At 66.6% G+C, this 67553-nt stretch overlaps 2 protein-coding genes across 4 annotated transcripts; both read right to left on the bottom strand.

The window, feature by feature from the left end:
• Nucleotides 1-3878: 3878 nt before the first annotated feature.
• Nucleotides 3879-38787, bottom strand: ARHGAP8 (Rho GTPase activating protein 8). Of its 3 annotated transcripts, none has more exons than XM_062202709.1 (13): nt 38521-38787; nt 24866-25055; nt 23367-23510; nt 22476-22563; nt 20602-20733; nt 18975-19061; nt 15769-15867; nt 15302-15412; nt 10829-10902; nt 8121-8198; nt 7283-7411; nt 5059-5162; nt 3879-4261 (listed from the first exon to the last, which is right to left on the bottom strand). In XM_062202709.1, exons 2-13 carry the CDS (start codon nt 24960-24962, stop codon nt 3950-3952), a joined length of 1455 nt encoding a protein of 484 aa, XP_062058693.1. In that variant the 5' UTR covers nt 24963-25055; nt 38521-38787; the 3' UTR covers nt 3879-3949. The 3 variants fall into 3 exon arrangements, with proteins under 3 accessions (XP_062058693.1, XP_062058694.1, XP_062058695.1); XM_062202710.1 differs by lacking the exon at nt 38521-38787 and adding an exon at nt 36308-36353; XM_062202711.1 differs by lacking the exon at nt 38521-38787 and adding an exon at nt 35663-35772.
• Nucleotides 38788-43182: 4395 nt separating this feature from the next.
• PRR5 (proline rich 5) lies at nt 43183-63271 on the bottom strand. The gene is made up of 8 exons (XM_062202712.1): nt 63097-63271; nt 56140-56220; nt 51575-51623; nt 51092-51149; nt 48151-48242; nt 47766-47906; nt 46136-46271; nt 43183-45182 (listed from the first exon to the last, which is right to left on the bottom strand). Exons 1-8 carry the CDS (start codon nt 63231-63233, stop codon nt 44761-44763), a joined length of 1116 nt encoding a protein of 371 aa, XP_062058696.1. The 5' UTR covers nt 63234-63271; the 3' UTR covers nt 43183-44760.
• Between the last annotated feature and the right edge of the window lie 4282 nt (nt 63272-67553).

Below are 67553 nucleotides of genomic sequence, written 5' to 3' on the forward strand. Positions count from 1 at the left end.
ATCTTCTATCTGCTGATTCAGCAGCCGGGGCTGAGCCAGGCCAAAGCCAGGGTCTCCCACGTGGGTGCAGGGGTCCAAGGACTGGAGCCTGTGCTCCTCTCTGCTGCCTTCCTGGGCGCATGAGCAGGGAGCTGGGTGGGAAGTGGAGCAGCCAGGACTTGAACCGGCGCCCATGTGGGATGCCGGCGCTGCAGGCCAGGGCTGCCCCAGAAACCTGCCTTCTCTTGGAGCTGCAGGCCGTGTAGGAGAGCCGGCCGCTCATCCGCGCTGCCCCCTCCCGGGCGTGGCCCTCCCCGGCACCTGCCCTGTGCGCGCTGCAGGCCCTTGCGTCCGTGCTGCGTGTGGGTTCTGTTCTGTGTTTCGCCCAGGGTTCGGAGCCACAGCCTGGGAGAGCTGAGTCTCGCGGGCTTGCTCAGCCGTAGCTGAAGGGGACCGCAGGTGGCGGAAGACGACGTCCCTGGTCCTCTGGGGGCTGGCGTCTCCCTGCCATCGTCTGTGTGTCTTGTTCGGCGTGCACTTGGCTGTTAACTCACTATGCGGCGTTCAGCCAGGCAGCGCCGTGCGCGTCCGTGGGTCTGAGCACCGAGTGTGGAGACCCTTCCGCTCAGCCACCTGAACCCCGGGACGTGGCCCCTCCCCAGCTTTGCCAGGTCTGCTGGGCGCCTGCACGGCTTCCGGTTCTCTGACAACACCACAGTCTTGTTCTTGTGCCCGCCTTTTTGGTTGCTCTGCTGGACACACGGAGGGTCAGCTTGCCAGACTGCTGGTCAAGGGGCTGGCACTGTGGTGTAGCAGGTAAAGCCGCTGCCTGCAGTGCTGGCATCCCATATGGGTGCCGGTTCAAGTCCCGGCTGCTCCACTTCCTATGCAGCTCTCTGCTGTGGCCTGGGAGAGCAGTGGAAGATGGCCCAAGTCCTTGGGCCCCTGCACCCACGTGGGAGACCCGGAAGAAGCTCCCGGCTCCTGGCTTCAGATCAGCACAGTTCTGGCTGTTGTGGTCATCTGGGGGGTGAACCAGTGGATGGAAGACCTCTCTCTGTCTCTGCCTCTTCTCTCTCTGCCTCAAATAAATAAAATCCTTAGTAAATGTGCTCTCCCAAGCGACTATGCTGGTTTGCATCTCAACACGCGGCGCTCGAGCGTGCTCACTCCTGGGAGACTGCTGTGGCGGCTGGAAGCCTTTCACGGGGTCTGTTTTCTTGGAACTTCCCCGCAGTGACTGTTCTTGCCACAAAGAGGAAAGCTGCGGCCATCCAAAACTCGCTCTTCCTCCTCCTCCTCCTCCTCCTTCCCCGCCCTCGGGGGGCGGGGCATCAGTCGCCCTCACCTGCATATCTCAGACGAAACACCAGGGGGCGTCAGGATCCTCTCGCGGCCCTGTGGCGGATCACGGGTCTTCTGTCGCTTTGATGAGACCCTGAGCTGGGCACTCTGTAAGCCCTCGCTGAGCTCTGTTTTCGAGGCCGGGGTCTGAGCTTGGGCAGCCCCCTCTGGCCTCTGGAGGGGGCTCCCCTGGCTGGGCATTAGGAAGGGAAAGGGCCCAGCGCACAGGAGGGGCCTTGCTCTGTCAACCCAGAGTCCTGGCCGAGGGCGGCACCCAGTGACCCCCCAGCCCTGTCCCCTGGGGGTGCTGCCACACACAGCAGGTGCACACACACACTTTCACTCTATCCGGGGCCGGCATTCTGGCTTAATGGGCTGAGCAGCCGCCTGCAGTGCCAGCCTCCTATATGGGCGCGGGTTTGAGTCCTGGCTTCTCCATTTCTGATCCAGTTCCCTGGTAACGCACCTGGGAAAGGAGTGGAAGGTGTGGTCCACGTGCTTGGGCCCCTGCACCCGCGTGGGAGACCCAGAAGAAGCTCCTGGCTCCTGGCTTCGGTCTGCCCCAGCACTGGCTGCTGTGGCTGTTTGGGGAGTGCACCAGTGGATGGAAACTCTCTCTCTGCCTTTCAAATAAATCTTAAAAAGAACTCTCAACTGTGCATTTGCTTCCTGGGATTCTCCCCCGCGATTCGGCAGGCTGGCCACGTGCCCGCCTCGTCCCTGTACCTGGGAGCCTGGCCCAGAGCAGGTGCTCAGAACAGACGGGGAATGCGCCCGGACACGGGGAGAGGCTTGGGTTCTCCTAGGCTGCGCGCCCTCTGCCCGGGGCAGGCTCTGAGCGCCCCCTGCTGGATGCAGAGACTTGCAGGGGCCACTGAGCTGAGCCTCTGCGCTGGTGGTGTAGGGGGAAGGGGTCCCTCACGTCTGCGCTGGAGCGCGGCCCCTGTCGCCGCTCTCTCTGGCTGTGGCTCCGGTACGAGGGATGGAGACGAGGCTGGCAGTGGGTGACCTGGGGGAGGGCAGTGGTCCTCAGAGACCCCAGCAGGGCACGGCAGGCCCAGCGCCCGAGTCCAGAGTGGGGGGACGTATGTCACAGCCACGCATCGGGCCTCATGCAGGGGACTGGATTCAGTGTCACCCTTAATCTGGGGCTCACCATGGGTGCTCTTAGGGGGGCATCTGCCGTGAGGTTGAGGTGGCTGAGTGAGCACAGGGGGAGGCCCTGCAGGCTCTGGGCAGAGGGAGCTGGAGGCTTGTGTTCAAAAACAAAAAGAAGGGGCTGGCGCTGTGGGCTGTGGCGCAGTGGGTTAACACCCTGGCCTGAAGCTCCGGCATCCCATATGAGCGCCGGTTCGAGACCTGGCTGCTTCTCTTCCCATCCAGCTCTCTGCTATGGCCTGGAAAAGCAGTGGAGGATGGCCCAAGTCCTTGGGCCCTTGGATCCATGTGGGAGATCCATGTGGGAGACCCAGTTCCAGCTGTCGTGGCCATCTGAGGAGTGGCCCAGCAGATGGAAGATCTCTGTCTCTCTGCCTTTCAAATAAATAAAAATGATGACGGATGGGGAGACAGCGGGGACCGAGGCCAGAAGAAGACGGGCAGGAGACCGAGGGGGCGGCACTGGGAGGAGAAAGCGGAAGGTGGCAGAAGGCGCCGAGACCAACAGGAGGCTCCCAGTAAGGGCCGTGAGGCCTGGGCCGTGGTCCCCAGCCGGATGAGTGGGGGGCGGAGCCTCTCGCAGGACCCCTCCCACGCTGAAGCTGCTTCTGGGCCGTTGGCAAGCCCGACCTCTGCAGAGGAGTGGCACGGCGGGCCGGCGGGAAGCCTGAGCCGCTGTGGCTCTGGGCCAGCCAGGACAGTCACCACTGGGAGGTGGCAGACCTGTCTCCCGTGGCCACCCGGGCCTGACACTGCTGACCTGGCTTCTCGGAGCTAGGAGGGAGCAGGCGGTGGGATCCCCACTTCACAGGTGCGAAGACCAAGACCTGGTCTCTGCCTCTGGTGCCCCCAGCTCCGTGCAGGTGGGCGATCGGCAGGTTGCAGGGCGACTTGGTTCTCTTACTGCTCGTGTGAGGACCGGGAATGACCGTACAGAGGACTCGGAGCAATGTCCCCTCCCTCCTGGGAAGAGGAGGGGCTCTCCCGACTGGCAGGGCTGGCGACCGGGCCGCGAGTGTGTCGCTGTCAGGGTGTCCACTTAGCCAAGGCCCCCGGCGGGCCCAGCCAGCCGTTGGGGGCTGTTCGAGCTGCATCTGCGAGACCCCGGGGCCCGCCTCTCCTGCTGTGTCTGAGCTCAGGTGGGGAAGAGGTGCTCGTTCCCGTGAGCATGCCCCTGGGGGGACCCCAACACCCCCAGCAACCCCCGACTTGTGGGCCACGATAATCCCATTGTTGGTGGTCCTGGGTTCGGGGGCTTTACCCAGTGAGACCCCAGGCCCTCGGTTCCCACCTGGAGCCGGGCCGCTTGGGATGGTGGCTCCTCAGTCCTGACAGGTGTGTTGCTCCGTCCCAGCTCACGGCCCGGGAATACGAGGCACAGAGTTTTCTTAGACGGTTCTGAGTCCATTTAATGTCAAGTTTACAAAGCATGCAACCAGGGCACGAGACGGGCTGTCCAGGGGCGCCGTCACCAGGCGGGGGGTCTCCCAGCCGCTGTCAGGGGACACGGTGGGGGGACGGGCGTGGCAAGGCCCGAGGGGCGTCTGTCCCCAGTGCACCCAGCAGCCAGGGGCTGCGCCTGCTCGCCGGCAGGCTCCCCAGGGGCGGAGTGGGCGGGGAACACAGTCTCGTAGTACTCGATGAGCAGCTCGGTGAACAGGTTGAGGGGCACGAGGGCGTTCAGGGAGGACGCCCCCTGCGACGGCCAGATCAGATTCAGCCCGAAGACGCAGGCCAGGCTGGAGCTGTTCATTCTATTGAAAAGGCTCTCCTGGGACACCTGGGAGAGGCCACACGTGGGACAAGGGCCTGGATCCCCTGCTAAACCCTAGGAGGGGCTGTGACACAGCCAGCCACTGGGTGGCGCTGTAACATGGTCAGCCGCCAGGTGGCACTGTGACTCGGTGAGCCATGGGGTGGCGCTGTGATGCGGTCAGCCACCAGGCGGTACTGTGACACGGTCAGCTGCCAGGTGGCGCTGTGATGCGGTCAGCCACCCACCCTACTCAGGCCTCAGCTTGGCCTCGACTATGTGGGGCTCTCTCTGCCTGCCTCCTGGGGTTCCCCCAACCCCACCTCCGCACCTTGTGGGGTGTCTCCAGCACAGCGGACACGAGCTGGCCAGCCCCTCTGACCTCTGCGCTATGGCCAGTGGCAGCTGTGAGGAGCCTGTGCCCCCATGGCCAACACGGTCCCCAGGGAGTGGGCGTCATCACCCCCAGGGTGCAGATGAGGGGACTGGCGCCCAGGAAGCACAGGTGCCCCGCCCCCAGCCCCGTGAGCACCCGGTCTGCTCTCTCGTTCCTGCCTCCCCACCAGGCCCGAGCCACAGAGGACTCAAATCAGCAAAGGGGACAAGATCCAGAGGGGGTCCAGCTGGGCAAAGATGACCACACCCCCCATGCCCCGCCCCGGGGAGCCGAGGGCACGCCCTGCCACCCCCACCTGCCGCCCGCCCAGGCCACAGGGTGGGGCTTCCCAGCAGTCACTGCCCGACTGGGTCTTGGATGCAGTCCCGTGTGGCAGGGGGTGGACAGGACCCCAGCCTGGGGTGCAGGGGCCGGCCGGGCCACTCACCGCATGCAGGAAGCCCATGAGGTAGCTGAGCACGGCGTAGTTGTGCCGCGGGAGGCCCTGCAGGATCTGGCGGCATCGGGTCACGCGCAGGCTGCTCTCCACGTCTGTAACGGCACGAGGCCCCTTCCTGAGCCCACGCCGCGGGCGGGGCCATCCCCGGAGGGCACAGGGGGCGGGCAGCCCCAGGATGGACCGCCCTGCACGTGGTCAGGCCCGGAGCCTCCGTGTCCGTCTGTCCACTTCGCCCCTCTTTACCATGTGCACGGTGTCTCGCTCCCCAGAACACGGGGCCCTCGCATAAATGGCCGTGGTCTGGCCCGGGGTTCCGTGGGCCAAGCCCGGCCCATCGCCTGCTGTGTCAGTCAAGCCTCACTGGAAGGCAGCCAGGGCCACGCACTGACGCTGCCTGTGGCTGCTCACGCGCTCGCCGCAGAGGCTGTGCGGCTCCGGCCCCTACGGCTGCACCTGCTGGAGCCCCAGCCCACGGATCCCAGCACCGTTCTGCTCCCAGGGAAGGAAGGGTCCCACCCACCTGTGGCTTGGGTGGGGCTGGCCCACACCCCAAGACCTCCCCGTCCCCCCATAACCACGCCCTCCATTTGAGCCCCATGTCACCTTGATACCTACCAAGTGCTCACCTTGCACCCACTCACCTGGCCACACGTGTGCTGTATCTGATGCACTTCCACCCACGCATGCACACTCCCACACCCATGCACACACACATGTGCACTCCCGCTCACACACATGCACACACACGTGCACTCCCACACATACGTGCACTCCCACACACACGTGCACTCCCGCTCACACCCATACACACACGTGAACTCCCACTCACACCCATACACACATGTACACTCCCGCTCACACCCATGAACACACACGTGCACTCCCACATACCCCCACACACGTGCACTCCCACTCACACCCATATACACATGTACACTCCCGCTCACACACTCATGCACACACAGTGCACTCTCGCACACACACCCATGCACATATGCGTGCACTCCCGCTCACACCCATGTGTGCACACACACATGTACACTCTTGTTCACACACCCATGCACTCCTGGAAAGAAGCAAGAGCGCCGGAACTGCCTCCAGGTACAGGTGTGGGGCAGACCCTCGGCTCCGTTTTCCCTGCTGCACCTGTGCCGTCTCCATGGTGATGCCTCCTCGGCCCCGCCCCGGCCCCGCCCCAGAGCACACAGGTGCCTCCCATCACTGCTCGGCACACCTGCCTGCTCCCCTCCTTCCCCTACTTCTGTAGTCAGCAGACAGCAGCGACTTCCCCTCCAGAGCTCGGGGCTGTCCCGACGCTTACCAGGAAAACAAGCGGGGCGGGCAAGCCCACTGCCCTGGGCTCGGCCTTCCCTGGACAGTCCAAGCAGGCGGGGCCACAGATGGGTACATGCACCATGGCCACCCCCAGTGCACCCACAACCACACCCGACACCACCTCGGATCCCACATACACCAGCGGGGTCCCTTCCAGGTGTGGGCTGAGGTGCTGGGAGGTGGCACAGGGAGGGGACAGAGGCGCCACCTGCCCAGCTCAACACACCCAGTTCAGACGCCCCCCCAGCCGCCTCCCCTGCCCAGCCGAGCTGCACTGGAGCCACCAGCCAAGATGACCCTTGACCCCGCCTTCCCCCCCAGGACAAGGGCTGGCTGAAGCCTACAGGAGCCAGGGACCTCAGGGCATGGTGGGGACAGGGAACAGGGACCTCAGGGCGTGGTGGGGCCAGGGACCAGGGGCCAGGAACCTCAGGGCGTGGTGGGGACAGGGAACAGGGACCTCAGGGCATGGTGGGGCCAGGGGACAGGGGCCAGGGACCTCAGGGCATGGTGGGGACAGGGAACAGGGACCTCAGTGCGTGGTGGGGCCAGGGACCAGGGGCCAGGAACCTCAGGGCGTGGTGGGGACAGGGAACAGGGACCTCAGGGCATGGTGGGGCCAGGGGCCAGGGGCCAGGAACCTCAGGGCATGGTGGGGACAGGGAACAGGGACCTCAGGGCATGGTGGGGCCAGGGAACAGGGACCTCAGTGCATGGTGGGGCCAGGGGCCAGGGGCCAGGGACCTCAGGGCGTGGTAGGGACAGCCTCAACGCTCCCTCTCCTGCCTGGCAGTGCCAGCTGGAGCGGGCTGGGACTGGGGCTGGGGCTGGGCGGGCGGCACCTCGCCAGCAGACGCCCCCCGGGGCAGGTGCATACTTGTGATGTCCAGGATCTGCTCGTAGGCCTCGAAGGTCAGCAGTGGCTGCGGCAGCTCCCGCAGGAAGGTCTTCAGGACCACGGCGGGGACGTGGACGTCCCCATAGTCGTCGAAGTTCACGGGCTTCCCTGACGCGGAACATGGAGGGGCTTCCCGTCAGGAGGGGGCCTGAGGCTGCAGCCACGCAGCCGCTGGGGAACGGGCACGCTCGCCCCGCCGCCACCTCCCTGCCATCCGCAGGACGCCCGGCTGTTGGCGTCTTGGGGGTAGGGTTTGCTCCCGACCAGAGGGGAGCTCTGGGGGCTCGGGGGGTGCAGCTGTCACGGGAGTAGGGGCTGGATGGGCGCGCGGCCCACACGGTTGACGGGGAGTGAGTGGAAACAGGGAAGTGTGTGTGAGCGCAGCCACAGCGTCCGGTGCCATCGCCCCCATCTTCAGCCGCACCAGCGCCCTCCGTACCCGCAGCTCTACACGCGGGCAGCCGTGGAGGAGCCACCTCCCACGCCACCCGTGAAACCGTGTCCTGTGTTTGGGGTGCTTATGGCTACGACCACGTGTGCCGCCGGCCGCGTGCACACTTGGGTGCAGGTGGAGACGCCCTAGAGACACAATGGACCCTACGGCCACCTGGCCCCCCGGGGCACTGGGCCAATGCCCCCCACTCCGGACCACCCTTGGGGCTCCTGGGAGGCTGCCACGGCCCTGAGCCCCACCCTGGGCTGTGCTCGCCCTGAGCACCACCCTCCCTGGGCTGTGCTCGCCCTGAGCCCCACCCCCGGGCTGTGCTCACCCTGAGCCCCCCTCCCCCCCCGGGCTGTGCTCCTCGGCCGCGCTCACCCTGGTTGTAGAGCCGCTGCACCTCACGCACCGTCTGGATGCTAGCCGACCTCCGGAAGAGACCCTCGGTGCGCAGTCCTGCAGGCAGAGGAGCCCCGGGCATCTCACGGGCCTGCACGCTTCCAGAACATTCTGCGACTTCCCCGGCCGTGGCAGCACTCCCTGCGGCTGGCAGGGAATGCGCTGGTCCCCCTCCCCGATGGTTCCCCTTAAATCTTTTCCACATCCTCAGCCCTGCCTCATTTCCCACCTCTGTGGGCACCTGCAGAGGAGCGGCGGGCGAGCAGCCCTGTGACCCCAGAGAAAGCACCCGGCCTCTCTGGCCCGCAGGATGCCCAGAGCCCCTCTCCACCCTCAGCCTGGCTGCCTCCCCTCCGTCCTCCGGAACTCAGAACAGGCCCACTTCCTCGGGGGAGCCTCTGACACCACCAGCCCCTCCCGGGAGCCCAGGTCAACCAGGGACAACTCCGTCATGTGCTCGGCACTGCACGTGCCCCGCTCTGCTTGCTTGGATACCCGAGTGTGCAGAGAGTGAATGAATGAATGAATGAATGATGCAGAGGGTGCAGGAAGAAGGCGGGTCTGCCCGGGGGAGGGGTCTCAGATCTTAAACAGGAGGAGCAGGAAGGGTGGCCACCCAGGCTGTGGGCCAGGTGCAGACGTGGCCTGTCTGCTCAGTGTCACCCTCAGGGCCGCGGGGTGTAGGGGTGTCGGAGGTGGAGCCCCACACCCACACGCCAGTGCTACCCAAGATGCGCAGGCTCAGGTTAACAAGCACAGGCCTGGGCCCCCGGCCCCCGAGTCAGGAGGGGCTTCCCAGGCTGCTCAGGAGGAAATCCGACCAACACAGGGCAGAAGGGGACAGCACGGGGTCAGCTCTCACTGCCCGCCCGGGGGAGAGTGTGGGGTCAGCTCTCACCCACCGCCTGCCCGCCCATGGGGACAGCATGGGGTCAGCTCTCACTGCCCGCCCGTGGGGACAGCGTGGGGCCAGCTCTCACCGCCTGCCTGCCCGTGGGGACAGCGTGGGGTCAGTTCTCACCACCCGCCCATGGGGACAGCGCAGGGTCAGCTCTCACCACCTGCCCGCCCGTGGGGACAGCGTGGGGTCAGCTCTCACCGCCCGCCCACCGCAGGGACAGCGCAGGGTCAGCTCTCACTGCCCACCCGTGGGGACAGCGCCCATGGGGACAGCGCGGGGTCAGTTCTCACCACCCGCCCATGGGGACAGCGCAGGGTCAGCTCTCACCGCCTGCCCGCCCGTGGGGACAGCGTGGGGTCAGCTCTCACTGCCCGCCCACCGTGGGGACAGTGTGGGGTCAGCTCTCACCGCCCGCCCACCGTGGGGACAGCGTGGGGTCAGCTCTCACCGCCCGCCCACCGTGGGGACAGCGCGGGGTCAGCTCTCACTGCCCGCCCGTGGGGACAGCGCCCATGGGGACAGCACGGGGTCAGCTCTCACTGCCTGCCTGTCCGTGGGAACAGCACGGGGTCAGCCTCTGCCCGCACCGCCCATGTTCCAGTCCAGCCAGGGTCACCGCTCGCCGAGCCTCGCACTCCTGAGCCTCCTCCCCGTCTCCTCCCCGGCCCCCGAGCGAGCGGCTCCTCAGGCACCTGTGGCTCTGAGCAGCACAGCCTGCACTGAGCCCTCCCAGGTCCCCGCTGTCACAGGACGGGGCTCCCCGGCCCCTCCCTGGCCTCCTTCTGCACCTGCTGTCCCTCACCTGGGTGGCGGGGCCCTCTCTTCTCTGCTGAGTGACCAGAGGGCAGCATTCTGAAATGGCCCCACCTTCCTAGCCCGGCCTGGCCGTGCCGCACCTCTGCCCTGTGACGCTGGGGGTGATGCGCTTGTGCTGCCATCAGGCTAGGCTGGCGGCCCAGGCCAGCAGCGCGGGGACCTCGCCCGCGTGCCAGGGCTCGGGTCTCCCTTGGCGCTGGGGCACCTGCACTGCCGCAGGTACGAGGACAATGTGATGCAGAAAACCTCTCGGTGCCAGGCCACGGCTCCCGGCGGGCCGGGGAAGCGTGTGTGGTCACCACGGCGACCAGCACCGGGCCCAGAGTGGCCGCACTCACACAGGGATGGAGGCATTTCAAAAAGCTGCGGAAAACAGGACTAAAAGATAAGCTTATTTTGATGCCAAACGTCCATTCATCCAAGGGTTCTTCAAAAAGATCGTGGGAAACATGAATTATGGAAAAAAAAAAAAAGCCCAGCCATGGTGCAGCCCAGCCACGCGTCTCACTTCCGGTCTGAAGTCCACACGCGTGCTCTGCAGTGTCCCGGCTGGGGCAGCCTGGCGCTGCTCGCAGCCTGTACCACGGTGCCACGGCCCCCGCCCGGCTGCTCCACGGCAACCACCTCCCCCCACGCACCTTCCCCGGCACCTGCGTTTGGCCTCAGAGTCTTGGCGGGGGCCACAGGCTCCCCCAGCCCCCGCGACGGCGTCTACAAACCAAGGCCACCTCTTGGGGGCTCCGTGCACAGCTCGTGCAGGCCTCACTGCTGACCCCTTGGGACGGAAGCAGGAATGGGGCACAGAGAGGGGAAGGTGCCGGCCCTGGCCACACAGCCGATGCATAGCGAGGCCAGGGTTCAAAGCCGGACCTGGAGCCCAGACCTCACGGCGGGAGCTGCCCGCCTCCCCAGGGCGGCTTCCAGCTCCTCCACCTCCCGCAGGCGGCGGTGGGCGGCGGCTGCCTCTCACCTTTCTCCCTCAGGTACGTCACCGTGAACCTCAGCACCGGCGGGATGAGGTCGCCGTGGTTCTTGTCTCTGAGGCTGAGAAGAGAGCAGAGAGAGCAGCAATGTTTACCCGGCAGTGTTGTCCTGTCCCAGAGCCGGGATGTCTGGAGCCACACGACAGACATGGCAGGTCAGCCTCCAAGGAGGCCATCAGAAGGCCAGGGCCCCCGACGCCAGCCCGGGGCGGGGACACGGCAGAGCGGCCGCTTTTTCCTCCCGTGCCCTCGACGCCAGCCCGGGCTGGGACACGGTGGAGCGGCCGCTTCTTCCTCCCACGCCCCCGACATCAGCACGGGGCAGAGCCAGGGGGCGGGGACACAGTCCCATGACATTAAGTTCTTCCTCCCACGCCCTCCCTTCCTGGGGGCAGTCACCGCCCTGTCCCTGACTCTGGGCTCCGGGCAGACAGCAGAGATGAAGTGGCCACGTCCCGGAGCCGTGGAGCCGGGCTTGGTGGCTCTCGTTCCGCCCTCCACCCTGACAACCACACGTCCCACGCCCAGCCTGGGGTCCCACAGGACACCCGACGCGGGCTGAGCCTGTGCACCTCGCGAGACCGAGCGGGCAATGAGCGCCGCTGCCGTAACCCCTCGTGGGGGCTGCTTGTTCGGCAGGGAGCGAGCGAGAGCTGCCGGACGCACAGTCCCCCAGCGAGGCTGCCCTGAGCAGGACGTCCGACCTAGAGGACACCAGGACCCATGGGGCAGGTGGCAGGACGGGAGGTGGCGCCTGTTTCCAGACTTGGAGGCGCTGTTCTCAGAGCGGCCGGAGCTCAGGCGAGGAAGTGGAGGCACGGAGAGGCGAGGCCGGGTCCCACCGTGCACGGCGGCCGCCGGGTGAGCCCTGGAATGCAGCCTCCTAACCCCGGGTCCAGGCCACTGCGCAGACCGAAGTCACACACAGTAGAACCCCGCAGCACACCGGGGCCATCCTCCACCACCAAGAACTCGGCCGAGAGCTGGGCACGGGGCAGGCGATGAGCCCCGGCCTCACACCCGGGGTCAGAGGTCGCGTGATGGGCACGTGGCAGGAGGCTCTGGGCACCGGTCCCTTCCCCACTGCGCCCGGAGGGTACCGGGAACACATGGCAGTGTCTCGGCCCCTCCTACCAAGCCCCCACCAGCTGGCCACCACGAGTGACCTCTGCCAACGCCACCCGGAGCAGACCTGGCTGTTGTGGGCCAATGGAAGGAAGATCTCTCCCTCTCTCTCCCTCTCTCTCTCTCCCTCTCTCTGTTACGTCTTTCAAACAGACAAACAAACATTTAAAACAAAACAAAAAAACCTGAGGCTCAGAGAAGCAAATTATCTTCATTGACATCACAGAAACACGCCTGGCTGGGCTGACGCTGGGGGCAGGAGCCGCCACGGCCACGGCACAGAGGGTGGCCCTGTGGCCGTCACCCTCGGTTCCTGTTTCCCATGGCAACAGCGGTGCTGGGTGACCGTGGTGGTTCCCACCTCCCGCCTTGGTGAGAGGGTCGGGCTGCAGCCCAGGGAAGGACCAGGATTCGAAACTCCAACTTCCCCACTGTAACGTTGAGGACCTAAGCTGAATGGCCACAGGCGGAGACCCTCCCCAAAGCGGTCTCCACCAGATGCGCCGGGCACTGAGACACCGACCACGTCAACAGCAACTCAGGAGCTCATGTCGGACAAGACGGGCTTAGGACAGAACTCACGGCCCGTGACGAGGGGCAGAGAGGGCCCCCCACCGAGGAAATGCCAGAATCACAGACACTTCTTCTCCTAAAACCGGAGCCCCCACCCGAGACGCAAAAGCAGACAGGGCCGAACGGAGAAACACACACTGGACAGCGATGGTCCGGGAGCTCAGCCGCCCGCTTCAATGAGGAACGAACAGCAAAGACACGGCGACCGATCCACGCTCACCCCGGAGCCCATGGCGCCCACGGCACCCACGGCAGGGCAGGCGCTCTTCCCACGTCCCCCGGGCTCGAGAGCTCGCAACCAGTCCATGAACCCCGCAGGCAGCCGATCACACAGCTCTCCAACCCAACACACAGAACGAGGTACCACGGCAGACGCGGAACCTTCCCTGCAGGCCGCTGAATGCCAAGGAGCGGGGAAAACCCACAGAGGAGGTCGGAGTATGGGGTGTGTTGAGACGGGAGCACAGTACCCTTGTTCCTGCTCCCCACACCCACAGACAACCACGGACCAGAGACATCTGGGGAGAAGCAGTCACCCGCGCTGAACCCGCACACCTGCTCTGGTCGGTCCTGGTCATGACTCCCCACCCACCTCAAGTAGCGCCTCAGCGTGCTGGATCTGACACGCCTTCTGGAGGTGACGCACCGTGTGCGGGAGGTCGTGTGCAGGCCCACGCACGCACGAGGGCACTTGTGTCAGAGACCTGGGCATTGGGGGCTCTGGTGTCCACAGGGGGTCATGGAGTCCGTCACTGTGGACACCAGGGACGGCTGTGCACTCACAGGCAAAGGACGTATGTAAAGCAAAGCTTAGAATTCATAGCTGTTGAGGCCAGCTCTGTGGCACAGCGGGCAAAACCACCCCCTGCAGTTCCGGCATCCCATATGGGCACCGGCTCGAGTCCCGGCTGCTCCACTTCCGATCCAGCTCCCTGCTAATGTGCCTGGGAAGGCAGCAGAAGATGGTCTGGGCGTTTGAGATCCTGCACCCACATAGAAGACCTGGAGGAAGCTCCTGGCTCCTGGCTTCAGCCTGGCCCAGCCCCTGGCCATCACAGGCACTGGGGAGTGAACCAGCGATGTGAGCTCTGTCCGTCCGTCTCTGCTTCTCCATCTCTCACATAAATGAAAAATTTTTAAAAAATTAAGAGACTCACATGAACAGAAAGCCATCTCACATTCAGGAGTAGGAAGAATTCGTGTTCAAACGAGGACTCCGGGGGCAGCGGGCGCCCTGTGGAAGTCCCAGCCGACTCTGAGGTCCGTGGGGAAGTCCAGGGCACAGGGAACGGCAACTCCGGCAAGAACAAAGCCGGAGGACACCCCTTCCTGATGTCTGAACACTCTTCATGGCCAGACAGCACGGTCGTGTGGCGCAGACCCGCGGACGGACGGGAGGGAACCCGGGAGCCCGGCCACCAGCCCTCCTGCTCTGTCACCTGGCTCTGGCCGAGGCTGCCCTGGGCCTCCCACCTCCCCGGGGAGAGAGGAGTCTTTCCAGCAGAGGGCGCCAGAGCCACAAAGGCGCAGAAAACCTCACAACCTCACAGACACCTGCTCAGCACCGAGCCTGGGCTGGGTGTGTGCGTCACACATCACCCAGGGAAGCCTCCCAGAGGAGGGGGCGAGGCAGGAGGAAGGCCAGCAGGTGCACGGGGCAGCAGGGAGCGGCTCTGTTGTCCACGCCCCTTCCTGGGAGCCCCTGTGGTCCTGCAGGATGAGGGGGGCCGGGGCTCCGTCCAGTTACAGTGAAAGAAAAACTGGGATGAGAAATGAAGCTCACTCACTGGCGGGCTCACTCCTCCCCGGCCCCCAGCCCTGGCCGCCCTGGGATCCTAAACTCACAGGGCCACAGCTGGCCCTGGAACGGTGACGTCCCAGGAAGGGCGAGTGACAAGCCCCCTCCTGCCCGGCCAACCCGCGCCTCCTCGCACCTCAACACCTCGCAAAGCGCTTCCAGGTCACCACGGCCCCCAGTGCCCAGGAACCGGATCACCAGCACCGTGCGAGCTGCTCTCCAGGAGTCCCCGTCACCCCCCAGGCCTCAGAGCTCCAGAACGTTCTGTCAACCACACCCAAATGCCTGGGGGGGACCTCAACCGCCGCCACCACCACGGCAGTGGACACGGGCGTGCTCGCCGCGGCGGCCTGCGCACTGCAAGGCTGCGACAGGGGAGGCCCTGCTGGCAGTCGGGCGTCAGGGCAAGCTTCCCAGAGGAGGTGCCCTGGGACCAGTGTTAGGAGATGGACGAAGCTGGCCTGGCGAGGCGGGGGATGGGTGGTGGTGCAGACTCACTGAGGAGTAAGATCGACAAATGCCACGCCGTTTCACCAGGGAGGAGAAGCGGGTGGCGGGGCGAGATCTGGGCACTGCGGTAACCACAGCCCTCACCTCTGCACCGAGCCCAGCGGAAGTCCGGCCGTGCTCCCGCTCTGTGTCCAGCACAGGTGCCGGCAGGGCGCACGATGGCCACTCAGGGGGCAGAGTTCCGGCTCTGTCCCAACCAAGCGCCCACATCTACCGCCAGCCTCCGGATGACACGCCCACGGCGGCTGCTATTTCATTGGCCACAGCCAGTCACGTGACCGCCCCTTTACTCCCAGCATCGGGCCTGGGCCGGGGGCTGGGGCAGGGGCCCAGGTGCTCCCTGCCCTGCCCAGCACCGAGCCCTCCCCACAGACGCACGGTGGCCAGGCTCGGCCTCGGTCGGGGACAGCGTCCCCGTGCCGGCAGTGTCCCTCGGCTCCCCACGCTCACTTACTATTGCAGACTGACCCCGAACTGCTGCGTGGGCAGGGGCGGCCGGGGCGGCGGCGTCTTGGCCGGAGGCGGCGGCTGGCCCTTGTGCAGGCTCCGGAGCTGCTGGTCGTACCTGCGGAGTGGGGATGCACGGCTGCCATGTGGCGGGACCCTGGGCTCCTCGATACCGGAGGACGGTCACAGGCACACACGTGTACGCACACATGTCAACCCCCTAGCAGTCATGGCCTCCCCGCCGCGAGCAGCCCCCGAGAGGCGCCCCTGCCCCACACCGTGGCCACCAGGGGCCCCAGGACAGCCAGCGCCCGTGGCCAGGTGAGGAACCACCGGTCCAGCCGCGGCCTCCACCCTCACACCCTGGGGCTCCGCGGCTCGAGTCGCCCACGGTGCACACGTGTGGATGCCGCCAACTCCACACCACGCCTGGGCAGGGCGCTCCGGCCGGGGCAGGGCTTGGCCGAGACTCACCGCACGACCTCCGGGGGCACGGGCAGCTGGTCGGACGGCAGGTGCTCGTGCAGCTCACTCAGGTAGTTGAAATACGTGACCTTTTCCCCAAACTTGTGGCTGAGAGAACAGAAGGAAGAGGCTGGAAACCAGCAGGGGCCGCGGGCAGGCTGGGGGCCTGCGGTGGGAGGGGGCACCACGCGGACTTCCAGGGCAGGAGCACCCGGGACAGCTCAGGGGGTGCTGCTGGACCAGGGTGCCCAGGCTTTCGGGGGCCCGGGGGTGGGGGCGACTTCCCGCCCGGCTGTCCCCTCTCTGCTCCTCCCTGAGCCCCCTGGAGGCAGAGGACCTGCCAGGCCAGACAGGCCCTGGGCGAGTCCTGCGGCCCCACCATCGCCCTCGGGGGCCTCCCTGCTCCTGGCCCCTCTGAGAAGGGGCCTCTCCCCTGAAGTGAGGCGGGAGGCAGAGCCGGGCTCTGTGCCCACCAGGCCCCAGCCGGAGCCCTGGCTGCGCCCGTGCCTGCGCCCGTGGCTGCGCCCGTGGCTGCTGTGGTTCCCGTGGAGGCCGGCAGCGGGCGTGAGCAGCCCCTCTGCACCCGGGCTGCGGCCCCAGCTCCTCAGCCATCCAGGGTTTCGTTTGCCACAAATGTTATCATCCTGGTCTTATTTTTCAGAACAATGTTCTTTCCTTACGGTAGCTGTTTAGGGTACACAACTAAGACTGTGGGTAAAGATTTACAGTAGGGGCCAGTGCTGAGGTGAAGCCGCCGCCTGCAGTGCCGGCATTCCCTATGGGCGCCGTTCAGGTCCCGGCTGCTCCACCTCCGATCCGGCTCTCTGCTGTGGCCTGGGGAAGCAGTGGAGGATGGCCCACGTCCCTGGGCCCCTGCACCCACGTGGGAGACCCGAATGGAGCTCCTGGCTCCTGGCTCCAGACCGGCCCAGCTCCAGCTGTTGAGGGCATTTGGGGAGTGGACCAGTGGATGGAGACCCCCCTCCCTCCCTCCCTCCCTCCCTCTTTCTCTCTCTCTCTCTCTCTCCCCCTTCTGTCTGTAACTCTGCCTCTCAAATAAATAGATAAATCTTTTTTAAAAAACCTGGAATCCCGCCTTCCGCCAAGCGTGTATCTGGCCCAGCGCGGGGGGTGTGGGGGGGGCTGGCCACTTTAAGACCAGCAGTGCACGAAGCCCCAGCCGGGGCCGCTCCACGGGGGCCTCAGGGCTGCAGTTCAGTCTCTGCGACGGTGGCCAGGCAGCTGGGGACGCACACGCAGGCTCACGTGTGCACACACGTGCTGCGCTGACGGGCACGTACACAGGTGTGCACTCACACGTGTGCTCACTCCTGCACACGGGCACATCTACGCCATGCTGACTCACAGGCACACACACGCACGCACACATGAACATGTGCCCACTCACGTGCCACACTCATAGGCAAGCACATCCACGCACACACACTTACACACACGCTCACACACATGTACATACATGCACACGCACACCCACACATGCTCACACACGTGCTCACACTCACACACGCACATCCACACTCTCACACATGTACACACATGTACATGCACATCCACGCACACACACATACACACATCCACACACACACACGCTCACACACACGCTCACACATGCACACGCGCACACACACTCACACTCCTTGCTCCCCCCAAGGCTGCAGGTTCAGGAAGGAACATGTGTCAGCAACACTGCCCGAACCACTGCAGGCGGTGCAACCAGCAAAGACAGGTGAGCAGGGGTGAGGAGGAGGTGGGGAGGGGTGAGGAGGGGTGAGGAGGAGGTGAGGAGGGGTGAGGAGGGGTGAGGAGGGGTGAGGAGGAGGTGGGGAGGGGTGAGGAGGGTAAGGAGGAGGTGGGGAGGGGTGAGGAGGGGTGAGGAGGAGGTGGGGAGGGGTGAGGAGGGGTGAGGAGGAGGTGAGGAGGGGTGAGGAGGGGTGAGGAGGAGGTGGGGAGGGGTGGAGGAGGGGTAAGGAGGAGGTGGGGAGGGGGTAAGGGAGGGGGTGAGGAGGAGGTGAGGAGGGAGGGTGAGGAGGTGAGGGGGGGAGGGGTGAGGAGGGTGAGGAGGGGTAAGAGGGTGAGGAGGGGGTGAGGAGGTGAGGAGGAGGTGAGGAGGTGAGGAGGGGTGAGGGAGGGTGAGGAGGGGTAAGAGGTGAGGAGGGGTGAGGAGGTGAGGAGGAGGTGAGGAGGTGAGGAGGGGTGAGGAGGGGTGAGGAGGGGTGAGGAAGTGAGGAGGTGAGGAGGGGTGAGGAGGGGGTAAGAGGGTGAGGAGGAGGTGAGGAGGGGTGAGGAGGAGGTGAGGAGGGGTGAGGAGGGGTGAGGAGGTGAGGAGGGGTAGAGGGTGAGGAGGGGGTGAGGAGGGGTGAGGAGGGGTAGGAGGGGGTAGGAGGGTGAGGAGGGGTGAGGAGGGGTAAGAGGTGAGGAGGGTGAGAGGGTGTGAGGAGGGGTAAGAGGGTGAGGAGGGTGAGGAGGGGTGAGGAGGGTGGGAGGAGGTGAGGAGGTGTGGAGGGGTGAGGAGGGGTAAGAGGGTGAGGAGGAGGTGAGGAGGGGTGAGGGAGAAGGTGAGGAGGGGTGAGGAGGGGTGAGGAGGAGGTGAGGAGGGGTAAGAGGGTGAGGAGGGGTGAGGAGGGGTGAGGGAGGGGGTAGGAGGGGTGAGGAGGGGTGAGGAGGTGAGGAGGAGGTGAGAGGGGAGGGAGGGGTGAGGAGGAGGTGAGGAGGGGTGAGGAGGTGAGAAGGGGTAAGAGGATGAGGAGGGGTGAGGAGGGTGTGAGGAGGGGGGTGAGGAGGTGAGGAGGGGTGAGGAGAGGGTGAGGAGGAGGCGAGGAGGTGAGGAGAGGGTGAGGAGTGGTGAGGAGGAGGCGAGGAGGTGAGGAGAGGTGAGGAGGAGGTGAAGAGGGGTGAGGAGGTGAGGAGGGGTAAGGAGGAGGTGAGGAGGGGTGAGGAGGAGGTGAGGAGGGGTAAAAGGATGAGGAGGGGTGAGGAGGGGTGAGGAGGGGTAGGAGGGTGAGGCGGGGCGAGACAACAGCGCCTCCCGTCTGAGTGCTTCCAGCACAACCACACTGGGGTTTAGAACACGCAGCGCAAACCCCCGCGGAGTCACGGGGCCCTGGAACGGGCCCGGGCCAGCCTGCGCCGCCTGAGCAGGGACGTCACCCGGAGCCAGCGTGGACGAAGCCCCCACCCCCGCGAGCCCGGCCCACCTGATGAGGGGCTTGAAGATGCTCCACAGCGCCTTGATGAAGCTGGTGGGGTGCACCACGTAGAGCGCCTTCAGGTTCTTCCTGTACCTGCACACCAGAGGCGAGAGGACTCCGGTGTGCAGCCAGGACGCGGGCACCGACACCGGTGTGCGTGTGCATGCTCACACCTGCGCACCCTCACTCGGCCCTCCCGAGCGGCCTGGGGGCCGTCACACCTGCTGTCAGATCTGTGTCCCTGAAACCCCACTCCGGTGACAGCAGCGGCGTGCGGCCGCCCCGTGGGCGGGTTTGAACAGGAATGGCTGCTGCAGGGCACCAATGGACGGCTCTGCCCTGCAAGGCTAGCGTCTCAGGAATCGGCAAAGGCGGCGGGGTGTCCCCGAGAAGAGCTGGTGAAGGACCTCAGTGCGGGGGGGGGGGGGGGCTGGCAGGATGAGGGGGTGTCCAGGAGCCTACAGTGCAGCTGCCGCGAGCCCACCCTTCCAGGGCCGTGGGTCTCCTCGGGTGCCCCCTACGGCAGGGGAGCGCTCCAGGAAGCGGGCGGTGAGCACTGTGTGTGAACAGGTGCAGCCGCAAAAGGTGGGGCCTGGGGTGGGCATGTGGCCGAGTGGTGGCAACAGGGCTGTGATGTCCACACCCCACAGAGGAGTGCCTGGGGCTGAGTCCTGCCTCTGCCTCTGCCCCCAGCTCCCTGCTAACGTACAGGCTGGCAGGCAGCAGGCAATGGCTCAGGCCCTGGGGTCCCTGCCGCCCACGTGTCCTGGCATCGGCCGGGCCCAGCACTGGCTGTTGCAGACCTCCGGGGAGTGAACCAGTGATAGAATTTCTGTCTCCTCTTTCAAATAACAGGTGAAAATCAACAGTTGAAATTCTTTTAAAAAAGGAGACGGAGTAGCCTGGCAGAGTGTTCTGGAGAGGAGGAGCCGACAGCAGAGGCTGTGTGGCAAGAGAGCTCTCGGGAAAGAAGCTGCCGGCTCCAGACCACAGGCACGTGGTGTGGTGTGGAGGGCGGGGCCTGCCTTGCACACACTGGCTATTGCTTGCTCCCAGTGGGCGAGGGGGGACTACCCCGTGGGACCGCCCGCCTCACCACCACCAGGCGGCCACCTGTGTGCTGCAGGCAGGGAGGGGCTCTGGGCAAGGGGTTTGTGGCCTAATCCTTTGTCAGCAGCAGTTCAAGTTCACTGGACCAGGGGTTGGCACCTGGGGCAGTGGGGGGAGGGGGCACAGGCCAGATCTACCTGCTGCCCGAATCGCACAGCTCACGAGCCAAACAGGTTTTGTACTTTTAAGTGTTAAAAAAAATCAGCAGAGCTGTAATTCTTGGCTCATGAAAAGGCCTTGAAATTCACAGCTCAGCGTCCACGCAAAGGTCCACGGCGTGCGTGTGTGTGTGTGTGCGTTGCCCACGGCTGCCCTGACCCAGCCAGAGGCCAGTCCTGGGGACAGGGAGGGGCGGCCCTGAACGCTGAGGGTGCTGGCCCCTGTCCTGGGTGCCACAGCTGGACACGGCCCCGGTCTGACGCCACACGGGACCCCCGCCACCCCTGCCTGCTCCCCAGCACCCATCTCGCCCGCTCCCCACTGTGACCCCCTGCCTGCCCCCCGGGAGGCTCGAGGCACGCACTTCCTGTCGAACTCCTTGTAGGCGCTCTGGAGCCAGCTGAGGGATGGCTTGTTCTGGCTGTTGAGGCCGTAGTGGAAGTAGACGATGGTGTAGTCACTCTCCACGTACTGGTCCAGCGTGAACTTGAGGTATCTGGACACGGAACACAAGGGCCGAGCGTGAGAAGCACCTGTGTGTGGTGGAAACCAAGCACGGGAGCTGTGGTCGCCCAGCCGGGGGTCACGTACTGGTCTGGCGTGTTCTTGAGCTGTCTGGGCCAGGCCGGACACCCAGCTGCGGGGGCCATGATCCCCCCGCCTCGGTGTGGGGCTGCCTGAGCTATCATCAGCTCTAATTAATCCACCCACAAGGGCCCTCTGGCTACGAGCAGGCACAGGGACGGCCCCGCCCCGCCCCGGGAGACACCTCCAGCAGCCGCCGCCCACTGCAGGTGCGCACCTGCCTTTCCTGGCTGGACGCCTGGGTCCCCGCGGGCACCTACTGAATTCTCCCAGCGACCCAGCACGGGGAGTGTGGCTCCCACAGTGGATCAGTCAGGGGCAGAACTGGATCCGAACGGAGCAGCTGGGCTCCCGAGTCCACACCGCCCTGCCCCTGCCCGTGCTGCCATCCACACGGGTGCCCAGCCTGCTAAACGCCTGCTCTGACAGATAAACACCAGGGGGTCCCCCTCCCACGGTTCTGAGCTCAGCCTGCCCTCAGCCACGGTGCACTGCAGTGCCGGGACACGTCACCGGGCAGAAGTCCCAGAGAGCACCCAGAGTGGGACCTCCGACGGCACGGAAGGGGCCGGAGCACTGAGGACCTGGGTCATGGCTGGGGGCGGCGCTGGTGCAGTCCTCAAGGGGGAAGGCGGGGAGTGGTCTCGCTGTCCAGCCAAGTGGGAGGTGGCCCAGGCGAGCAGGTGCCTCTTGGCCACCTGGGGCTATGCTCCCTGTCCCGGCCCCACTGGGCTCCAAGACTCGGGCTTAATCCCCCCACCTCCAGCCCAGGAGCTCACACCTGGCGGGGGTGTGGCCGAGCACATGGATGGTTGGGGGCAGGGGGATGAGGTGCTTGTCTTAACAGACAGGAAGAGGAGGTAGAGCCAGAGCTCTTCCTGTGCGGGACAAAGAGCCCACACGGCCAGTGGCTGACGTCCTCACGAGAGGAGATGCAGGGCCGGTTAAGCCAGCTTGGGACGCCGGCGCCAGTGAGAGAACAGGTAGGGTCCTGGCTGCTCTGCTTCCGATGCAGCTCCCTGCTACTGCTCCTGGGAAGGCAGCCGAGGGTGGCCCAAGTGCCGGGGCCCCTGCCCCCACGGGGAGACCCTCCTGGCTTTGGCTCGGCCCAGTCCCTGCTGTTGCAGCCATTCGAGGCGTGAACCAGCAGATGGAAGATCTCTCTCTCTCTCTTTCTCTTCCTGTCACTCTGCCTCTCAAATAAATACAAACAAATCTTAATTCTAATGAGAAAGGCAAAGGAAAGGGGGCCAAGGAAAGAGGCAGAGGGGGCCATGAGGCCACCAGGACAGAGGAGGCAGACAGGACCCCCCCCCCCAGGCCTCAGAGGTGACACAGCCCAGCCGCCACCTCACAGTCCCAGAGGTCGTCTGCGGCCACCCCACAGCAGGGCCAGCCCCACTCAAGACCGGGGACTGTCCCCACCTCCAGATGGAGCGCACCTGCAGCTCCAGGGCTCAGAGAAACCAAACCCCGCCTCCCTAGCCACGGTGCTGGCGATGGGTGTGTGTGTGTGTGTGTGTGTGTGTGTGGTCCCAGGGAGTGTGGCACCCAGAGACGGCCCCGGGTGGACCTGAGAGAGCGAGAGCTGGGTACAACAAGGGAGGCGGGAGGAAGCTGCCAGGGGTGGGGGGCGCGGGGGGGGGCACTCACTCCAGTAGCCGCTGGTGGTTGAGCTGGTGTGACGGGGGCATCCGGCAGCAGCTGAACGTGACCACGCGTCTCCCGAGACGGTCGTGTCCTGGAAGGGCAGGCGGGCGTGAGCCTCTGCGCCCACCTGGCGGGGGGGAACCCACGGGCTCCTCCCGCCCGCCTGGGCTGGGGGCGCAGGCGGCATCCGTGACTGCGGCACCAGCTGGGCGCCCACACCGGCGAGTGACTCTGCACCCCCACCCCCATTCTACAGATGGGAAAGTGAGGCCTGCGTGCTGAGTCACCCTCGCCGGGTCAGCCGCTTGGCCGGCAGCATCAAGACACAAAGGACTTCAAAGCCCCCAGTGCTCCACCCGCCGCCTCCCCCCCCACACACAGTGTGAAGGCCCCTGGTGGCCCCCGAAACCCTGGGCCCTGAAAGCGGCCAGGTGGCCCCAGGCACAGTCTCACGTCCCGGGCAGTACGAGAGCCCTGTCCTGGGTCCCGACGCCCCCTGCCACCTGTGCTGTCCATCTCTCAACACATCCATGCCGGCCCCATGGCGCACCCAGGGCCAGGGCCAGGCACACAGCCAGGGCTTCGCGAGACAGGAAACAGCACAGCCCCTGGAGGTGCACATGGCTGCTGGGGACCCTGCCGGCCTGCCTCTGCCCCCAGACCCGCCTGCCAGGAGCCGGGGCGGCAGACCCCTCCTCCTCTCCATGCCCGGGTCCGGGGGAGAGGATCTGCAGCACGCAGGACGTGCCTGGGACGCGCGGCCATGACCGGCCATGTGCTGGGGACGGTGGCGAGTGTCACAGCCTCTCCCAGCCTCCTCCAGTCTCAGCTTCCTGATCTCACAGCCCTGGCTGCCCCGCCCCCAACGTGCACACTCCAGTGCACGGGACCCACCTGCCACCTGCAGGATGCCGTGTCTGGCCACGTCGTAGAACGGGTGACTCGTGCTCAGCGCAGGGTCCTGGCCGGCCATGGGTGCCCCCAAGGGCCTTCTCCCTGCACCCAGGGCAGGCGCCGCCGCCTGGCCCCTCCGCAGCTCTGGGAGACAAGGGACAATACGGGAAGTCAGTCCTGAGGAAGGAGCACGAGGGAGCCTCCTGGGGTCCCTGTGTCCCTGCCACGCCCTCCGCCTCACACCCTGCACACCGCCCTGTGAGCCAAGCGCTGGCTGCGCACCGACTGCGGCATCCCAGGGCGAGGAAGGCGAGAGCCGGGCAGAGCAGGAACAGGAACTTGAATGTCAAGGTCACGGTAGACTCGGTCCCCAGACATGGAGGGTTCAACAGGCCCTTCCAACGCGCGCGGTCACCCAGACCTCAGTTAGGATGAGGTCAGACCGAGATCCAACGACCGACCGCGTTGTCATGAGAAGTGAAGCGGGGCTGGCTCTGTGGTGCAGCCAGGGAAGCCGCTGCTCACGACGACTCTGACGGCCCACATCGGGGCGCAGGTTCAAGTCCCGGCTGCTCCTCTTCCCGCCCAGCTCCCTGCTAAGGGCCTGGGACAGCAGTGGATGATGGCCCAAGTGCTTGAGCCCCTGTGCCCATGTGGGAGACCTGAAGAAGCTCCTGGCTCCTGGCTTCGGATGGGCCCAACTCTGGCCACTGTGGCCATCTGGGGACTGAACCAGCAGGTGGAAGACCTCCCTCTCTGTCTCTGCCTCTCTCTGTACTCTGTCTCTGGAACAAATAATCTACTTTAAAAAAGATTTGTTTGAAAGGCAGCGCTCCCTCCAGTGCTCCCTGCTCCCAGGTGCCCTCCGCATTCCCCAGCCCTTCCGGGCCTCAGTCTGCCCATCTGTAAGATGGAGACACAGAACCTGGTGCCTCACAGGGCAGCCGAATGCTGCACAGGGCAACATCGCACCCCCCCCCCCCAAGCTCAGAGACAGCCAGGAGGTGGGCCTGTCCCTGGTGGGGTGGGGCCTGGCACAAGGGGGCAGTACCTGGACAAAGGGCGGGGGTGGGAGTGGGCAGGGCCTGGGATGCTGGGGGCGGGGGTGGGAGTGGGACCTGGAACAAGGGGGCAGGGGCCGGCAGGGCCTGGGATACTGGGGATGGGGTAGGGACTGGGAGTGGGGGGTGGGAGTTGGGGGTGGGGGCGGGGGTGGGGTGGGAGTGGGCAGGGCCTGGGACAAGGGGCAGGGGCAGGGGGAGGGGCGGGACAGGGCACCCAGCAGGTTGTCACGGGGGCTCCACTTCTCTGAGCCGTGGGCCTGGACGAGGGGACTTCACGCCATTCATGGAAAATGGAACTAACAGACGATTTGGGTGCAGGCAACTTCGAAGCCCATGGGTAGCTCGTTCCCAGTCCGCATCTCCCAAGGGCTTTCTGAAGACCCCTGGTGTCACCCACCCGTGACCTCCCGGCTGGACTGGAGGAGCCGACGTCACCTGTCACGGCCGAGTCCGCCGGGCCCGGCTGCGCCACGTCCAGCCCAGCTGTGCGCTCCTGGCGGGCGGGGAGGCGGCCTCCTGGGGGTCCCGACATGGGCGTCTGTCCACCAGCACAGAGAAGCCCACAGAGGGCGGGCAGCCTCACGGGGCAGCCTCAGGACCAGAGAACTCAGGAGAAGGCCTCTCCCTAGAAAGCAAATGAACAACAAAGCTGTCAGTGTCTGCGCACTGGACTCTAACGAATCTAACGTCCAGTGAGGAAGAAAAGCCCTGGGCGCGTGGGAGACCCAGCGGATGGGATCGCTCGCTCTCTCTCTCTGCCTTTCGAATAAAATGAAAACTGATCATTTTACAAATTAAAACAAATACACAATAACCCAAAAAGTCGTGGTTTCTCAGTCTCCCACATCCACAGGAAAACTTCCCACTGCTCAACGGGAGCCCCGCTGGCCTCCAGGGGGCGCCAGCGCCAGCGCCTCTGGGAAGGCCGCGGCTGTGGGCCCAGCGGGAGCAGGGAGAGGTGTGGCCGACAGTTGCGCCCTAGTCACGCATCTATTGCACAACAGACAACGCACCCTCGTAACACACTCACCGTACAGGACTTATTCACGTGCGTCGTCCATGCACCAATTCTCACTTCACGATACACGGTAGCCATTGCTACCCAGACTATAGAGCTTAGATAGTGGAGAGAAGCGACTGAGGAGCCAGCCCTCACCCAAGGCATCCCCGGAGACCAGCAGACAGCCCCTCGGGGGACAGGAGCCCCCGCCACACCTGTGCATGGCTCCGCCTTCCCACGCTCCACCTTCCCGAGCTCCACGGCGACTCCAGCCACATCCAGCTCTCCCCAGGCAGCCTCAATGAGGTCCCCACTCCCGACTCTTCCAAACCAGTCTCCAAGCCGAGCCCTGGCCCACTTGCTGTGCTAATGCCTCCCATTCTAGCACATTCTTCGCCTCTTTTTGAATGACCATGGCTTGCTGCCAGAACCGCCCGTGTCCGTCCAGGGGTGGCCTCCACCCTGCCCCGCGCCCTCGGGCCCCGCGCGGAGGGAGCGCCATGGGCTCTACCTCGGTGACACTGGGCCTGTGCTCTGTCCCAGAGCGGAAGCCACGGAGCACCTGCTGCTCCCCTGGTGGTGCTGACGCTGGGCGCCGGCTGGACCTGAGCATCCCGCCGGCCATCTCCTGCTGCGGGCAGAGTGAGTGGAAACCAGCCTTTTGCACAAAAATGCTGCCGACTCAAAGCCGTGGGGGGAGCGAGGCAGCCCCACTGTGCGTCATGGGCTCTGTTCCCACCCTGGGGGCCGGGGGGAACGGGTCCCCGCCAGGAATCCACACTCCGGGGGGGCAGACAGACCGGGAAACACAGGCACTGTGTGATCAAGGCCAGGGTCAATGGACATCCAGGGAGCAGGGGAGTCAAGGAAGCCTTCCTGGAGGAGGGGGAAGGGGGGAATTCCCAGGGGAGAGGGCACCAGCTGGGGACCACTTCGTGGGGAAGACAGCTTCCTGGAAAACCACGCCCCCCCCCCCCCCCAGCACAGCTCTCTGCTTCTTCAGTGGCAGGGCTGGGGCGCCTTCCCCAGCTCAAGCTCTAGGCCCCAGAAACCCCACTGGGTATGCACACTCGGCCCCGTCTGGCAGAGCCGCAACGGGCCCTCCCCAGGGGCAGCCAGTTCTACCCATCTCCTTGGCTCACTGTGGCTACACCGCCCTTAACAGCAGGGATCCGGCGGGGCGGTGTGGTTTCGGGAACGTGGTGGAAGCCCGCGTCCGTGTGGCATCGGAGTGGTGTGCAAGCGGCTGAGCCTACTGCGCCGGGGGTCGTGGTGAGCAACAGGAGGTCAGATCACGCACCAGGGAGAATGATGCAGCCCACAGAACGGGAACCCAAGGCGCGGGGCTGCTGCCAGCGGCCACGGGACACGGTTCGCTAAGAAACTGAAGTGGAGGGGCACACGGGAAGATAACGACGGGGAGCACAGCAGGTGAGGGGGCCGGCACCCGAGCCGTGGTTATGGCCAGCGAGGATTCCGTACTGCGAGCGGCCGCGTGTGCACGCTTTTTCAAAAGATTTTTTTTTTTTATTTGAAAGGAAGAGTTAGAGAGAGAGAGAGAGAGAGAGGGAGGGAGAGGGAGAGAGGTCTTCCATCTGCTGGTTCACTCCCCAGATGGCTGCTACGGCCAGAGCTGTGCCAATCCGAAGCCAGGAGCCAGGAGCTTCTTCTGGGTCTCCCACATGGGTGCAGGGGCCCAAGCACTTGGGCCATCTTCCACTGCTTTCCCAGGCCACAGCAGAGAGCTGGGTTGGAAGTGGAGCAGCCGGGACTCGAACCGGCACCCATATGGGATGCCAGCCCTGCAGGCGGCAGCTTTACCTGCTATACCACAGCGCCGGACCCGAGTGTGCCACAGTTTTACTCAGCCAGCAGGGCGGCAGGGGCACTGTCACCAGCAACACTGCACGTGCGTGACCAACACGCTGTGCTACGGCACCAAGCCAGCAGGTGCCTGTGCTGCTCACGGGATTTTACTGCCATGCAGAGGAGCTCAGAGCTTCTGCTGCACAGCTGAGGGGCGAGAGTGTCAAAGCCGAGAGGTGGGGGCTGGCGTTGAACCTGCTGATTACGACCCCAGCTGGGCCCCCGGCGTCCTGGCTCGGGCCTCCAGCTTCCTGCTGACACAGAGTCGCGAGGGCAGCGGTGACGGCCCCAACACTTGGGCCCCTGCCACCTGTGTGAGAGACCTGGCTTTTGGCCCGGCCCAGTTCTGGCCACTGCTGGCATGTGGGGCAAGCGAACCAACAGGTGAGAGGCCTCTCCCGGCCTCTCAAATAAGAACAAAGCAAAACCCCACGACCAGCCTCAAGGCACTGGATGGGGAGGTAGCAGGCAGCCTCGGGCAGGCACAGACCCAGCACCAAGCCCTCCCAACACAGCTACCCTGGCTCCACGGAGGACAAGGCTCAGCCCCAGCAGGGGACGGCAGAGGGGCCCTGACAAGAGCAGCTGCCGTGGGGACAGGGACTTGGGGTGAGCAGCAGGGAGGCCCAGCAGGCGCTTGGGTGGTGAGGGCAGAGACTCCTAGAACCTCCCACACCCCAGGGACCTGAGACAGCTGGGGAGGGTGGTGGCTGGGGTGGCCTGGAGTGGGTGGTGGCTGGGGTGGTCTGGGGAGGGTGGTGGCTGGGGTGGTCTGGGGTGGGTGGTGGCTGGGGTGGTCTGGGGAGGGTGGTGGCTGGGGTGGTCTGGGGTGGGTGATGGCCTCACTTGGCTTTGCTTCCTGCCTGCAGAATGGGAGCCCCAGGGGAGCCCTCCTGGTCCCTGGGAGCAGAGAGCGGCTCCACGGCAGAGCCCGCCGCCCCGGGACAGACCCACAGCCCTCAGGCCCCCGCTGGGCTGGGAGCTGGGAGGCCAGGCAGCGGCTCTGGCCATGTGCGTCTGTCCGCGGGCCCCCGCGAGGACAGGACGGCTGTGGCTGAGGGCAGGAGCTGGACACAGGGCATGGAGCCAGGGAGCCTGGCAGGGGGACCCCAGCGGCTGTGGCTATGTGGATGGGAGGGGTCACGAAGAGGGGCTGGGGTGCCCGGGGGGACTGTAGGGGGCTGTGGTTGGGGAGGGAAGTGCATGGGCAGAGGGGGCAGGCAGAGTGGACTGGGGGGCACAGTGAGGGAGGGGAGGGTTACAGAATAAGCAGCCGCCACTTCTCCCACCCACCAGCTTACCCACAAATTATCGGGTAAAGGCGCCTCCGTCCTAGGTAACATTCATGAATGACCTGACACACAAGGACGATGGGGGTGGGAGACACTGCGTGGGACCCCCTGCCCACGGCAAGCGGCACTGCCTCCACGGAAGTTGTGGACGAGCGTGGCCACCTGTGGCCACGGGGCCTGGGGGAGCACCCTTGGCGGAACGGACCTGGTTTCCAACTCAAACTTGGTGGGTGGGACTTGAATGTGGGCACTGCCTGCTGGTACTGGGGTCGTCCCTGGGGAGCAGAGGGCACACTCCCGGGAGAGCCAGGGCCAGAGTGGGTGCTTTCCCAAGGAGAGAGCTTGGGTCGAGGCATAGGGCAAACCCCAAGACTCGCTCCATGGTGGGGCACCGACTGAGCCCTGGCATCGCCAGCAGAGTAAAACTGAAACGCAGTGCGTGATGAAAAACGCAGGCAGGTCCCAAACGCTTCCCGCAGAAATGACTGCCGCTTCAGGGAGGGGACAGCCCCTGCGGGGTTGTCCAAAGGCCAGAGACAGGTCGGAGCAGGTGACCACACCGTGGGCAGTGGCCCAGCGATCACCCAGACTCTGGGTCACGACCCCTGCAGGTGGCCAGCAGGGAGGTGCACCTTGCAGGCCGGGTAACAGGTGCAGGAGGCGACGGTGCCAAGTCGCACGGGCGCTCAGAGTGCTCACCGGCCCGGGAGGCCCCAGCCTCTCAGAATTTCTATTAACAAAAGCCGCAGGGCTGGTGCTGTGGTGCAGTAGGTAAAGCCGCCGCCTGCAGCGCTGGCAACCCATATGGCTGCCAGTTTGAGGCCCGGCTGCTCCACTTCCCATCCAGCTCTCTCCTATGGCCTGGGAAAGCAGCAGAAGATGGCCCAAGTGCTTGGGCCCCTGCACCCACATGGGAGACCCAGAGGAAGCTCCTGGCTCCTGATTTCAGCCTGGCCCAGCCCCAACCATTGTGGCCAACTGGGGAGTGAACCGGCGGGAGGAAGCTCTAGCTCTCGGCTCTCTCTCTCTCTCTGCTCTCTGCTCTCTCTCTCTTTCTCTGTAACTCTGCCTTTCAAATAAATCTTCTCAAACCCAAGCCACTCCCCCAGATGAAAACAGTCAAATGTCCCCGTCGTGACCCCCACAGGCACCGGGAGGATCAGGGCTCAGCACTCCGTCTGTGAATGCCGCTGCCGGCCCTGGAGTGACATCCCCCAGTGAACCCTGACCCCACATTTCCCCGCCCACAGCCCCCCTGCCTGCGGCCCCTGTGTTTTTCCACCATCACCGGATCCGAGGCCGGGCTTCTGAGGGCAGGGGGGTGGACGGGTGTGGCGGTGAAGCCAGCTGGCCAGGGCCCGGCACAGCCACAGGATCTGGTTCCCTTCCCCATCAGGGTGCACGGCCGAGCACCAGGCAGGGGAGCCCCAACCTGACTCACAGGGCTGCCATGGCGCCTCCTTCAAATCCAACCCTCCCCAGGCTGGGGAGCTGGGCACCGAGGACGGGGAGGGGTGTCGGTGACCCCACCCTCACCCCCACCTGCCGGGAAAGTGCGGCTCAGGTGCAGCCCAAGGCAGTGGGTGTGGAAGGAGCATCAGGCAGTGGCCGGGCGAGTGGATGGCTGGTCCCTCGGCCACCCGGCAAGGCCTGGCTGTTGGGCATGGGGGGACGGGGCTGCTCCTTCCTCTGGGGGTCACCTCGGCCTGTGGGGACTTGCTGCCACCCCACCTTTCCCGTAGACTTCACAGCGCAGGACCTGCCTGTCCCTGCTCCCCCGTGCACTGGATCTCACTACAGCTCCAGGCCCCGCTCCCCCACCCCCAGCTCCCAGAGGCCCTGTGTGGCCCCCCTGGGGCTAGCCTGGACATGTAGCCTTCACCAAGGTCAGCCCCAGCGATGCACCTGTCACAAACAAGCAGCCTGGAAGCAAACTCTGGAGGCCCCAGGAGCTGCCTGGACACAGCCCCAGCCCAAAAACGCAGTGCACCTCCTGGGGAAGCCAATCCCCCCAACACGCAGCCATCAGCCTCCCTCCCTAGGGCTGCCTCGCCCAGCCTTTCCGAGTGCCAATCAACCACTTGCCAAAGCGAACTCACCCAACCGAGAGAGCAGGTGCGGCCTGCCTGCACGGGTCACGTGTTTCCTGGACAGATAAGATCCAGGGTTTTCCCCCCCAGGAATCCAGGCTGGAGCAGAGCAGCCTCCAAACCGCCTGGCGCCCACTTTGCCATCACAGAGTCCCACCCAATCAAAGGAGGGCCACGCCCACCACGGACCAATCAGGAACCGGACAGGAGCCAATCACGCCCCTCTCGGCCCAAGCCCTCTGGGAGCCGGGGAGCTAAGTAAGAGCCGCCCAGCGCCTCACTCCCTCCAGCACCGAGGTGTCGGGGTTGGGGGTTCTTCGGGGAACCCCCCCGCCCATCCCAGCAGAGGGGGCCAAGCGGGGAGCACCCGTCCTGCAGGAGACACTGGCCACAGGCAATCACCCAGCCCTGGGCCTCTTCCTCCTCCAGCTTTGGGGAAAGGCTGCCCTACTATGCGCCCTACTGTGCACAGACACAACAGCGCAGCCTGAGGTCCCGTCCCGGGCCAGCCCTGGCGGTTCTGGGCCAGCCACAGCCCCGGGGCCCCCCACGCCCCACAGCCGAAGAGCCTGCTCGGAGCCCGGCACGTGTTTTCCCGCAGCCACCACCTTAACCTAAGAGAGCGGCATCTGCTCCTATTCCTTGCCCCTTCCACCCCAGTCCCCCCCCCCCAAAAGCCCAGGTCCGGGCTGCAGGTGAAGCTGCTGCCTGGGACCCTGTGTCCCATACGAGTGCCTGGTTCGAGTCCCGGCCGGCCGCTTCACGCCCAATCCAGTTCCGTGCTAATGCACCTGCAACAGCAGAGGACGGCCCGAGTGCTTGGGCCCCTGCTACCCACGGGGGCCCCCCGACCTGGCCCAGCCCCCGATCTTGAGGGCATCTCGGGAGTGACCCAAGGATGGGAGCTCTTCCTTCCCCCTCCCCGATCCATCCCTCTCTGTAGCTCCGCCCCTCGAGTAGCTAAAAATACAAAATAAATAAACCGTACAACCTGGGGGCACTGTGATGAGGGCCGCACACTCAGGGGTCTCCAGCTGAGCAAAGTTAGGGCCTCCCGTCCCAGACGCTCCCCCGCCCCAGGTTGGCGCCGAGCACCGCCTCCCCCGGTCTGCATGTGTGTGGACAGCAGGACCCTCCGAGGCCTGGCAGCTCCTTGGGAGGCCGGGGTCCCGTCCACGCCGGTGCCACACAGCTGGCCCAGGTGTCCAGGCAGTGCAGACTGGCTGGGGGCCCCCAGAGTGCCCAGGGGAGGCCCTCCCAGAAGCCTCATGAGGGTTCCCCCTGCCATCAGCTTGGCTGGGCCACAGGTGCAGTTTGGCCAGTGCTGTGAGGGGCGCGTGGACGAGCCAATGCCTCAGTCGGGTGACTACAAGGGAAGCAGAAGGCCTCTGGCACACAGGCGGCCACGAGTGGGCAGTGAGGCCCGGGGGGAAGGCCCACCCTTGCTCCTCCGAGACAAGCCTGCACCTGAAGCTCCCCAGGGGCCTGCGTGGAGCCGCCCGTCAGGACACCCACGCCAGGTGCTCAGAGGGGCTCCTGACAATCGACAGAGATGCACCTGTCAATCCAGAAACCAGGGACAAAGACGGAACACAGGGGCCCCTCTCCTTACAACGCAGGTCCCACGTGGAGACCGCCCAGAATGTGGCTTCCTCAGGTGACCTGGGGGCTGCCACTGTCCAGCGCCCCGAGAGGCTGGGCCCACATGTCCGCTAGCCTGGGAAAAGACCCAAATTCAAAGCGTGGTTTCTACTCAAGGCAGATCATTTCAGCACCATTGCAATGTTGAAAATTATGAAGTCGAACCATCAAACGTCAGGGACCACTCGCCTAGATGTTGTCTGGTACCTCAGACCGCACCTGCAGGTTGGCTTCCAGCCACCCTGCCCACCATGGCCAAGAGAATGCCCCCTTCCAACCAGCAGAGCGCCAGGCTCCACCCCACCCCCTCTGAGCGCCCTCAGCAGGTGCGAGCTTGCACATTTTTGCAGTCCCTGGGCGACGGGTACCTTGGGTGCTCCCCCACGGTCAGAGTTGCGTGAGGACTGAGCCCTCAGCGGATCCCCCATGTTTGCTTGTCCTGACCCACCTGCGTCCCAGTACTCAGCCAGCCGCAGGCTGGACACGGGGATAGACAGAGAACCCGGGACAGAGCTGGGGATTCAGGCCCCGCCTGGCCAGGTCCTACCCACGCTCGGGGCTCACACCCACCACCTGCTTTCTCGGCCCCTCCCGGCCACCCCAGGCTGCTCTGTCCCTGACATGGACAGGGCTGGAGGCTCCGCCAGCCTCCACTGTCCACACTCAGACCCACCAGGGTGAGGGGGCCCTGGTGTCTCCTCCAACTGCAGACTTGAGAGCCCACCTGCCCACTCAGCACCGGCCAAGACGCCCTCTCTGTGCCCAGGGCATCCTGCAGTTCTTGGAATAAAATCAAACCCCTACCAGGGCCTGAGCCCCTGCCTTCCACAACTCTCAGCCGCCTCCTCCACCAACTCCTCCCCAGGCTGCCCCCAAAACACACCCCACTGCTGCCCGGACCCTCCCCAGGCTGTCCCCCGACACTGCTGCCCGGACCCTCCCCCGGCTGTCCCCCGACACTGCTGCCCGGACCCTCCCCCGGCTGTCCCCCGACACTGCTGCCCGGACCCTCCCCCGGCTGTCCCCTCCACACTGCTGCCCGGACCCTCCCCCGGCTGTCCCCAAAACACTCCACACTGCTGCCCCGGACCCTCCCCCGGCTGTCCTTGTACACTGTTGCTGTGTCACCGTCACACAGACACGAAGTCCCAGCATGGGGCGCCTCCGTGGTGCAGGGACCCAGAGTCTAAACACAACTCCTTGGGGCTGGAGTTGGGGGAGACGGGTGGGGGAGGGGCTCTTAAGGGACTTAAACGATTAGCCAATCGCAAGGCCTGGGCAATATTTGGATCCTGGTTTTAAAAAGAAAGAACTAAAAGAAACTCTGACATTTGAGGCTGGGCCCCGGAGGTTTGAAGGGATGTGGCCGCCGTTCGGGGTCGGGGGTGACGGCGGCGCCGAGGTCCCGCTCGGAAGACTCCGGTTTGCCGCAGCTTTTCATGGCGTGCACGGGCGCAGAGCGTCGCGCTGCACTCACAAACACACGCAGGTTTATCGGGGACACACAGACCTCACACCTCAGAGGGACGCTAAACTGGGGGAACACAACCTGGAAGGTTGCCCGCGGGTGGAGGTCGGGAGCCGGGGAGAGGGAGGTGGGGGGGGGGGGGGCGCACACCAGCCAGCTGTGGCCTCTGCACACAGGGACGACACAGGGCTTCCCTTGAACCCTGGAAATTCACAGTACAGAGAGGCCCACGAGCCGAACTACGCGAACCGCGAGGGTCAGGCAGGGCGCCCACTCTGCAGCCTCCGAGGCACAGAACAGGGCTTCAGGCCAGGCCGGCCGGGAGGGACTTCCCAGGCCTCCCCAGGGCCCAGTGGGCGGCCGTCCCGCAGGTCACTGCACCCAGCCAACCAGCCAGCCGCCTGCCAGGGCTCCCTCCGCCCGGCTCTCTCCGACGGCCAGTGGGGGAGGGGAGTGGGCAGCTCCCCAGGAGTCTGGAACCCTGAGCTGCCTGACCAGTTAGGTCCATGTGATGCCCCGCCCTGGGCTCCACTCTCAGCCAGCCGTGCTCGGGCTCCAGCGGGCGAGGACCGCGCTGCACACAACGCTGATCCTTCCAGAAGGGATGCTCAGAGCTGCCGATGCGGGGCCGCGGTTGACCCGTATCGCGGAGCCTGGGTTTGCTGCTCGGCTCTGATTCAACGCCAGCTTCCTGCTCACGCACACCCTGGGAGGCAGCAGCGATGGCCCAGGTCCTAGCGTCCCTGCCACGCGTGTGGGACAGGGGGGTTGCGTTCTGGGCTCCTGGCTTCAGCCTGGCCCAGCCCCAGCTGTCACAGGTATTTGGGGAGTGAACCAGCCAATGGAAAACCTCCCTCTGTGTCTCTGTCTCTGTCTTTCAAGTTAAAAAGAGAAAGAAAGGGGAAAAAATCCCATCTCCTGTCTCCTGCTCCTCCATCCTCAGTGTCCCCCACAGGGAGCGGGTGAAGTGAGAGAGTAGGGGGGCCTTTAATGTGGGCGAAAGACTAAAACAAGGGCCGGGCGCAGGGTGCAGCAGGCTGAGCCGTGGGCTGCGGCGCCGGCATCCCATATGGGCACCGGTTCCAGTCCCAGCTGCTCCACTTCTGATCCAGCTCCCAGCTCCCCGCTAATGCACCCAGGAAGGCAGTGGAAGACGGCCCCAGGGCTCGGGCCCCTGCACCCGCGTGGGAGACCTGGAGGAAGCGCGTGGTTTCAGCCTGGCCCAGTTTCAGTCGTCGTGGCCATCTTGGGAGTGAAGCAGTGGATGGAAGACCTCGGTCTCTGTCTCTCTTTCTCTCCCTCTCTCTCAAAGAAATAAATAAAAAATTTAAAAAATCTTAAAAAAAACAAAAAGTGGGATCTCAGGGCAACCCGAGCTCATCTCTGTGCTGTTTGACTGAGCCACCACCTACGGGCACCCACGACCAACTCCTGGGGCAGGTGCACAGCATCTGAGGGTGGGGGTCCCCGGCCCAGAACGCTCCCCGGCCTTACGTCTCTGCAGCAGCAGGTCAAGGGCACAGTGTCCTTATCCAAGAAAATCCCCAGTGCCCACAGGCAAGCTCTCCCTCCAGGCACACCTGCCACGCCCTCCCGGCCTGCCTCCCCTCTACCTTCCAGCTCAACAACACCCCCTCCGGGAAGCCCTTCCAGACTTCCCCAACGCCCAGGAGACCAGGCTCTGAGCCCCGAGGGCAGGAACCGGGCTCAGGCCAGTGTCCCACCTCCCTCTGCCCCCCACCCCACCCCAGGCCCCATGCTAGCCGGAGGAATTCTGAGTTACTGCATTAAACCTGGAGCCCACCACGCGCACCCAAGCCCCCGACACAAAGGCCAAGCCATGCTGTGGGGTCTTGGCTTCAGTTCTGAGCTCACCTGGACAAACGTCCACTCCGCGGTTCAGCCAGGAGCTCTGGCCGCGGGCAGCCCAGGCCCGGCCCCTCGCGGCCCACAGAGACAAAGGCTCAGGAATCCCACCCCTCCCGCTGGTGGCCAGCGGGGAACCCCCCAGGCCAGAGCCCAGGCCGGGCAGTGGCCTCTCCCCGTGCGGGTGGCTCCGCCCCTCGTGCCGAAGTGTCCGCGCCCCCTGCCAGTGCCAGAGCTGGGCCTCAGCTTTCTCAGCTGTGTCTGGCCACCTGCTGTCAGACCTGGTGCCCACCACCTGCCGTCGGACCTGGTGCCCACCACCTGCCGTCCGACCTGGTGCCCACCACCTGCCGTCGGACCTGGTGCCCACCTGGGGCTCCCGCTCAGCGAGCTGACCCCGGGAGTTTCCACAACACGGTGGGGAGGGGACTGGTGAAAGTGGGGGGGGGGCACAGCCCAGCCTCAGACCAAGAGCCAGGCACAGGGGAGGGAGGGCCGGGGCAGGAGGGTAGGCGGAAACCAGAGGAAGGGGGCGCTGGCGTGGGAGTGGGGAGGGGTACGGGCCCAGAGGGCGCCCCCGCGGCCCCACGTGGCACCAGGAGCGCCTGAGCCAACCCGCGGGGACCCAGGCCCCTGCCGCCACGCGGGCCTTACCTGGCCACAGCACGCCGCGCCCCGCCTGGCCCCGCGAGGCCTCGGCTCACCTGGCCCCGCCCCGGACGTGGCTCCCAGGCAGGCCCCGCCCCTCCCGCCTGGCCGGGGCGCCCTGCCCTGGGGGACGGGCCGTCCCCGGGGTCCGCTGGCCTCGGAGGACCGTGTGCCGGCTGCGTCTGCAGGGCCGGGAGAGCGTGGCGCGGGGCCTCCCCGGCACCCGGCACCTGCCCGGCGATCCGCCTGGGTGGGCGCTGTCCGGGCTGGCCTGTGTCCACTCGTAGGGATGTGGTGAGCCAGGCGGGGGTCCCAGGGGCCGGGACTCAGAGCCCCGCAGTGACAGGAGCAGGGACAGCCCCCCCTCCCCCGGGGAGGTGACCAAGCCTTGGGGCCCCGGAGGGTCACAGGAGCCTTGCTGGGCCGGCTTCCGGCTGCCAAGCCCCAGGCAAGAGGACAGTCCTGGTCTGATGTTACCACATTCCATCAGGGACAGGAGTCCTGAGGGCGGATATTTTCCACAGCCGGTCTGACCGGCCTTTCCGCTTCCCCTCCCCCACCTCCTGATTTTTGGATCCCTGCTCCTCCCTCGCCCCCCTCCCCCGCTGGCCCTGGTCAGCGTCCTGCTTCTGCCTGCCCACCTGACACCCACGGGTGGACACTGGCAGCAGCTCAGCCCCTCCTAGCTCCCTGTTCCTTTGTCACCCTGGCCCCGGGCAAACCCTTGGGGTCATCCTTGGCCCCCGTCTGTCCACCACGGCCACACCCTCTCCCGGCCCAGCGGTCCAGGCTGCCAGCGCCCGTTACTGGCTTGGGGGGGTCATTCCTTCACTTCTTTTTTTTTTTTAATTTTAAATTTATTTTCGTTTTATTTGAAAGAGAAACAGATGTGTGGAGGTGACCTTGACCTGGGCCCCTAGCAATAAGGAAGCCCCCACCTCGTAAACTCCCAGCCAGCAGGAAGCTGCCTGAGGCGCTGGAACCACGGTGCAGGGTGGTCAGCTAGTGGCTGGCCTGCTGGCCCGCCCACTGCTCCCTGGTAGCCTAGGGCCACGTGGTCAGCCCGCACCGGCTGCCTGCCACTGCCCCCTCGCAGTGGGTTTGAATAAATCCACCTTCTGCTGCCAGTGAATTATACCGCCTGTGACAGCCACCTCGAGGGGTCGCTTCCTGCAACAAGACGGAGAGAGCGCTTCCGCCCTCAGCCCCACTCCCCCAGGTGCCTGGACAGCTGAAGCCAGGAGCCAAGAGCTCCACCCAGGTGTCCCACGTGGGCCACAGGGACCATCACCTGCTGCCTCCCCAGGAAGCCGGGATGGCAGGTGCAGCGGGGAGATCTCAGACGCCCGCCCCCCAGCCCCCGCTTCTGCCCTCGCCAGGGGTCCCTCCCCGAGGACCCTGCCCTCCCCCGTGCTGCCTCTGTTTCTCCAGTTCCACAATCCAGGGCTTCCCTGCACGGCCACGGCCGGGCAGCGCCAGGGTCGCCAGGTCCCTCATTGCAGCCCACACAATCAGGGGCTTGACCCCATTGCCTCAGAGGACAGCAGGCGTCACACCACCCCAGCTACACCGCGTTTCAGGTTCCCAAGCCGGTCAGCCTGGGCCTCCCTCTGGCCGCACAGGGACAGCTGCACAGAGACCATCCTGCTCCCTCCCTCCATCCCACCCGAGCTGATGCTGATCCAGCGGGTGCGCCAGGAATGCTGGCCCTGGGCACAGAACAGACTCCTCCTTCATCTCGGTGGGGGGGGCTGGCCGAGTCCCCTGCAGCAAAGCGCAAGTGAGCCACAGAAAGGCACCCACGTCCGCGGAAGCCGACCAGCGTGCGACACTGGTGCCTGCGTCAGGAAGTGACAACCCAACGTGACAGGGCAGTGTCTGTCCCCCGTAGGTCTGACGGGGCGTGGGCAGCCCGCAGAGGGTGGCCGGCTGGAGGACAGCGGTGGGAGCGGTGGGATGGACCCGGGACCCGGGGCCAGGCCTGTCTGCTCCACCCTGCGCCCTGCCTCTGCATTCGCTGTTGGTTGGAGGTTCACAGTGCACGACCAGGCAGCCCCGGCGGCCTGGCGTCTGATGTGGTGGAACCCCTGCAGAGGGCGGGCCCCGCGGAGAGCAGCTAGGCCGAGCCAGACTTCAGAGCCAACCAGGACAGTACCCTCCCCAAGTCGGGACTGCTTCCGGCCGGTTCTGCTGACAGTTAGCATGAAGCCAGTGCGTACCTGCTAGAATGAAGCCCTTCTGGAAGCTCATGGCAGAAGGGATTAAAAGACTGGCTTCTTGGGGCCGGCGTTGTGGAGAGCGGATCAACCTGCACCTGTGACGCTGGCCTCCCACATGCACGCAGGTTCGAGTCCCTGCTGCTGCTCCACTTCTGCTCCAGCTCCCTGCTAGTGCACCTGGGACAGCAGCAGGTGGCCCTGTCAGGCGCTGTCCTGGCCCGCGTGTCTGAGCCCGGGCGGGCGCAGGGAGGGGGCTTTTCCCTTGTCAGGTGCTTGATCCCTCCGAGGGCAGGGGCAGGGGATGGGGCTGGGGGCAGGGACAGGGATAGGGGCAGGGGACAGGGCAGGGGCAGGGGACAGGAGCAGGGGCAGGGCAGGGGACGGGGGCAGGGGCAGGGGACAGGGCAGGGGCAGGGGACAGGGCAGGGGCAGGGGACAGGGCAGGGGACGGGGGCGGGGGCAGGGGATGGGGGCAGGGGACGGGGGCAGGGACAGGGCAGGGGCAGGGGACGGGGGCAGGGGACGGGGCAGGGGACAGGGCAGGGGCAGGGGACGGGGGCAGGGGACAGGGCAGGGGACAGGGGCAGGGGACAGGGGACGGGGCAGGGGCAGGGACAGGGGCAGGGACAGGGACTGGGCAGGGACAGGGGCAGGGACAGGGGCAGTGGCAGGGGACGGGGCAGGGGACAGGGGCAGGGGACAGGGGCAGGGGCAGGGACAGGGGCAGGGGCAGGGGACAGGGGCAGGGGACGGGGCAGAGGACAGGGCAGGGGCAGGACAGGAGCAGGGGACAGGGCAGGGGCAGGGACAGGGGCAGGGACAGGGCAGGGACAGGGGCAGGGGACAGGGCAGGGGCAGGGACAGGGCAGGGGCAGGGGCAGGGACAGGGGCAGGGGCAGGGGACAGGGGCAGGGGACAGGGACAGGGGACGGGGCAGGGGACAGGGCAGGGGCAGGGACAGGGACAGGGACAGGGGCAGGGGACGGGGGCAGGGGACAGGGCAGGGGCAGGACAGGAGCAGGGGACAGGGCAGGGACAGGGGCAGGGACAGGGCAGGGACAGGGGCAGGGAACCACGTTCAGCCGTTTCCCTCTTCCCGGCTGCGCCCTGTTCCATTTTGTTTTCCTTCTGCACCGCCAACGTGAGGTCAGTTCCTGGCGACACAGGGACGGTTTGCCTGGTTTGTTTTTCAGAAGCGATCTGGACGGAAGACAGAGAAGGCTCCAGCGCAACGCCCCTGCAGACAGAGGTGTCCAGGGGACTCCACGCTCCTCTGGCATTGGTGTTGTGTGCAGATCTCACACGGATCTTGCAGCCAGGGCTTCGTGATACGAAACACAGATGATAAAGCAACCACACGGGGTGACCGTGAGGCAGACAGCAGGTGCACGGCCCTGCTCACAGAGAAGGGAGAGCCGGAGAGGACCAGCAGCCCGGGTTCCCTGCCTTCTCCCTCCTGGTGGCTCCCCAGCAGCCGGACCAGCAGTCAGCCAGTTCAGAACCAACGCCTGCATTTCCAAGGCTTTGCCTGCAAGAGAAAGAATGGAAGGAGTTGCATCGGAACGGTGTTATTCTGCTTTGTTAAATTTGTTCCCACAAACGTCTGGGAAGTCGGACAGCTGGTTCTCCCCGCCCCCCAAAGCAAACTCCACGTTCCCAAGTGCTGGGCGTAGAAGGTTTGAAACACAGGAAAGAAAGTCCAAGGTCTCAGCTTCCCACGTGGGTGCCCCAGGTGACAGACGCCGGCCTGCTGTGACTCCTGCCTGCCCAAAGCAGTGCAGCGGTCATGTTCCTGCCTGCTGCCTCGGGGCCAGCACCCTGGGGCCCAGCGAGGCAAGGGACTTCACTGCTCCAGTGCTGTGGCCAAGCCCAGGACGCCGGCCAGGGTTCCTGAGCCCTGCCCTCTGCTCACGTGCCCGGAGCCTTGTTTTAGAGCAAATGCATTTCATTGCTAGTACTGACTGCACCCCGCACGTGTGTGTGTGCACCTGTGTGCACGGATTTAAAGGTCCTCACACTGAATACTCTTACCTTAAAATTATTAATTATCTGATCTATTTGAAAGGCAGAAAGTGAGAGATACAAAGACAGGTCCCTCATCGGCTGGTTCCCACCCCAAACGTCTACAGCAGCTGAAGCCAGGCCAGGCTGAAGCAGGGAGCCTAGAGCTTCACCTGGGCCTCCCAGGTGGGCGGCAGCGACCCAACTCCTCACGCCATCACCTGCTGCCCCCGGAAACAGCTGCATTAGGGGGTGCTGCATCAGCAGCCGAGCCGGGACTCGAACCCAGGCCCTCTGACGCGTCCCATGGGGCCTCACCGTTGTGCCAGGCAGCTTACCCTCTAACTCCGTTTCCCAGCAGCTGGTTGAGTGTAAAACCACAAATGTGGCCCAAGTTGTAGAGGCGCCCTCCCCGCACCCCCACTTCCTAGTCTTTCTCTTCTGAAGTCTCCCTTCTCCCAGAGGGTCCTCTGCTGGGGGCATCGCCCCTCAGGGCACCTCCTCTCACACACACACATACATACACACATGCACACACATGCACGGGCACCTCCTCTCACACACGTGTACACATACATGCACACACACACATGGGCACCTCCTCTCACACACACATGGAGAAGGGGTACAGGCAAGGCCCCCCCTTGCCCCCCAGGCTTTGCTGAGTGCCCCCTTCCCAGCAGCCTGTGCCCCGGGGGGCGGGCAGGCTTCCAGAGGTCTGGGCTGCTGGCCCCCAGGCCCATTCTCCTCTGGCCTCCAGGATGGGCCTGGGGGTCGTGCTGCCTGAAGGGGCCATCACCTACAGGGAGGGCGCCACGGACCCCGCGTTCACACTAAAGCCCCCCCCCCCCATTGTGGCTGCTTCGAGAGGGGATCAGGGGGCAATTAACGGTCGACGCCATCGTAAACGCAGGGCCCTGGTCTCACAGGACCCACGTCCTCGAAGATTTTTTTTTTTTTAAGATTTATTTGAAAGGCAGAGTTACACAGAGAGAGAAAGAGATGGAGAAGCAGAGAGAGGGAGAGGGAGAGGGAGAGAGAGAGAGAGAGAGAGAGAGAGAGGTCTTCCATCTGCTGGTTCACTCCCCAGTTGGCCACAACAGCTGGAGTTGTGCAGATCTGAAGCCAGGAGCCAGAAGCTTCTTCCAAGTGCAGGGGCCCAAGGACTTGGCTCATCCTCCACTGCCTTCCCAGGCCACAGCAGAGAGCTGGATCGGAAGTGGAGTAACTGGGACTCAAACTGGCGCCCATATGGGATGCCGGCACTGCAGGCAGCAGCTTTACCCGCTGCGCCACAGCACTGGCCCCTGAAGATTCTAGACCTCTCCCTCAGCTGTCTCTGCCAGTGAGGCTACAGCGAGAAGGCGGCCGCCAATGAACACCAGCCCCACCAGCACCCTCCCCTAGTCCTCTGCTCCCGTGGGAACTGTCTGTAGCGAGAGCCGCACGGTTCTTTGTGACGGCAGCCCCCGGGGCTGGCCGAGGCACAGGGTGAAGACAGGAAATCCAGGCAGGTGCCTCCCACCACCATCTCTGCTTCCACGGTCAGACGGCACTCGGGGCCCCAGGTCACCATGGGGACAGGAGTGTGAGCATGTGTGTATAAGAGTGTGTACGAGAACATGTGTGTGCACATGAGCAACAGACTGGCTCAGACCGCGGCAGGTGGCCCCCGTCACTGGGGACTGGACCCCAGGCCCTGCGGCAGGCAGTGGGGGCAGGTGCCCGACATCCTAGGGAGAGGTGAGGCTGCCGGGCGGAGGAGTGCCTGGAGCTGGCTCTGGTCCCAGCCCCGGGGGAGGTGGCCCTGGTGGTGGTCCCCCTGCCCCAGCTTTCCCTGTTGCTAGTGGCTGCAGCAGGGGTCCACACGGAGCAAGGCCCACGGGGATTGAAGCTGAGGCCGGCATGGGGGACACCAGACACGCCCAGCCCGCCCCTCCTGCTGCAGGAACAAGCCCCTCCCTCCCAGGACGGACCCTCTGGGCCCTCACAAGGGCCCCTGTGCAGCGGCTCCCCCACGGTACACCTGCCCTGTGGGGCCCTGGGGCTCACGGGAACTTGCCAGGGCCAGGGCAGGTGCTGCCATGTCTCCCCACAGACAGACCCACGGACCCCCGAGGACGAGAACCTTCCCGGGCAGACGGGGCAGGTGGGAACGGGCAGGGAAGCAGCCTGGAGGCCACAGCAGGGGCTTGGGGGAGTGCACGTGCCTGGGGTAGCCCAGCAGCCCCCACCACTCGTGCACCGTGGGGTAATTCTTCCGCCTGCCCAGCGCCCACTGGGTGGAGGAGCCCCAGTGCACACGCAGGGCCTGGGGGAGGCAGCACGGGTGACAGGTCCCCCTGACCAGCTGAGCCCTAGGTGTGCTGAGTGCAAAGGGGGAGGTGACATGGGGACCGCATCGCCATGGCGAAATGAGGGGCCGGGTGGGGGCCCCTGGGCGAGAGGACTTGGAATCCCTCCCGCCCCCACGCTGCCTGGGGATCAAACAGGAGTTCGTGGCTGGGTGGGGGTGGGGGTGGGTCCACCGGTGAGGATGCTGGGAAATCCGGCCAGCGCCCGGGTGGCGTCACCGTGTCACACACACCAACCTCGCGGGTTGCCCGGCTCGCACTTTTCTCACGTCTCAGAAGCGGTTTGTCAGCACAGGTACTTAGCATTTCTAAGGTTTGTTTATTTGAAAAGGGCAGACCTTCCACCTGCTGCTTCAGTCCCCAGAGGCCCAGCCGGGTTTCCCATGCGGGCAGCAGGGACAAGCCCAGGAGCCACCCCTGCTGCCCGCCGGGCGCACCAGCAGGGAGCGGGTGAAGTGGAACGGCTGGGCTCTCCAGTGGGATACAGGCGTCCCAAGGGGCAGCCTAGCCCGCCGGGCCCCTGGCCACCCCAGTAAGGCTCCTTCCACTCCCGGGGTCCTCCTGAGACCCCGCGTCTCCTCCCGCGGGCAGGGGCAGGTTCTGGTCACGATGACTTGACTGAGGGGCGTGGCTCACTCTGGAGCCTCTGCCCGGCCCCCCGCTGCTTCTCACAAGAACCCGGGCATCTGCAAATGTGGGCTGAGGGTCTGCAGAGCCCGGGATCCCGCACTTGAGGAGCGAGGGGTGGAGCACTCCGGGGGATGTTGACAGCTCCACTGTCAATCATCCAACCGCACTCCCCCTGCAAACCTCAGGTGCTGGGCGTGGGCCGGGCCCGTCTCAGCCTCCCCTGCCCCCAGCTTTCCCAGGAGGGCCTCAGGCATCAGGAGGAGTGCCCACCTCCCGCCCTGGCCACCGTGCCCAGGGGTCCTTTACTCGCTCAGGGGGCGCCCCTTTCCCACAGGTCCAGGTGCTGGGCTGGGGTCAGCAGGTGCAACAGACGCCACCCGAGACCCCACACCCATCCCCTCTTCAGACCTCGCTCCCCTGCCCTTGAAAAGGGAGCTCTGGAAGTCTGGCCCAGGTGTGGCCCTCGCTGCCCCCAGCCTGCAGCCACCCCACAGGGCTTCCCTCAGCCCCACTGGCTGCTGCCAGCAGGGGAGACCCCCGGGAGTCAGGCTCGGGACCCCTGCTGGAGCTGGTGCTGCCAGCTGGTCGACCCCGCCCCACGCGGGTCAGGCAGGCTTCAGCGGTTCCGTCCCTGCCAGCGCCAGGGGCAGAGTCGGCCGGACCCCGTGAGTGCCCACCCCATTCCCAGGGGCCAACCCTTAGAACTCTGTGGCCTCCGTCAGGAGGGGCGGACAACCCGGTGCTGAAAGCCACCAGCAGGGACAGATGTCGGGGGGCCCGGGGCCAGCAGACGCCAGTGGGGGGCAGGGAGTGGGTTGAGTTTGACCCAGCCCGTCCTGCCCCTCGGCCACCCCAGGCAGGGAGGGCAGGCTCCTGGGGAGCCCCGGACAGCTGTGGTCAGGGCCAGGGGAGTGGAAGGCGGGGCCTGGCCACTTCCCCTTCTGCAGGGGGCTGCAGATGCCGGGCGGTGGGTGGTGGCGAGTGGCCAATCCCCACCCCCTCCAGGGAGCTGACCGGTTCACCGGGGCGGCGCCAACTTGGACGCCCCCGACACAGACCTGGGCAGGGGTGGGGGCAGGGGCGGCGCAGGGTCTCCAAGGCGGACTTGGGGATGTAAAGTGACCAAGGCAGTGACAAGAGACGAAGTGGCCACCATGGGCTGGGGAGGACGGCGCAGTTAAAAAAAAAAAAAAAAGTCCGGCACGCCCACCGCAGGTGCATGTGCACACCGGGCTCGGTAAACAAACCCACAGCCTCACACGACGCTCTGCCGGCCCCCCGGCCCCTCGAGGCCGGGCCGGCCGGAGTCCCCGCCCCGGCCGAAGTCAATGAAGATCCCTTCGGAATCCGAGTCCACGGACTCCAGGATCTGGTCCACCAGGGTCTCGGGGCTGGAGGTGGGAGGCGAGCCGGGCTCGGCGGGGTGCAGTCTGCCAGGGCAGGGGCCCGAGTGCGGGGCCGGGGAGGGCGGGAAGGTGGCGGTGGGGCCAGGCGAGTCGGGGCACGACGTCATCCCGGACACCGAGTGCCGGCGGAGGCTGGTGCCGCCGGCTGCCGCGCCCTCCGCCTCGTGCTCGGCCACAGGGTTCAGCAGCGGCGTGTTGTAGCTCTTGGAGCGCACCACCGGGTTCTTGGCCAGGACGTCCCCCGAGCGCGAGCGTCGCAGCAGCCGCTTCTCTGCAGGGGACATGGAGAGCTGGCCTCAGCCGCCGGCCTGCCCACATGTGGGCGGCAGGTGCAGGCAGACTCCGGGCCCAGGCCCTGCCTGCTGGGGGACAGGGGCTCAGCTGCCAGCCCTGAGGGACGCTGTGGGGGGCCTGTGCCACCCCCTTTGCTGGGTCTTGGCTGCAGCTGGACAGTGGGGCCTGGGCACATCGCACAGCCTCCCCCTGCCTCAGTTTCCCCAGCTAGGAATCTCAGTGCCCACAGCCTGGCCTCTGCCCTCACGGAGCTGGGGGTGTCCTGGAAGACACCCACACAGGTAAGCCGTGGACTGGCCAAGGGGGGCGGGCTGGGGATTGAGCCCGAGTGTGGTGGGGGGCCCAGTACCATGGCGTGCAGACTAACAGAGGGCAGATTGGGGACTGGGCGTGGAGTGGGGGAGGCCTCCGCAGAGCTGGGGGCAGGAGGGCGGTGGCCGCCCCTGGGTGGCCCACTCAGAACCCTGCAGTTCCAGAGCGTGACCACCAGGTGGCAGGGCTGAGCAGGGCAAGCAACCAAGCCAGGGCCTTTGCTGAACCAGGAAGCCACAGGCCCCTCCTGGCCGGAGCCGGGATCCTGCTGCCGGGGCCACACAGAGCCTGGGAACAACAAATTCTGCACTGAGAGCCTGGCGGGGGGCGTTTTATGCCAGCAAGCAGGCCGGGGGTGCCTGTACCCGAGGTGGGCACGCTCAGCACGGTCCTTACACACAGCTGTCCCCTGGGCCCAGGATGCCCCCACTGCCCTTAAGCCCAGGGATCCCCTTGGGGGGCACACGGCCCTGCCACAGGATTCCCCCCCTAACCCCCGCTCCACTGCTCCCAAAGCAGCTGGGATGTCTCAGGCCCTGGGGACCTGCCCGTGCCACGCCCCCGGCCCTGTGTGTCCAGTCCTGCACACGGCCGACCCCCACCCCCGCCGGCCCCTACCCAGGATGCACGTGTGGGCGCAGGGTCCCTCGCTGGAGTAGAGCCCATAGGTGCCCAGGTAGGGTGACACCACCTTCTGGATCAGCGTCTCCAGGCGCAGGTAGTCCTCTGTCACTCCCTTGGACTCGTGGACGCCCTGGGAGAGCAGGAGGGGAGGGCGAGGGTCGGCGGCACCCCCAGCGCCCACCCACCCCGTGGGACCCGCCTCCTCCGCTCCCCGGGGGGCCCAGGGCAGGCCTCGTAGAAACCGCATGGTCACAGCCGGGTCAGGCGCAGGTGCAGGCGCAAGCTGGACAGGCCCCGCCCTGGCCTCTGCCCCCACTCTGCTTCCAGCCCTGCGCCCCCCCCGCCCCATCCCTGCCCCCTCACACCTCCCCCTGCGGGAGCTCTGCAGGGGTCACTGCCTGAGCCCAGGCCTGAGCAGGGAGTGAATGTCCGACGCGTGGATGGGGGAGTGGCTGGGCTGCGCGTGGGGCACAGGACAAGGAGGGACTGTGCGGCCGGAAGCGGTGATGACCGACCTGAGCCATGGAGGCCGGGGGATGGACAGGCCATGGGGCAGCAGGTTGGGCCTGGGCCCCTGCCCTCCGTGAGCCAGGTCACCTGTGTTCCTGGGGTGGGGGGCTGCCCTATGGGAAGTCTAACCCGGGACTCACACAGGGACCCCACCCTTCCCGGCTTCCACGGCGGGGCAGCACCGTGCCACCATGCACCAGGCGCCACTTGTCAGCTGTCACTCACATGGCCACGTCTCTCCGTACACCACACAGGGGAGCAAGTGGAGGCCGTGCATCGTGACCAGAACCCCAGCGTCTGGGACCCCAAATCTCAGCGTCTGGGACCCCCCAGGAGGGAACCGTGAGCCTGGGTGAAGCATGGGGCACACAGCTGGACGTGCAGCCAGCAGCCGGGACCACAGAGCCCCAGAGCGCCTCGCCATCTGGAGCGCAGGCGTGGTGAGGGTGGGGGTGGGGCACAGGCTGGGGGCCACGGTCCTGGTGCAGCGGGGCCAGGCCCAGGCGGCTGCACAACACAGAGTGACCACCAGGGGGCAGCACTGCATGAGCCAGCCCTGTGGCGAGACTTTCTCCACTGCCCCGGGGAACTGGACCTTGGGTGGCCCCGTCGCCCTCACAGCTGTCTGGCCAGGCAGGAGGCCTCGCCGGCTGCCCTGAGGTCTCGGCTCGGCTGCCCGCACAGTCGCCGGCCTCCCGCACAGGGGATTCGGAACCCCGAACAGGGGCCGTGAGGATGGGGGTGAGGCCAGCAGGGACACGACTTCACCACCGGCCAATGGAGCAGCTGGCGGTGCCAAGCCGGTCCCACACAGTGACACGGGCCCGCAGCTCGCGGAGGGCGCTGCTGGTGGCTGTGGCTGCCGGGGCAGGGACCTCGCCCGACTGTGGCTGCTCCCGGCCTCAGGTGGTCACCGAGCAGAGCCAGCTGGGCAGAAATGTCCAGAGTCCAGTGGCGGCGGTGGGGGGCCCCAGTGTGTGACAAGCGGCCCCCGTCGGCTCCCGGGCGCCCCATGGCCTGGGCCAGCTCCTGCCGCCCTCCCCCCCAGGTCTCTTCTGAGCGTCCCGCGCAGCCACAGCCCCTGGTCCCCGGGCGCCGGTGCCGCCCCACGCACCTGCAGCACCAGCAGCATCTGCACCACGGCGGGCGGCACGCGGGCGTGGGCGCGGCCCAGCGCGTCCTCCAGCTTCACGCTGAGGGCGATGGTGTCGCGGAAGTGTAGCAGGGCCAGCTGGCGCACGGACGGCTCCTTGCCCTGCGGACACAGGCCAGGGAGCCGCTGACCCTCGGGGCCCCCGCTCGGTGCTGGGCCTCAGGCTCAGGGCCTCACCGCATCTCAGGGCGTGGAATGAACCAGGGGCCGCGCCGGGCTCTGGCCACCCGTCCAGGGCGGGACTGACCACCCCCAGGCCCGGCCGCCTCCCTGACTGCAGCGTGGCCATCCCGGGTCCCACCTGCAGGGGGCGCCCCTGCCCTCCGTTCCCCACGCCGGTGTGCACCTGCACGGGGTAGAAGATGGCCTGCAGCGTGGGCAGCACGTCACTGAAGAAGAAGTCCCAGGTCTCCGCCAGCGAGTCCAGCAGCTTCTGTCCTGTGGGCACGGACAGCGGTCAGCGCCTGCCGGACTCCCCCACCCCCCAGGACACGCGGCAGCGCCGAGCCCTCCCGGTGCTGGCCTCAGGCCTCTTCCAGCTCCGCCACCTGGGAGCCCTGTGCCTCAGCTTCCCCACCTATAAAATGGGAGTGGCCGGCCGGCTTCCACCACCAGTGGGCCGAAACCGAGACGACCGCGAGGCAGAGGCCGGCGGCGGCTCCTGTCCCTCCGTCACACGCCAGACCCGCACAGCAGGCTCAGCTCCCGTCCCAGGCTCCCCAGTGCTCCCCCACCCACCCACCTGTCCGTCTGTCCACCCACTACCTACAGGGAAAGCACCCACTGTGCGCCAGGCCTGCAGAGCCCCAGACAGCCCCAGACCAGCCTGTGACCAGGAAGCAGGACACGGAAGGGGGCCCCCCGAGCAGATAAGGGGTTCAGGCTCCAACAGGAAGGTGTCCTGGGGTCCTTGGTCCAGGCTGCTCACGCCTCCCAGCCCCTGTCCGAGGTGGGCACGGGCAGGAGAGAGGGTCAGCAGGGAGGGCTTCCTGGGGGAGGTGCTACCCAAGCTGGATGCAGGGTTTGCCAGATTGGACGCCGTGGGGAGGCACGTCCCGTCCCGCGTGGACAAGCTTCTGCCACCCCGGGGGATGAGGCAGCTGGGGAGCCTCAGGGCGCCTCCGGCTGCACCGGGGAAGCTATGTGCAGAGCCCTGAGCCCTCGTGCCTGGCTGAGCGGAGCCGGGACGGCTGCAACCAGGGAGCACCGCCGGCCAGCGTCCCCTGGGCCTCTGGTGCCTGGAGGGGCCCAGCCCCAAGGGCAGGCGAGGGCTGTGGGCGCCTTGCAGGGAAGCAGGCCTCTGGCTGCCGGCCGCCCCGCCTCTGGGTCCACGGGAGCGTGGGGGAGGGGGGGCTTGGCCTCTCCCTTCCTCCGCCTCCCCGCCCCCGAGGTCTCCGTGTGTGGCCGTCCACAGCTCCCAGCCTGCCCAGGGAGGAGGGGGCCACACCTGGCTGGGAGGCCCAGGCCCCATGTCGATGCCTGCACACAAAGTCGCCTCAGTTCCCGGGGCCGCGGGGGAAGAGAGGAGGGCGGCTCGGTCCCGGCCGGCCGAGGAGTGGCCCTGGGCGCCGGCCAATCTCCTGCCCACGAGGAGGAAGCGCTTCGGAAGCAGATGCTGTCCAAGGTGGACGCCAAGCCTCGGCCAGGGCCAGGACCAGGGCCAGGCTCTCGCTGGGGGGCCGGGCGGCACTCTGCCTCGCTGTGGGACCCCGGGGCGTTCCTCAGGCCCCGCCGCTCGGGCGCCGGGTGCCATGGTAGGAGCCCTGCGCTGAGCCCGGGGCGGCCCCCGAGACGGCAGCGAGCCAGGCTGGCTGGGCTCAAGTCCCCACTCACACAGGGGACCCCAAAGGCGACAGGGGCACTGGGCAGAGGCCAAGGCCACACACAGGGGCTCCTGAGTGGGGTCCAGGCGCGCCTGGCACGGAGGCCACTGGTGAGGCAGTTTGGTCACGTGACCCCCAGCAGCGTCAGGGTCCGGGAGAGGGGACAGATGCCAGGGCCGGGAAGTCCAGCTTCAGCCATCCCAGGAGGCCTCCAGCGTCCCCAGGGAGGGGCCCCTCCATGCCTAGGGAGCCCCCCCCATCCCCCATCCCTGGGGGCTGGCAGCCAGGGCCTTGCTGGACGCCAGACGGGAGGCACAGGGGCTGGATTCCCGGGGCCACGGCCTTGGCCACCCCTGCTTTGTCCACTGTGTCTAGCGGTCCCCGCTGAGGGTGAACGGCTGGAGGGAGCACTCACTGGAACCCACCCTGGCGTGGGGAGGCGTGGAGCCTGCTGCTTCCCCATTGCAAGCATCCTGAACAGACCGCTCTGAGCACCACCCCCCCCCAAGGCCACCACCTCCACGCGGTCCTCCCTGACTGCCAAGGTGAGGTTAGTGCTGCCTTACCCAGGTCCCCCTTCACCGACACTCCCCAGCCTGTCACTGGCAGGTGCCCTCTGTGTCCCCTGCAGGGCGGGGCCCAGGGCCCCTTCACTTCCAGGTCCCCAGAGACCACCTGGGGGCTGCTGTCCAGGTGGGCCCGTCCTACCCCACGGCGCCGAGGGGGTCACCGTGGGCGGAGGGGAACTGACAGGTGGTGGGGCCTCCCAGCCGCAGCCCTGAGGCCTGACGGGCAGTGGGGCCTCCCAGCCGCAGCCCCGAGGCCCGACGGGCGGTGGGGCCTCCTGCGGCCGCCACGGGCAAAGCTCCCCAGGCCACACAAAGCCGCCCTTCTCCGAGGATGCTGGCGCCCCTGGCCGAGGGGTGGGCGGCATAGGCACCCCAGGAATGTGCCGAGTCAGGGGCAGGCAGGCGGGGGAGGGGGTTGGAGGGCACACCCTCCCCAGGTGCTGGGTGCCCCTGCTCAGGCTCCTCCAGCTCCAGCCCTGGTCCGACAGGAAGTGGCCCTGGCCCCGGGGGCGGCTGCCCTGTGTCTCCTGGCTCTCCCAGCCCTGCTCCAGCCCCTGCCTGGGCCCCACCAATGGCAACGGCACAGGGACCTCAGCCGGAAGCGTGCCAGGCCCCCAGCCTCAGCGTCCTTGTCTGTGAAATGGGCTAACGACCCTTCTTCAGCGGTCTGACCGGGCCCTGGGCAGCAGAGGGGGACGCTCAGGTAGGAGAGGCCGCGTGGCCCGCGCAAGAGGCGGAGAGGCTGTGCCTCGGTTTCCCCAAAGATCTGCTAGGGGAGCAAACGCGTTAGATGGTGTCAAACATGCCAGACGGAGTGAGCGCACAGTGAACCCATGCCAGGGGCTGGCGCGCAGCAGGCGGCACCCCAAGCACGTCCGCCCACAGCCAGACTCACCCTCGTAGAAGCGGATCTTGTCCCGAAGGATGACCATGCCTTTGGTCAGCAGCTGGTTCTGCGGGCAGACGAGAGAGCCGTCACCACCCCCGCCCCCGCCCCGGGTGTGCCCCCCCCCCGGCGGGGCCCCCACAGCTCGCCCCCGGGCAGCTGCAGCGACTCACTGGGGAGCCCACCGCCCCCTCTGCAGAGCTGGGGCCTTGGGGCGCCCGCCCAGGCAATGGCCTGCCCCACGGGCGCTGTCACAAGCCAGGAGGTGGCCGCAGGGACGTCAGGCTGGCCCGGGCACCTGCGCCTCCTCACTTGACCTCGCGGGCGACCTTGGAGCCCCAGGCAGGCACTGTTGGGGTCGGTGCCGCACACCCACCCGCCCACCCACCAAGGGCAGGGGCCCCTCTCCCGGATCATGTGACCAAACTGCCTCACCAGTGGCCTCCCGTCCTTCCTGGCCACCACCCACCCCCCGGCCCAGGGCCCACCCACCTGCAGGTACTCCGTGAAGAAGGGCCCCAGCTCCGTCTTCAGCAGCTGCCTGGGGGGGGGGGGGGGGGGGGGAGATGAGAGTGAGGGCGGGACCACCCAGTGCAGCCCAGCACCCTGGGGAGGGGGTGGGGGGCAAGTCCCCCCAGCTCAGCTCTGCAGCTGGAGTTCATCAAGTGCATGTCTGCCCACCTCATGGACAGGAAGCTGATGGCTCCCAGGGGGAGCGAACCCCACTGCACCTCCCACCGCACCAAGCAGATGCCCGGCTCGCTCCCTGCGTGTCCCACAGCCAGCAGGGCCCGGGGTTTCCCCCTGTGCTCTAGAGCAGCTCGCCCAGCCCGCACCATGCACGGGACGAGCCCTGCGGCCAGCCCCCTGCCCACAAACCCCTCTACAGGCAACAGACCTGCACCCCGGCCAGCGATCAATCACAGGACACCTCCCAGCGTGGGTCCCTGGGCGCAGCAGTCTGTGCACACACACAGCGAAGCGTGCGTGCGGCTGGGCCGCCTCCTGCTCTCCCAGAGGTACCCCCCCTCCGATGGCGTATCGAAGCGGAGGGAAGGACCTGGCCAGAAGGGACCGGTACAAAGGCAGGTGCACCTCTCACACCCCGAGACCCACGCCTGGCGGAAGACACCCTTGCAGGCCGGTCCCCCGCCCGGGGGAGCCCCAGCTGAGCCTCGTCCACCTCGCTGAGCTCAGGACACCGGCTCACAGCTGCGCGGCTTCCCACACGAAGCCTGTGTCACCGTGAACCCCGCCCTGAGAACCAGACGGCAGCCGTGCGGGTCGGCTTCGTGCCGCTGCGGTCACAGCCGTTCCCAGCCTCGTGAGCGCCGTGCGGTCAGGCTCCGAGCAGGCACAGACCCGGAGGAGTCCGGCTTTGCTTTTACCAGGTCCCTGGGCGGCACAGGGATGGAGAGAAACAGAGAGCGCTCCCTTCTCAAACGCGTGCATCAGCTGGGACTGGGTTGGGCCGGGAGTCAGAACCGGATCCAGGGATAGAACCACTGAGCCCTCCCTGCTGCTCCCAGGGTCTACATGAGCAGGAAGTGGGAGTTGGGAGCCGGAACTGGGATTGGGACGCAGGCCGTCCGTCCAAAGTGGGACGCGGTGTCTTAATGGCTGGGCCAAATGTCCATCTCCCGAGGATTTTAAAAAAATATTTATTTGAAAACAGTGATACACACACACACACACACACAGGGAGAGAGGGGGAGAGAGGGAGAGAGAGGGAGAGAGAGGGAGGGAGGGAGGGAGAGGGAGACAGAGAGACAGAGAGACTCCATCCACTGGATGACTTCCCACGTATCTGACGTATCTGCAGCAGGGCCAGGCTGAAGCCAGGAGCCAGGAGCCCCGTCTGGGTCTCCCATGTGGGTGGCAGGGACACAGCAAGCACTTGGGCCATCACCCACTGCCTCCCGGGATGCCATCGGCAGGGAGCTGGGTCAGAAGCGGAGTAGCCGGGACTTGAACTGGCGCTGACATGGGCTGTGGCTCTCACAAGCGGGGGCTTAGCCTGTTGTTGAAGATTTATTTATTTATTTGAAAGGCAGTGGCGCAGAGAGAGGTCTTCCATCCGCTGGTTCACTCCCCAAACGGCCACAACAGCGAGAGCTGGGCCAGTCCAGAGCCAGGAGCCAGGAGCTTCTTTACCTGCTACGCCACAGCGCCGGCCCCAAGCACCGCCCCCTTAAGGCCCTGCCCTGCTGCGCACAAGCAGGATTCGCTGGACGGCCACCAGGGGTCAGAGGTGACAGTGCTCCCGCCCCATGGACTCTCCATCTTGGACGTGGAGGTGGGGGCAGGGACCAGGAAGCTGCTCTCCCCTCCACAGGAGGGTCCTGCAAGGCTGCTCGCCCGGGGAGTGGGGGGAGCTGCAGACTCTGGCCCAGGTCAGGGCTAGCTGTGCCCACGGAGCCTGCGTGGACGGGGCCCTGGGAGCTGAGCAAAACCCAGAGAGGGCATGCGGCCAGGGCCGAGGTAACCAGTCCCTGGGAGATGGCGCCTGATCACCCGTCCATCACCAGCAGAGGCCTGGGGCAGGGCTCCGCCCACCACCTGACAAGTGTCACCAAGGGGCCCCGCCTTGGCCGAGCCTCCCTCCCGGCACTTCCTCTCCAGCATCAGCTCACACCAGGCCAGCTCAGCCGCTGCTACGGACACCCGTGTCAGGCTGTGGGCTCCAGTGCCCCGCCAGTGTGCGTGGGAGGCGACAGCCCAAGTATTGGGTCCCTGCCACCCACACCAGAGACTCAGAGGGAGCCCCTGGCTCCTGGCTTCGGCCTGGGCCAGCCCTGGGGAGTGAACCAGCAGGTGGACGCTCTCTCTCAGTCTCTCTCTCTCTCTCTGCTTTTCAAATAAAGAGGTAGATAAATAAGTCTTTAACAACAACAAAATGAACTCAGTTGGCTGCTCCCACTGGAGGGCCAGTGCTGGGAGGGGGAGGGGGGGCAGTGGCCTCAGGCTGCGCTCTGGGGGCTGATGGCCAGTGGCTGTGCCGGTCCCAGTGCCTCTGGCTGAGAACAGCTCTTATCAGTGCACAACCTCCCGGCCAGCCCACAGCGCCCTGGGAGACCCCGTTCCTGGTCCAGGTGGGGGCAGGGCTCACACACCCGGACTCCGGCCACACAGACCCCTCAGGTGGGAGCTGTGTTCATTCTTCAGACAGGAGGAGACACAAGGTCAAAGGTCAGCCCGGGGACCCCCACACTTGGCTCGCTCTTCCTGCAGGTCCCCTACAGATACCCAGGGGCCAGCGCCATGGTACAGCAGGTTAAGCCGCCACCTGCGTGGCCGGCATCCCATACCAGAGTCCCTGCTGTTCCACTGAGGACCCAGCTCCCTGCTAGGGCCTGGGAAGCCAGCAGAAGATGGCCCAAGGGCTTGGGCCCGCATCCACGTGGGAGACCCAGATGGAGTCCCAGGCTCCTGGCTTCAGCCCCGGCTGTTGTGGCCATTTGGGGAGTGAACCAGCATGTGGAAGCTCTCTCTCTAATGAACAAGTCACTCTCTTGGGCATCGGTGAGAATGTGGCGCAGCAGGGGCCCCCGTTCTGCTGGCCGGCGCCACGAAGCAGTGTAGCCCCCGGAGAGCTGGGCAGGGCCCTTGGGACCCAGCGACCCCACTCCTGGAGGCAGGGGCCCTAGGGGAACCGTGGCACATTCCTCGTGAGCGCCACGGAGGGGAGACGGCCAGGCGTCCACCGCCGGCCGGCGCGTGGCCACGGCGCTCCCCGTACCACGCAGCCTGCCCCACGTGGGCAGCAGTGAAAGGGGCCTACGCAGGAGGCCTCAGCTTGGGGCCCCACTGCCCGGCAGCACCCAGAGCGGGAGCCCCCTGGGGCAGGAGTGCGGCTGACCGGTGTCTGTGGGGGGAGGGGTGACTGCCGAGTGTTCTGGCAGTAACCAGTGGTGATGCCGCAGACCCTGGGGAGTCTGCTAGCATGGAACCCCGCGCTTCAGAGGGGCCAATGTCACGGCACGTGAGTCCCACACGTGAGTTCCCACACGGGAACAAATGGGGCAAACCACAGGCGGCCACACTCTGGGCCCACTCTGGGCCGAGACACCTGCCCGCCTGCGGGACCGAGGCGTGCGATCAGCGGCTCCGGTCTCGGACCTCGCCATGGGGCCAAAGCTCGTGGCCTGTGGCGAGTTGCTGAGACCATGCAGGGTTGAGCCAGAGCAGCTGTGGCTGGGGAGGGGGCTCAGGTCGGAACCCCCAGGCCCTGGAGTCCTGGGCCTGCATCCTGGCTTCACTCCCTAGTCCTGTGCCTGTGGGCGACTGACTCGCACCACCTGCCTCGGTTTCCCCATCTGTGAAGTGGCGATGACGCAGCACCCCGGGCTCAGGGCGGTAGCGAGGAGGCTGACAGGGTGGGGCTTCAGCGAGAAGATCCTGGAGCTGCGGCGTTAGGATCCCAGGGTTCACCCCTGCGCTGGCCACAGGGTGACGCAACGCTCCAGGAGCCCCCGCACGGCTCCCATGTCCACTCGCCTTCCTGGGAGTGGGGTGGGGGTCCTGGGGCAGGTGAGGGGGCCTGGGTCCCAGCGCACGCTCCTGAGGGGTCCTCACTCAGGGACCCAGGCCTCTGCACGGGCAGCGGCTGCCCCTGGCCCTGGGTCGGCCCCTCCCCGGGCCTCAGTCTACCTGCCCATACGGGCACCTTCCTCTCTGCTGCACGGGGTGGGGGCGGGGCCTATCAGGAACCCGCCCCTGCCCCCCACCTCACTCTCGATAACCTGGGGCAGGTTAACTGCTGACTTCTCCCAGATGGATGGGGCCACGGCGCCAAGGCTCCCACTCTCCCAGCCTCTGTGGTGCCCCTGCCTGGACCTGAGCGCCGGCCTCCGCGGCTGCCCGGCTGGCCACTGGAAGCCAGGCTGCGGTGCCTTCCCGGGAATGCCAGCGAGGTCACCAGGCAGGTAGCCCTTCCTTCGGAGGGGTCAGCGCCCCTCGGTGCTCCTTCAGCCTGAGCCACCGCCCCAGGCCCACACGGCCGGGCACAGCCCCTGCCCGGCAGGGTCCCCGGCCCCAGGGGAGACGTGGGCACTCACCGGACACCCTCGTTGAGGCTGAAGAGCTCCTGGTCGGGCAGCCCCTTGCGCTGGAAGACGGCGATCACCCCGTTGTGGATGCTGCGGGGGAGGGGAGAGGAGCTGCTGTCCAGAGGCCCCAAGACCCCTCCCCACGGCCCGCAGGCCTCCCCAGCCCAGACCCTGCTCCCTTCTCACAGAAACCTGGACAGCAGGGGCCGGCTGGCCGCGTGGGACCCTGCCGTGGCCCCATCCCAGCCCCCCACGCCTCCTCTGCGCCCTCTGCTCTCGGGCCGACCTCGGCTCTGAGAAGTTGGGGGGTCCTCGGGCGCCCGACACCGCCTTCGACAATTCAACAAGTATCCCAGTAAAAGCTCATTTATAAAGACAGGGGTGAGCCAGACCTGGCCCCTGCCCAGGGTTTGCCCACCCAGCTCTGAAGGCTTCCTCACCATGGGCTGCGAGATACCCCCGAGCACTGGACACCCGTGTCAGTCACAGCCCAGCCCCACCAGGGAAGCACCGCCAGCCACAGGACCTTTGCATGTGCCTTCCCCACTGCCGAGAAAACACTCAGAGGCCGTCCTTGGCTTTCCCAGCACTCCTTAGCGTGTGGCCAAGGTCTCCATGGCCGTGGTCTCCGTGGGAGGACGTGAGGTCAGTCTCCACCCCCATGGATAAAGCTGCAGGTGTGGGGTGGGGGGAAGGGTCAGTGCCACGACACCCCCCCCCAGCTCACAGCTGAGTGACCCTTGGATCCTCACGCCACTCCCCAGGGAGGGTCCCCACACGGAGGAGTTGGTTCTGGCAGGGTGGGGCCGGGCACAGGGCGCCAGCTCTCACGGCAGCCCAGGGGCAGGGGCGGGAGGACAGGGTGGGGACTGTGCTGGGCATCTTCTGGTGGGACGTGTGTTGTCAGTCCCGGCCACCGCCCTCCTGGCCCCTGCCCACGTGTTCCCTGGGAGGCCAGGATGCAAATGGTACTGAGACACAGCTTGACTGGGAGAGGCCAGCGCAGGAGGCACCCAGGGACCTGCCCTGCTGTCCCCAGGGACCTGCCCTGCCCTTACTTCCTTCGCCTCCCCCACCCCCATTAAGCTTGCAGGAAGGACCCCGCCCGCTCTGGTCCCCCACCCACACGGTCCTCGGTCCTCGGGCCGTTCCAGCCACTCGCACCCCTTCCCCTGCAAGGACCCTGCCTGCTCGCCCGGCTGTGCCCTCGGCCTGGGGCGCCCCCGCCACCTGTTCTCAGGCCCCGCCTCCCTGCACCTGTGAGCGGCTTTTTGGGCCTCGGTCTGCTTTGGGGGGAGGGGGCTCTGTTGGTGTCACGACACCCCCACCCCCAAGTGCAGGAGTTAATGAAGGAATCAATGCAGAGCCCACGCCCTTTGCCACCCCCTGAGCTGGTCTCCCTGAAGGTCTCCAGGCGCCCTCTGGTCCCCAGAGGGGTGGGGTCCGAGGTGGGGCCGGCCCGGGTTTGAATCCCAGCCCTGGGCTTCCTGGCTGTGTGCCTCCACACGCTCCCTAACGGCTCTGCACCCCAACGTCCCCACCCCTCAGGTGGGACGAATGAGCACAGGGCCTGCCTCTCTGGGCTGGGGCACCCCAGCCACGCCCGGCCCAGGGCTCGGCCACTCGGCATGGGGTCTGTCTGCCTCCCCTGTGGCTGCCCACACGTGGAGACGGTTAGAGCAGAACACACGGTTAGAGCAGAACACACGCGGCTCAGAGAAGGGACTTGCCAGGATCACACAGCTGAACCAGGGCCCAGCCCCCTCCCACGTTAAAAAACCCTTGCTGGGCTCCACGTGGCCGGAGGAAGGGAGGGGCGGGCCACTCGTGCCCCAGGCAGAAGTGAAACCCGGCTGTCCCCGGAGGCCACTCCACAGCAGGCCCAAGAGGAAGCAGCCCTCCTCTGGGAAGCCCTCCCCACTGGGGGCACAGGGCAGACCCTCCAGCCCCGGGAGGCAGGGCTGGGACATGCTGAGTGCCTGCAGGGTGGGCACCGCTGAGGGAGGAGCCAGGGCCTTGGTGAGGCCCCACCTGGGGCTGGCCAGGTGGGGAGGGCAAGGGCAGAGGCCCAAGGTCTGACTGTGGGGGTTCCTGCCTGCGGCCAGCGGGGCTCAGACAGGCGCAGAGCTCAGCAGGGCTCTGTGGTGGCCACCTGCCCGCCCAGAGCCAGGTCTCCGGTGGGTCACGCCAGTGTACCTCCTGGGGACCCCTGCAGGGGGTGAGGGTGGGGCTCTGATAGGGACCCCTCTGCACTCCGGGCACTCCGGGCCTCCCAAGCGGCTGACCCGGACCCCTGGCTGGGCGGGCCCCTCTTGGGACCACGAGAAGGCTGGGAGGGGGGAGGGCAGGCGGCTCCACTGGGCCTGGGGTTGCCCCTGCCTGCTGTGTGCCCACCAGGCATGGCGGGGCCCGCCTCCATCCTCCTGCGGTGCTGTCCATCAAAGGGTGCCCAGAGCCCCAGCGTCCTGGAGGGCACGGCCAGCCCGCGATGCAGTGGGCGGCCGCTCTCAACTTTAGGATGGAAAAATCAGGGAGGGAGGAGGCCTGGGACCCCTGCTGCCCTGCCCCTGCCCCTGCCCCACCTCTGGAAAATGGGGGGGGGGGGCGCTGGGGGGCAGCTCCACACCCAGGGCAGGTTCCAGTCCCGGCTGCTCCAATTCCAGCCCAGCTCCCTGCTAATGCACCTGGGAGGTCCTCATATGATGGTCCAAGTGCTTAGGCCCCTGCCACCCACGTGGGAGACCCGGGTGGCTCTCCTGGCTCCCACCTGGCTGTTGCCAGCATTGGGGGAGGAGTGAACCAGCGGATGGAAAAGCTCCAGGCCTGTGTGTCCAGCAGGTGCTCTCACACCTGGCTGAGCAGGAAATGGCCCCACACCCTCCACCCCAGTCCCAGGAAGGCCGGCAGGGGCTTGTGCTGTTCCCCAGGGACTCCCCTGCCCGCTCAGAAAACATGGGCAGAACAGGATGTGCAGGGGGCGGGGCCCTGCCCGCAGCTGGAGGGGTGCTGGGAGGCTGAGGTGGGGCCAGAGGCCCAGCGGGGCAGGGCCCCCGCGTCTGCTCGCAGCCCCCACAGCCCACTCTGTCCTCGCCCAGTTCTGACAGCTGCACCAAAGTCCCAGTGCTGAAGGGGCTGGCTGCTTCCCAAGGCTGGGTGGGGGAGGTCCCCGCTGGCCAGAGCGATGCTCAATCAGCCGTGGGCCCCGCCCAGGGCCGGGCCAAACCGCTCAGCCCCGCCCCAACAAGGCATCCCAGGCGGGAAATTCAGCACGTGAGGAGCGGGCTTGTTTTTTAAGCCAAGTATTTTGCATGGCCCCCGCAGGGTGTCGTGAATATGCAAACAGCCCAAGCAGAGAGGGTGTTCCCCAGTCGAGGTGCACTGGCTGGCAGCCCCGCCCTCCTGTACATCCCCTCCCCCCAAGCCTTAACTCTCAGGTCGGCAAGGTCCCTTGGGCCAGGCCCAGCCTCACGCTGACCACACCCAGAGGGGCTCAGGACCAGCACCTGGCCCAGGGAAGGCAGGTGAGGCTAGACGGGACAGGGGCAGAGCTGAAGGCAGCCCTGTTGGCCTCCAACCCCACCCCCACCAACACCTCCAGTCCTGTAGAGACCCCAACAGGGGTGGAGGCGCAGGGTGGGTCCCAGCTTCTGCCCCTCACCGTGAGGTCCTCCCTCTGTCCACTTCACAGATGTGTTTATCTGAAAGGCAGAGTGTCGGAGACAGAGAGGCCTTCCATCCGCTGGTCTACACCCCAAGCGGCCGCAACACAGCCAGGGCTGGGCCAGGCTGAAGTCAGGAGCCAGGAGCTCCTATGGGGGCGGCAGGGTGGGCTCGCATGGGCTGGGGTGCGGGTCTGCTGGGAGGACCAGGGCCAGTGGCAGAGCGGCAGGGCCCAGGCAGCCCCCGCCCAGGGACCTGGGGGTGTACACAGGGTCCAACTACAGAATGGAGCTCACCACCACCACCCGCCACACCCTGGCCCCAGATGGCACGTGCCGCCCTGGGCAGCGGTCTCCTGTCAAACCTGGGTCCAGACCCCGACGTGAGCAGAGGACCCTGATCAGGTCTCTCCCCACCTCAGGCCTCAGTTTTCCTACACGTAAGCTGACCCCAGCCGTGGGGGTGCACGAGTGGAGTGAGGGAGATGTGAAGCAACACATGCCTGCCCCAGGCCCGGCGCCCTGGACCAACACAACTCCCTCCTGCCTGCCCAGGCCTCCACTTAGTGTGTGTGGTGGGGGGGGGGTGGGCTCGGCTCACTCTTAAGCGCAACCGACCCAGGCCTGGCAAGGAAGCTGTGTCCACTGGGGTCCACCCTTTGTGCAAATGTTGGGGTGCGGCTGGGGTCTCAGCCGCCCCCGCTGAGGATCCCCAGACAGAGGTGGGTGCACTGGCTCAGGGGCCGGCACGCCCCCACGTGTCCATGGGCAGCCCTCGGTCTGCTGGGAGTCTCTGGCCGCTTCCGGCAGTCTCTCTGCAGCCCTGGGGGTGGGAGGCAGGAGGAAATGGACGAAGGCTTCCAGCCAGGGGGCAGAGGCTGGGCCTGGGGCACGACCAGCACCGAGCCCACCATGGGGGAGCCTCGCCCAGCTCTCGGGGCCCACAGGCCCCCCCCACCGCCCCCCCTCCCGCCAGGAAGGGCCTGACAGCTTACAAGGCGGCCCCACATGGGCATGGAGTCCAGACAAGGGACTGGGGCTGCCTGCAGCGGGTGCAGGAGCGGACGGGGACGTGGTCCCTGAAGACAGAGGGCGGGGAAAGGGCTCTGAGTGGCGGGTCAGCCTCCCAAGAGACCCACGCCCTCACCTGTCAGTGGTACCCAGCTCTAGGGCCTGGCACAGGCGGGGCTGCGGCAAAACCCAGCGTGTGGAGCAGCAGCAGGTGCCGGAGCCACCTGAGGGTTCTGGCTTCCATGTGCAGCCACCGCTCACTCCAAACACCTGGCCACGCCTACAGAGCCACCTCCAGGGTCGAGAGGCTGGGCGCAGCCAGCCGGCACGGTGTGCAGGTGAGGTCAGTGCCCGCGTGTCACCCGGCTCATCTCCCCACCAGCCTCCTGCTTTGTTCCGACTCCTCCCGCAGGGACCTGAAGCTGCCAGCGACTCTCTCTGCCGAACCTGGGCCCCACGGAGTGAATGAGGAGGAGGAAGTGACTGGCTGAGCACCCAGGCCCCTCCTCAGGACGCCGCGGGCTGTGGATTCTTGCCCCAGGTCCAGGTGAGGAACCAGGGTGCAGTAAATTCAGGGCAGGAGCCCCAGGTCACCGCTGGGACCCCCAGAGCAGCCCCCAGGAATTGTTGTCCCCTGAGGCTCAGATCTGATTTGGAGATGGGGGTCTTCGTGGATGGGATTTGGTAAGGACCTCGAGAGGAATTCGCTCTGGAGCCGGGGCCCAGGAACCGGGGTCTTGGTGAGAGAGAGCGATGTGGACTCAGAGAAGGCCACCGAAGCCAGAGGCTCCTCTCCGGCGGGCTTCGGAGGGGCGGTGGCCCTGCCCACACCCTGGTGCTGGCTGCCGGCCTCCTGGACTGCCCTCGAGCGAACAGAGTCTGGGTCTGAAGCCCCCAGGCCGCAGCCCCCCGGGGAGCTGTATGTGGCAGCGCCCCGGGAAGTAATGCACTCACAGAAAAGGGGTACACTCTGGTCCCAAGGGGGGCCGCAGCTCAGCCAGGCCTGGCAGGCGGGCCCCAGAGAGGTGTCCGGCCGGCGGAGGAAGGCACCGCGCTTCTCCCAGCTCAGCCTCACGCCCGTGGGGCTGACAGCGACAGGTGCTCTCGGTGCCGCTCTGCAGCTCGGAGGTGACGGTGGGGTGACAGGACGGTGGCAAAGCCAGCTAAAGGCCGTGGACAGGGCCGCCTGGGCCCGGCACGCAGAGTGCAGGAGGTGGCAGTGGCCCTGTTCCCGGACCGGGTGGCGACTGGCGTGGGTTCCAGGGCCAGGAACCTCGGAGCCTTACAGGTATGGGGGGCGTGGGGGACCACCCCGAGACCCCTCCGAGGACCCATGCGAGGTCTCCCTGCACCGCCGCCCTGAGGCTCAGGAGCTCACCCACCAGGGTCACACAGGTGCGTGGGGGTGGGGTCTGGAAGCCAACGTCCGCCAGGGCCCCACCTCCATCTGGGGACCCCAGCTCGGGGCTGGGGGGGAGCTGTGGGCACCCAGGCCCAAGCCCTCGGCAAGAGTCCGGCTTCGAGGAACCCTGCACACCCGAGACAGAGAGAGAAACTGAGGCAGGCCCCTCCTGGCCCACCAGCAGTTTGCAACCTAGGAGGAGAGGGGGACAAGCCCAGGAGTGCCCACGCCCCGCCGGGAGAGCGGGGGTCTCAGTGCATCCAAGTGACGGCCCTGGGGTCCTTAGGGGCGCAGCATCTGGCGCAGCCTCGCCGCCAGTCGGCATACACAGCCCCTCCCCCGCAACGGTCGGCCTCGCTCCACCCCTCCCCCGCGTTCCTTTCGGTGGAAATGGCCATTTTCGAGAAAGGCGCCTAAGCAGACACGCTGGGGGAATCCCGCAGACAGACAAAGCGTCCCCTTCCCGGATCCCAGCCTTGCCCCGCAAACCAGGCGGCCGGGGGGCTCCCACGCGGCTGCTGCTCCGGGAACGGCCGCGGGGGCAGGGTCCTCCGAGGAATGCCGGGCGGCCGCCGCGCCCCGGCAGACAGCTGGGCGGCCGGGGGCCCGCGGCAGGGAAGCCGCCGCGCGCCCCCAGCCAGGGGACCCGCGAGGCAGGACAGGAAGCGCAGCGCGGGCGCCGCCCGCCGTGCCCCCCCGGCCGGCCCCGCGTGGAGACCCCGGGGCGCGCGCCGCTCCAACTTCCCTCCGGGCCACGCAACTCTGCCGACTGCAGCGCGCGCCCCGGCGCGTCCCTCGCTCGCGCCGGCCCCCGGCCCCCGGCCCGGCTCCGGCGCCCCCTCCCCGGCCCCAGGACCCCGGCGGCGCGCGCGGGCCGGGAGGGCGCGGCCTTACCTGTTCCAGGTGGCGTTGGCGCAGGCCCGGCGCTGCTGCGTGCCCCGCTCGTCCGCGGCGGCGGCGGCCGGCTCTCTCTTGCCCAGGTCACTGAGGCTGGGCGAACTCATGAACTTCAACCTGCGGAGAGTCCTCATGGTTGAGCCCGGGGCCAGCTCGCGCCCACGCGCGCCCGGCGCCGCGCCCTGCGCCACGCCACGCCGCGGGGCCGGGCCGGCGCGGCGCGCTCTACGAGGAAACTTGGGCGAGAGCAGGAAGCCGAGCGGCCCCGCGGGCTCCCGCCCCGGCCCCACGCCTCCGCCCCGGGCCGCGCGCCCGCCGCCCCGCAGGGTTAATCATTGCTCCGCGCGGCCGCAGCGTGCAGCGCCCGGAACGCGGTCCACACCGACCCCGGCGCACAAGGAGGCCGGGGGCGGGGCCTCCCGGACGGGGGCGGGGCCACACAATGGGGGCGTGGCCGCACGCCGCCCTTTTGGGCCCGGCTGGGGGACCAGCTGAGCGCGTTTCGCTCTTCCGCAGGGGCCGGCGCCCTCCCTGGGACCACCCCTCTCGCCGCCGTCGCCCCTCGAGACCCCCTAACTCAGACGCAGGCTCGTCCGCGGTTATCTGGAAGCCCAGGGTGGAGGCCCTCAGCCCCCGGCGTGGGCCTGGTGCCCCCTGGATCCGTCCCTGGGGCAGGGCCTCCGCCCTACTGGCTGCCTGGAGTGGGTGGTCGTCCCGGCAGAGACCCGCCGAGCTGCTGCCGCCCCTCCCTCGCAGGTCTGGGAGTCCCCGTGGCGGCAGCGGCCCCCTCCCTGCACCGGGGGCCCAGCCTGGGTGCTGGCTGCCTGACCGCACTGGGACTTTCTTCTATGGAAAACTGAGGCCCCCCCCTGGAACAATTTGCCTGACACAGTGCAGTACAGGGAGCGGAGCTGGGCCTGACCCAGGCCTCCTGGACACAGAGTGCCCAGCCCCCAGTCTGGGGCTTCCCACACGGCTCACCTGCCCCCTCCACCAGACCAGGGACAAGGACCATGGCTCAGCAGCTGGGAGGGCCCGGTGCCAAATGCCAGAGACCCCGTGGGAGTTGCTGGCTTCAAATCAGCCCGCACTTCCTGAGCGCCTGCTGTGTGCCCGCTGTGGCCTCCTGCTGCTACGGAGGCAGAGCCACGCGCGCAGACTGTCCCACGGAGCCGGTCACTCCAGGCCCAGACCCCCGGGCTCTGACAGGCGCCCAGCTGCCCAGGACGCCCCAGCCAGGGTGAGGGCCCGGAGAGAGGGCGGCACGGGCTGCGCCGAGCAGGGGACTGTGGTGGCAGGAGGAGGCGCCCCGGGGTGAAGCTGTGGGGACCAAGGCGCGCTGCCCCCAGCGGCTGGAAGGCGCAGGTGTGATGGTGCTGTCCTGGAATCGGGAGGAATCCCGGACACCCTCCCACGCACGCACTGGACACCTGTGCTGCTTTACAGTCGAAAAAGATCGTTATCAAAGTAATTCCCGAGTCAGCTTTGGAAAGGGTTAACTGAGAACTCAGGGCTGGTGTGGGGTGGGGGTCTCACGGAGTTCCCACGAAGGGAGACCTGGCTCCACCCCTCCCCCAGCCCCTGGGCCAGCTGTGTGGCCTCCCGGGTGGGGCACGCAGCCTGGCTCCTCCCTCCACACCTGGGCTGGACCACGATACCCCCTGACTGTCTCCCCCGCCCCCTGGGGAGAAGGGCACACCGCACTTACAAGCCTCCCCACCCCCCCCGCACACCCTCCGGCTCTGTCCCCGTCCTCGGGTCCTCACACCTGCTTGGCAGCGGCGCCCCCACCCCGGCTCCTGTTCCCTCTCCATCCACAGGAAGTCTTCAGCGAAGGCCGAGGGTTGCCTCCCCTCTCTGACTGTCACCCTGACTCGGGCTCCGGTCACCCTCTGGCTCTGTGACGAAGCCAGCAGGGCTGAGGACCACGGGGACTGTTCCCCTGCTGCATTCCCCGTGCCTAGCACACAGTAGGTGCTCAATAAGTGCTCGGTTGGATAAACATGTGCTTCACAGAGTACAGAGCTGGAGTCAGCCCACGTTGGTGGAAACACCTGATGGTTGTGACAGAGTCGCTGTCTCCCGCTGTGTGAAGGGGACCTGGTTGGGAATGGCGGCTGCTGGGGGGGGGGGGCGGTTCTCAGGGCTCAGCCTGTACGGTAGAAAGGGAGGCCCGTGGTGGGGACAGCCCACAGCCGGGGGAGGGGCAGGGGGGAGGCAGGAGGGGCTGGGGTGCAGGAGGCCCTGGGAGGAGACGACTCTGGAGTGGCCTGGCCGAGGGCCTTCAGGGCCGTGTCCAGCCGGCGGTGGAGTCAGGCCACCTCTCCTAGGTCCCAGCCACAGATTCGTGGCATCTGTCTGCAGCCAGGGCCGGGAGCGAGGGAGTACTGGCAGGCAGAGGCACACGGCGGGGCTGGAGGACCCAGGGCAGCAGCCGGCGCCCCAGGCCGGAAACAGAGAGGGGACCGGGCAGACCCCCAGAGCAGGGGGCACGGGGCCGAGAGCTGAGCCAGCCAGACACGTGCTCCGGGGCTGCAGTGCCGGGGAAGGAAAAGCCAGAGCAGCCGGGGCTCTGCAGAGGGCAGAGGCGGCCGGAGGTGTCAGGTGACCGCCTCCCAGGCCGGGCCACGTGACGTCCCGCCCGGGCTGCTGCTGCCCCCACGAGCGGCCCTCTGCTCTCTTCTGGGGCCTGAGTTGGGGTCTGAGCAGTTGTACTGGGGGTGGGCAGTGTGTCTCACTCCGGGAGGGGAAGCTACGTGCTAAGGAAACGGCGGACACGGGGACTCGCTCCCTCATCCCCAAAGCCAGCAGACTGTGACACCCCCGCCCCCCCAGAGCCTCATCCTCTCCTCCCCTGGGGCCTAAACTTCTTTCCCAACTCCCTGGGGGCCAGCGGAAGTACAGCGCTGGTTCCCTAGAGGACCCTGATGTCCCCGGGGCCCATGGCTGGTGTCCCACATCAGGTGACCCCCCGTGCCTCAGTCTGCCCATCTGGAAGATGGGGTCAAGGGTCGGGGTCCTCCAGCTGCAGCTGCCGCAGGTGAGTGTGAGGGGCAGGTGAGATGCTGACCCCGTGGAGGCCACACCCCCCAGGGCAGTGGAGACCCCCAGGTGCTGAGGGCTGTGCCGAGGGGCTGGCCTGGGGGGTTCCGTCCTCAGTGCTGGGTTGGCTTCGACTGTCAGCATGGGGCCGGCACCTGTGCAGACTCACAGCCAGCAGGGAAGGTGTGTGGGGCAGTGGCTGAGACAGGTGGGGACGCCTGCTCCCACGTCCTCTCCGCTTCTCCCGCCCTCCTGCTGACGTGCAGGGGATGGCCCAAGTACACGTGGGTGGCCTGGATGGAGCTCCAGGCTCCTGGTTTCAGCCTGGCCCAGCTCTGGGAAGTGAACCAGCAGGTGGAAGGTCTGTCTGTCTCTGTTTCTCTCTGCATCTCTGTCGTTCAAATAAAATGAAAATAAATACAATTTAAAAAACCCTTGAATTTATTTTTAAAAATCCTAAGGAGTCAGAATCTTCGGGGCTGGTGCCTGGGGTCTGCAGGCTGAGCCTCGCCCTAACTGCCCCCCCCCCCCCCAGACAGATGGACAGACAGCCCGAGCTGGAAGGGGCCACAGGGAGTCACCGGCAGCTCCCAGACCAGAGCTCCAGACCCGGGGCCCGCCAGGACGCGTTCCTGATCCTGACGCCAGCCCCTTCCCTCGTGTCATGCGAGGGGGAGAAGCCAACCCCAGGCGGCCAGCCCAGTGGGGACGCAGGCAAGGGGCAGCGCTGAAGCTGGAGCCCCGCCCACCGCCGGGGCCCCGCCCACCTCCCAGGCATGCCTGCTCTGGAGGGGACACTTCTGCCCCCTGGTGGCGAAGCCAGGTGCTTCCCCCAAAGCCGACAGGGAATCCCTCTGGGCAGGACGCTGGCTCCCAACCCGGGTCCCAGGAGTGCTGAGGGTGCAAAGCTCTGCCCCTACGGTCTGCACCTGCCCGGCGCGTGCCGCCCTCGCCCTGGGGAAGACAGAGATGGGGACACACAGGCGAGTCAGGGAGGGGACCCGCTGCCCGTGGTGACCGGGGCATCGGGTGGGATTGGCTGGGCAGTGGCCTGGGCGGGGTGGGCGTGGGTCAGGCCCACTGCAAGTGACACACTTTGCATTGTGTGAATGGGGGACCTCACAGACGCTGCTCGGCGCCACGCCTGGGCTGGGGTGGGCCCGTGGCTCCACCCAAATCTTCTGAGAGGAAGTGCCCCCTCCCGGGGGCCTGGGGGCCGCACCAGCTATATTACCCCATTTCACAGTCGGGGAAACCGAGGCTGGGTGGGGCTAAGGAGTTTGCTGGAGGGCTGTTAGTTACAAAGTAGAGGAGCTGGGTCACTTACACTTCCGGTGAGACGGGGCCGCCTCACTGTTAGAACCAGCACAGAGGCTGTTCTGGGTTCTGGGTGCTGCTGGGTGGTGGGCTCA

This window comes from Lepus europaeus, chromosome 10, assembly GCF_033115175.1.
Source record: "Lepus europaeus isolate LE1 chromosome 10, mLepTim1.pri, whole genome shotgun sequence".
NCBI lineage: Eukaryota > Metazoa > Chordata > Mammalia > Lagomorpha > Leporidae > Lepus > Lepus europaeus.

What these genes read in the sequence shown, in the direction of transcription:
- ARHGAP8 (XM_062202709.1), bottom strand. Translation starts at nt 24,962, where the DNA reads ATGTCGGGACCCCCAGGAGGCCGCCTCCCCGCCCGCCAGGAGCGCACA. An exon ending in TACAAGGAGTTCGACAGGAA is followed by an intron (nt 19,062 to 20,601) that starts GTGCGTGCCTCG and finishes TCTGGTGTGCAG; the next exon opens with GTACAGGAAGAACCTGAAGG. An exon ending in TCATGGGCTTCCTGCATGCG is followed by an intron (nt 4,262 to 5,058) that starts GTGAGTGGCCCG and finishes GGCCTCTCCCAG; the next exon opens with GTGTCCCAGGAGAGCCTTTT.
- PRR5 (XM_062202712.1), bottom strand. Translation starts at nt 63,233, where the DNA reads ATGAGGACTCTCCGCAGGTTGAAGTTCATGAGTTCGCCCAGCCTCAGT. An exon ending in TCTTCACGGAGTACCTGCAG is followed by an intron (nt 51,150 to 51,574) that starts GTGGGTGGGCCC and finishes GTCTGCCCGCAG; the next exon opens with AACCAGCTGCTGACCAAAGG. An exon ending in CAAGATCCGCTTCTACGAGG is followed by an intron (nt 48,243 to 51,091) that starts GTGAGTCTGGCT and finishes CCGTGCCCACAG; the next exon opens with GACAGAAGCTGCTGGACTCG.